We start from the raw sequence: 71,796 nt of genomic DNA on the forward strand, positions 1-71,796 counted from the left end.
AAAAAAAATTAAAAATGCTGTTTTCATCGTTCCGTCTTGCGACGTTGGTTTGATGCCGCCATAAATTGTGGCAACATATTTTTCTTCTTAAAATAACATCAATGCGCACTTGTTTATTAAAATTTTGTAAGATTTGCGTTTCACAAGTTACACGACGGGTCGTCGGCTCATCCCTCCTCATTTTACAGTAATCGTGTAGAATCAATTGAAAATAGATCTGTGTTGTTTGTGGAGGGGGCTGTGTTGTACGCTTCGAATTTGTTTACCCAGTCAGCTGTTCGTTCAGTGATATGTTGCGCAAAAATAAAAGCTGAAGGTTCGCTCGTCATCGCAGGCGTTCACAGTCCGCAGTCTGCCTTCGCGTCGTTTCTTTATTTTACGTCTTTTTTTTTAATTATTTAATTTTAATTTTTTTTCTTTTTCTAACTGAATCGGAAGTTTTACGGCGAGCGAGCCGAAAGGGTCTTAAAAACCGTAGCCCAGCCACGCGCAATATGGATCATCTGAAAAAGCTGTTCCGTCTGAAAAGCCTCTTCGGCCTCGAGGGGAAAAAGGAAAAGAAGAAAGCTCCGAGCGAAGAAGAAGTCCTCGCCGTCCGGCTTCGCCCTTTCCAGCGTTGGCTTTACAAATCCCAGGACATCGTCACGTGGGAGGATCCGGCCGAGAGCGCCTTCGCCCTCCTCCTAGTCAACATATTATTTTGGTCAGTACCGTCTCGCTTTGTCATCCTCGAAAAAAAAAGAACCACAACAGCGCGTGTTCATCTGCCGATCATTTACCCGGAGTGTTATCGACGTGTTCTATTTATAATTGGTTTTACAATCTTGCGCAAATTTTCGATTTTTGCGACATTTACAACACAAAGGTGGCTGCCAAAAAAGCCCAGGCAAAATAACAAAAAACAAAACAAAGAAAGGACGTAATTTAAAATATAAATACAATAACCTGTCCGAGTGGTCAACTTCTGACGTTTCACCATTGTCAGCTAATTTCCGATCACATACTAATTCGAAATGTCCTATGATTTATTATTGAACAAATAACTTTTCTTTTATACTCTTTTAATAAAAATATTGCACTATTGCATAATTTTCGTGAATTTCGCATCCATCAAATATTGCCCCACATTAGAGAAATTGCAATCTATGCTAAAACATTCATTCATAAGGAAAAATAAATTCTGCACATGTAAATTACTTATCTAAATCATAATTTTTTTTGTTAAAGTTCATTCAAACATTCTCAAAAATGATGGTTTCCCATGAAAATATTACTTGAAAAGCTTACAATTTAATTTCAAATAAATATGCTCCAGATTTGAGAAACTGTATGGCATTCTAAGCCAAAACATACAAAAATCAGGGGAAAATATTTTTCTCTGATTATAAACTGCTTATTTAACTCATACTTTATGAACACTTTTGTTTAAAAAGGGATGATATTGCATGCGTATATTTGGATTCTTGTAGTTTAATTTCTAATAAATATTCCTCACATTTGAGATATTGCAATCTAAGCTAAAACATTCAAACATAAGGAAAAAATATATTCCAAACATATAAATTGCTTATTTAATTTAACTCATACTTTACGTACTTTTTTTTTTTTTTTTTTAAGGGCCGATATTGCATGCATATAATATGTGGATTCTTGCAGTTTAATTTCAAACAAATATGCCCCACATTTGAGAAATTGCAATCTTGCCCAAAACATTCAAACAAGGAAAAAATATATTCTGCACATATAAATTACTCATCTAAATCATAATTCACTAGTTTTCGTGGTCCGCTTAACTAATTAATATCTTTCAATTAATTATGGTTTTTAGTTGAGATAAAAAAGTTACTCTCACGAGCAGGATTCGAACCCACGACCTTCGGCTAGATACGCCGCTGCTCTACCACTTGAGCTATCTTGATCTCGATCCACTCGGACACTTAACTTCCCATCTCATCATAAATCATAATCTTTTGTTTAATTTCATTCAAACATTCTCAAAATTGTATTGCATGAATTATTACTTGAAAATCTTGCAGTTTAATTCCAAATTAATATGTCCCAGATTTGACAAACTGGCAGCCTAAACCAAAGCGTTCAAAATCAGAGATAAAGATTATTCTCTGAATATAAATTGCTTATTTAACTCACATTGTATGCACACTTTTGTTGAAAAAGGGACAATATTGCATTCATACAATATTTGGTTTCTTGTAGATTAATTTCAAAAAAATATGCCCCACATTTGAGAGATTGCTATCTTACCTAAAACATTCAAACACTGGAAAAAATATATTCCAAATATATAAATTGCTTATCTAAATCATAATTTTTGTTAAATTTCATTCAAACATTCTCAAACGTGAAGGTATTGCACAAATATATTAGTTGGAAAACTTGCTGTTTTATTTCAAATAAAATGCCCACTTGAGAAACTGTAAGGTCCTCTAAGCCAAAACATTCAAAAATCAAGGAGAAACATCATTCTTTGCATATAAATAACTTAGTTAACTCATATTTTATGCACACGTTTGTTAAAATGTTTTCAAAAGGGACGATATTGCATACATATATTATTTTTATTCTTGCAGTTTCATTTCAAATGCTCACATTTGAGAAATTGCAATCTAAGCCAAAACATTGAAAATCGGGAAAAAAACATTCTGTGCATATAAATTATTTATTTACTCACATTTTACATACACTTTTCTTCAAATATTCTCAGAAGTGATGGCATTACATGAATATATTAATTAGAAATCTTGCTGTTTCATTTAAAATAAATATTCCCCACATTTGAGGAACTGCTTTGCTAAAATTAAAAATTCGGAAAAATCAGTATTTCATTAATTTATTTTACATAATTTATTTGAAGTATGATATCAATAGGGTTTATATTAGAAGAACAAATAAAGTATTTCTTAGGTGACAAAGAAACATCATTCAACAAAGAACTGCTGATAAACTTCTATTTTTTCCCTTTTCAAACCCTTTTCAAATATTCTTAAAAATCATAGGCTTGTGTGAATGTATCACGCTATTCACATCAAATAAATACAACCTACAAATTAAGCTAAAGTTAAAACCTAAAATGTAGGTATTTATTGACTATCATTCAGTTACAAGCTTGTGCTTGTTAGGACAGACAAATAAAATGTTCACAGTTCATGAAGAAACGGTATCAAATCAAATGTTTAATGTTTTGCTATTATGTCAGTAAATAAACGAACTGTTTATTTATTGTAATTCCAATTTTTGTATACATTTTTATTCAAAGATTTTTCAAAGATGATGATATTGCAATAATACGTATAATGCATGAACACTTATAATTATTTTATATAATTCATCGGTAGGGCTTATGATACAAGAATTAACAAATAAATTAACTATTAGGCCATAAATTAACAGGTTTCATTAATGTATCCTCGTGAATGAGTAAAAAAGTCAATAAATCTAACCCTTGAAACAAAAAGTTTCATTAAAACAAAAATTTAATTTATACACAGTTAAATACAACAAAAAAATTGCTTACTTACTTTACACTTTTTGTACGCATGATTGTAATATTCTAATCAGAAAATACAACAAAAGTTGCGTATCTTTTTCCTACTTTTTGTTCCTATGTTCTCAAGTGAGAGAATTGCATCATGAACATATTACTATGAAATCTTGTTGTTTTGCCATATGTTTATAAGTATGACAGAGGTATTTAATATTTACTTGGTGATAATTAATTTGAAGTGTGTGCTTGTAACTGACAACAAGCTATCCGACTGAAAAGAAACAAAAACAAATGAAATTAAGACCAATTTTTAACAGTTTCTGATAATTTTGGTGGCCGTTTATCAGGCACATTTAGACTTTTAGCAATCTTAATAAGCGGGTTGTGATATTGGTTTTTCACTGTCTTCTTGTTTCTATCCACCAAATAGTTGGCAATTAATGGTATCTAGACCCAAATGATTGGAAACTGCTAAACTATGGGTTATTAGGATGAAATTTGAAATAATTTTATGTATTCAACAATTTCATGGTAATTTATACAAAAGAAATAGCTCTTTGGCTTATCACTTGTAATAATGTGTGGTGATTAGTGACCGTTAATTGATATTTATTTAGAAATCGTGAGATGCGGTCTGGTGACCACCGACGATTTCTAAATAAATACTTGTAATAATAATGTTTAAAAATAAAAGGACAGGAATGTCATCGCTACAGGAATTGTTCTTAAGCATGGCAATGACTCAACATCAAAATGGAGGATTCTACTGTATACAATTTTTTTATTAATCGTTTTTTCTTCCCCTGCTAAATGAATTGTGAAATTGAATGCCCAATGGCGGATTATTGAGTACCTATTGACACTCTCAATCAGATCAGTTGTATAAGTTACTTGTTTAAACAACTGCTGTTTATTCATATTATTCAGGTGTTTATTTTGAAATGAGATAAAAAGATGCTTATGCCAGAATTCTCATTTATATTGATCAAGAAGTATTGACATACTTGAGAGAATGGTATGCATATGGAAAAAAATTGAAGTATGAGTTAAAAATTGCATGTTTTGAGGAGTGTGGATAGCCCTGAATTTAACTTACGTGAGCAGAATGGCCAAGAAGATCAAGGTCTGATCCTGAATTCAAACTACACTGAAGTAGATAAAAAAAAATGCTTTGCATTAGTTTCTGACATGAAATAATTAAAAAAGAAGATAATTTAAAATATCATGCTATAATAATAAGTAGTAGTAGTTTATTAAAAATTGCACTGTTTAATTTATTCTTATTCTAGAAATTAAAGTTCTTCACCTTTCACATTTGCTGGTTTTTTTAAGTATAAATTCCATCTTTTTATTTGTCTCAAAACATTTTCTTTTTTTGCCCTATTTGGAATTAAGTTGTGTTTAGTTAAAGTGGAGTGATTTGAAAGTTTAAAACTTTAGGTAATGATCGAAACTTGGCATGCACTTAGAGTAATTTTTTTAAACCTTCGATTTGCCTTCCAAAATAATTTTAACTCATTACCAAATGAAGGCTTTGTTGATAATTGATTCACATAGTTGTTTTGCCTTCAAACATTGGATTTAATTTGAATTGTTTAAACAACTGCTATTTATTCATAATATTATTATTCATGCGTTGTATTTTGAAATGAGATAAAAAATTGCTTATGTCAGAATTCTCATGTATCATTAATTAGTAATTTTAAATTTTGTCTGAAGAGTAAGACAACTGGCAAAAATTAATTTTTAAACTGTACTGATTTTTTGACTACTAGACTAACTAAATTTTACTCCAAAGTTAGTATCATTCTCATAGTTCAATTGTGCATTTTGAATAAAGGTGGGGTAGTTTTAATTTCAAAAATTCCAATGAGGAAAACTATAGAACGGATTTCTTATGCAATATAAAATACAAGTTTTAAGGTGAGCCATTCACTTTTTCAAATGTCCTAACATCTGCTCACGGTGAAGCAATAGTCCTGTTCAGTCTGAATGTCCAAAAGGACCAAAGTTGGTTTAGAATTGACACTGAAGTTCCAATATTAACTCCTATATAAGTTCAACTCTTGGGAAAATTGCATTTACAATTTTACAATTCTTCATTTTTGTTCTCATTCTTTTTTCCCTTTCTATAGATTATTTAATTTTTGTTATTTTTAGGTCTGTTCTTAAAAGTGTTTTAAAAAAAATTTTGAATGTATGTTTCCTATGCCTTCTCAAGTATAATATTTTATTTCTGGAAAAATTATTTTAATTTTAAACACCGTTAAGAATAAGTAAATAAATCAGTTAAAAAAAAAAAACTGCAATATAATTATGCAATACAAAAGGAAGAAATATAAATTAATTCCCTTCATTGTCTGAATGACCTCTAAAATGTAAAAACTATTTTAAAGATAAAAACATCAGGTCTCTAATTAAAACATTTACTGTGCACGCATAGTCCAAAGTTGATTAAGAATTCTGATCTTTGACTAATTTGCATTCACACCTGCAACTTTAGCAGTCTGAATAGTTGAAATTTGTAAACTGTATTAGATTTTTATAAAATGCCTAACGGAGATGAAGGACAATCTTGCTTATCTGACCTCTGGGCAGTCCAGTATGCATTAAAAATGATTAGAGTGTAACGAGATTAAAAAAAATGAGTTAGTCGGCTAAAGTCAGATTTCACTTGTTTTCGGCAAATTTATCAGCTATCTAATTAGAAAATTATATTTTTGAGCTCTCTTAGAGTTAAACATACTTGTTTCCTTCAGTATACATTTCCCAAGTTCAATATTATTGTTAAAACATCACCTTTTCAGGCATTTCTAAATAATATTTCTTTAAATAAAATTTTACAGAATATTTAACACTCATTGTACATTCAATAAAAAAAATATTGATGTGGGTAGATTATATTTAAGAACTTTTTTTAAATTAAACATAAATTAAGAAATGTAAAATGCCTTTTTTATATAAAATTTTTACCTACCAAGGTGAAACTTAAAATTTCAATTATCAGTTAAGTATAGATGTTTATTGTTGTTTATTAAATTATTGTCATGTGGTAAACAGAAATGTTAAAAAAATGCATTAACCAGCAGATACGTTACATCATGGCAACATCTGATACACATCGTATGGTATAAAAGGCATAATCTTTTTCATCTTTTCTCATCACTGACCTTGTGCCCTCTGGTTTATCTTTAATTTTGTTTATAATAACCTTGCAGAAAATTTGATCTGGCCCATGAATTAAATAAATATTCCTGTCTTGTAAATGCAAATCTAGAAATTTTCTTTTTAGCAGAAGAGTTCTACTTTGTATAATTGATTTATGTAGGTTCAACTGCAAATATATGCTGCGAGAATCACCCACTCCAGTGTTTTGGCGGTCTGTTGTCTGACCTCGGTCTTATCCATACCACTGCTGAAGATAGTCTCCAGAGGTTGTTGACAAATAATTTCAGCCCCTAATTCTTGCAGTTTTAACCTAAACACGCTCTTATTCTTAAATACATTCTTTCTTACTTACATATCATTTACTTATTAGTAGGAGTACTCAATTTTCCTCCATCTCCCTTTACACTTATAAACTAGACACACACAAACTAATCTAGGTCATTGGGGTATTTGATGGATCCATCGACGCTTTTGAACCATACACACATTCATGCTTATAAATACATTTTCTCGAAACAGCTCTATATAATTATGACAAACTCAATTATTGTGTGGTAGCACATCAAACTAGGATTTTTATTTTAAAACACAGTTTACAATTATTTATTTTTGAACCTTAATCGTTTCCAATCATTTTGATCTTCTTACCTCTCTGTTTTGTTAAGTCAGATATTTTTTGCTCTATCACCATAATCGGTGGTGCATTAAGCATAGTGTTTTACCACTGATGAAGGTGACAGGCTGAAATCTGTCTTATAGACCAATAAGTTAGGATAAGAAGACCAAATAGACCATGTACTAGGTATATCACCCCAAGATTTCAACTGGAAACCTCATAATTTATTTTATGCATTTTTTTCTTAAGAATTGTGTATTTTTCCTTTCACAAGCAACAAAATAATATCAAACATGCATACCTAGTTACAAAAATTAATGCAACCAGAGTGCAAACAAGAAAAAAATTGAATAAGTAAATGAAACACACATACAAACAAAAAACACACACGCAAAAAGCAAGAATGTACATATATATGTTCAAAAAACAAACAAATAGGTAAAAGACTGAAGATAGTGAAATTTAGAATGAACTGTACTGGATATCTATGAATTCTTGTAAATATTTAGTCTGATCACTTTTACGATTATTAGTGACAGTTTATTTCTTGAATGGGTTCAATTATAAATTGTTGATAAATAAGGCATCTGATAAATATTGACACACCCACATTTCATTTCATTTAATGTAAAAACTTCAAACCTTGGACCCTTTATGTTTTCGAGATAATTACTGATAAAACTTGGCCTACTTTTTTTTAGACAGTTTATCTTCGGTTTATTTATTCATATCATTCTATATTTATTTTGATCCAGGTTCCTTTCTTACCTGCAATGGAGGGTTTATGGAGTGATTTTCACAGTTGTGTGCATGTTGGTCGCCCATGAGGCATGGGTAGAGCACATATGGCCGGAAATAAGTGTCAATCCATCAGCAGGTGATCAAAATGTTGCTGAGACTCAACCGGAGAAACCACCACACTCCGGGTAAGAATTACTTAAATATTAAAATTATCGAATTTTAACTCCAGTTCCAAGGTATTAAACTGGATGCCTATTATAAAATCTACTCTTTTTCAGATTATTTTATTTATTATTTTCTGTAAAATACTTGCTGAGAATGGAAGTTTGAAAACACTGTCCATGATTTTTAATTTAATTTTATTATTATTTTAACAGAGCATCTAGTGTAAATCTTGAAACTACTTAGACATTATGTTTTAAAAACTTTTGATCTTACCAGGTCTTCCAAGGATAGCAGGATATTTCGGTAGATAAGCAAATTATTCACTTTGGATTGTGTATTTTTAATTTTAAGTGCAAATATTCTTATCAATTCACCCAAAATGGTAGTTGACCCTTCTGTATGAAAGGAATTGCTTTACTTCACATGCTTAAAAATATTGAAAAAATGATGATGAATATTAACAACGATGTATTTAATGAAATTGCCCATTGGGTAAATGTGGTGGTGTCTTTGGTCTTTGCGGTGGACAGATGGGCACTGATCACTTTATTGTCATTTTACTCTCACTGGTCAGTTTAAGTGAAACATAAACCAGACTAATAAAAGAATAATTAATTGAAAGAAGAAATTTGGTCAATCAGAAAACCTCTAAACATAATGGATTTAATAAACCAGACTATTTTGGCAAATAAATTAAAAATATGCACTCAGTAAAAAAAGTCTGAACACCTTCGGCGAAATAGAAGCAATCATTTTAAATTAAAATAGTAATGGACTAAATTGATTAACAACACAATGTCTTGCAATTACAAATTTTAATCAACAATAAAAACCGTATAACATATAATAGTATTTAATACATGGTATGGTAAAAAGGATACTAGGAAGTGGGGTTTGCTCTTCCCAGGCACTGCAGCCTTCTGGCTTATTCCTTAGTTCAGTGCAATAGATTCAATCCTTCTGCTTAGAAGTATCAGGTCATTGACTGTCGCTGCTGCAATTTGATTCCCTAAGTTTTTTTTCCGTACATTAAGTTAAATCTCCATTGAGCTGTTTCTTTGCATTCGAAAATGATATGAGTGGCTGTTTCTTCCTCCTAATTACATAATCTGCAAATGGGATCATCGTTGTATATACCCATGTTGTGTAGATGTTTTCTCAGATGCCAGTGACCGATTAGTAGTCCTACCACTCCTCTGAGTTTGGCCCTCTCCAGTTGCAGCAATGCTTTTGCCAGTCTTGGTGAGGGTTGTTTCACCATAAGTTTACTACGTGTAGCACTGCTAGAGTTTATCCACTTCTCGTTTTGTTTTGTTTGGATCCATTCTGCGATGGAGGATTCTATATTTGTTTTTGTTATCCCAAGTATAGGCTCAGGGCCTATGTATGGTCTTGCAGATCCTCCTCTGGCCAGACAGTCTGTTTTGTCGTTACCCAAAATTCCCCTGTGCCCTGGCACCCAAGATATCAGGTTGTTATGTTTCCCCAGGTTTTGGATATTTTAGATACATTCGCTGACCAATTTTGATGTGATTCTTTTACGTGCTAATGCTTTAATAGCTGCTTGGCTTCTGATCTTATAAGGATTTTTTTTGTCAGTGTAACCTCTTCTAAGATTTTCCAGGGCACAAGCATTGATGGCATGTATTTCCGCTTGAAAGACCAAAGTATACTTCCCTAATGAGTTTGATTGCTCATATTTTGGGCTTGTACAGAAAACACCTGATCCGGTCCCTTCATTCGTTTTGGAGCCATCTGTGTACCATTTCATTGTATATGATGCTCTCCTGTGTTCTTCCTCTCCTTTGTAGTCCGTTGAGACTTAATAGGTAGTTGTGAAGAATGTTTCCGGGATTTTAGTACATAAAAATTAAATAACTACATACTTATATAGGAGTTATACATTTCAAGCTAAAAAAGTCTTTGAACACATTATTTTTCAATTATTTACTGACATGTACCTTTATTTTATCTCAGTAATTTAGATCCACTCTTACTTTTTATTACCACTAATAAATGATTTTTCATTGATAGAACTAGTTTTTTTTGTTACATCCAGGGATGTACTAGTCCTGTAAAATTTCTTCTATTAAATGGTTTTTGTATTTAATCTTTTTATTTTTATGCAGCCTTCCAATATGATTTCACAAGTGCTCAATAGGGTTTAAATTGGGCGATAGGAGTAGTGTCTGACGCATTATATAGTAGCCATTTTTGAATTTTCCGAGTCGTGTTTGTGGTGATTGTCTTGCTGGAAACTGAAAGTCCTTTCTATTCCCAATTTAACAGTGTTTAATAGTGAGTAATAATTCCTTTAAATTCTGTGTTAGAACTTGATGTAGACATATTGGTACGTTGGTAGTGTTTTCTTCAATTTCAAGTGTTCCCCTGGCTTATGTCACACTTCTTTCACTTGAAGTTTTTCATCTCTTTAGTTAAAAAGAACTGAGAGATTTTAAATTATCTCTCATCAGTGAAAATAGCAGTCTCCCAAAATGCACCAGGCTTACTTAAATGCTCTTTAGCAAACTGGAGGCACTTTTCCCTATTCTTCTTGCATATATAGGCTTTGTGGGATTGCATCCATGCACACTTTGTTTTTTAATAGTATTTCATACTGTTTGGGGTGTAACTGAAATATTATAATTTTATACAGACACTTGCAATTTCGGGGCCACTTGTTGATGGGTTGGTGGTCACTTCTTTGAGAAGGCACAATTTTGGATGGTGCTTAATTTTTCTGCCCAGCCTAAATGTGGCCTATTTTCAGTATTACTGAGCTCCTTATACAAGGAGATGATATAATGAATTGTCTAGGGTTGCTTATTAAATACATTTCCTATTTCACAAAATGATCTTCCTTCATTAACAATCTTAACAATTACTTCCTGACTGGTATTTCCTTATTTAAGGCTGATATCGTAATAACTAAGTAAAGCACGTGTGCCATTAAGGTAATATTGCACAAAATAAAGAATCAGGTTGTAGACAGTGAAGTTTGGAAAACAAAAGTGTTTGTCCAGGTGTTCAGAAACTTTTTTTGCCTTTCGATCAGTGTATTCAAAGTTATGAAAACAAATAACCTTTAGATTAAATAATTTTTTTTAATGCTCAAAATTTACGGTAATTATGGAATGTTTAATTAAATTTTCATCCAGTGATAAATAAATCAGATTTAAAGAACAAAAATAAAATTAAAGCCATTGTTATTGTTTGTATTAAAATAAATGAATATAATAAAAAAATAATAGTTTGTAATTGAAACTCATTTGAAGAGAGAAGTGTTGTACAGAATTTATTTATTTTCCACATGACTTGTAACACATTTTTACAGATTGTTGACAGTCCCAGAGATCAGCCATTACGCTACAGGGATCCGAGCTGCAGTCTCGGTCCAGTATGCTAAGCTGAGATATTTGAGGGCTACACAACCTCCGCTGGTAAGATATAATTTTAATCAGTTTTAATAGAAAAAACAAACAAAAAAAAACATTTATTTTTGGACAAGTGACAAGTGAACATATGTGTTAACACAGCATGTTAATGTTGCTTTTAGTCCATTGATACTTTAGATTTTTGCCTTTGTTATCAAAATTAATCAAGATATGGATGCATCAATGCCATATTCAAAGTCTTTTCATAGAGTGATCACATTTGAATTGCTGTTTCAGTACTGTGCCATTGTGAGCGCAGGATGTCTCTTCACAGCCGGTGTAGGGACGGTGTTTTCCGGGATGGCTCTCATCTACCTATCGACTATGACTCTCATGGTCGCACCGGGTGTTGTAAAGCACGTTCTGCCGCCGCAGTGGAAGAGGAGCATTTTATCCATTTTCACTTACATTTCATCCCTTCTTGTCCCTCCTGGTAATAAACTTGACTCATTTTTAATTAGCCCAAATTAAAACATATTCTTTTAGAGGGAAACATGGAAGACTACATGCCAGAGACAAACAAGGAAAACCTGCTTCTCCTTAATCAAGCAGGAGAGAATTATGGTGAGGATTATTAAAAAAAGCTTGATTTTTGTAATTAATTTTTATATTGCATACATAATTTGCTCAATTTTTATTTTACCTTTAGATTCTCTAAAAAAAGTTTTATTATATCTTTATTTTGTTTATAGCTTAATTTACACAAATACAGCATGTTATTTTTGTTCGTTTTTCACTTAAACCCAATTTCTGTTGTGAAAGCACCCACCAATAGATCATCAGTAACATTAAAATATTACCAACAATTAATATATTTTCAAATTTCTAGAACAAGGACTAATGAAAAGAGCCCATTGTGAAAGCAATGGTTTGTATCAGATTAAATATACCTCTTTGTTCCTTGTAGACTAGAGCAAAACTGTTTGGCTTGGCTTATTTTTACATCATGACACATGGCTTTCATTAATTCTTATTTCACATTTCATTGAAAAATGGCAAAAAGGAGGGAAAACTCATAAGGTGGGGTTGAGATAGGAAGTTGATGTCCGAGTGGATCGAGGTCACGATAGCTCAAGTGGTAGAGTAGCAGTGTATCTAGCCAAAGATCGTGGGTTCAAATCCCGCTCGTGCCATTAACTTTTTTTCATCTCACCTAAAACCTTAATTAATTGTAATTATTTCATATGTTCAACCATAAACCTTTTACAATAATGGTTTTTTGTTAAAAAAAATTCATTATTATAGACTGTTTGTCTGTTTATTTGTGTGATGTGTTTTGATTTGAAGTTTTGTTAAAGTCAGTTTTCAAATTTAATATTGTAAGCACAGACATATTGTATTTGTATGGAATGAATGAATTTGCTAATTTAGAAAAAGGTAGAAAAATTTAAAGAATTCAATTATCTTAATTAATCATAATAATCAATTGATTTTTAAAGATCTTTCCACTCCTACAACGGAAGATTCGTCTTTGGCAGACCTCATGATACCAGGGCACGACGAATCATCAGTCGACACCCTGGATTCGCTTGTGCTTCCATCAATACCACAAGCACTTGAGTCATCAGACTCTGATTCTGAAGAAGGCGCGCTGCGTTTTAAGTCAGAGCACTTCAACAATGCTGAAAAGCACAGCTCTTCGGATGAAGAGTCTTCCTTGGTAAAAGACCTCAACTTCCCAGACGTTCCACCACCCACTGGGATAAAAGATGTCGTGACGAGCGTCCTTTATAAAACTTTCCCGAAGGCGTTCTCAAGTGCGCAATACCAGGCAGAACCACTGCAGCAGGCGGAAGACAGTGACAGCGATTTTGAAATAATCGATAATGGCGATGCTTCTTAGGAATTTTTTTTTAATGAAGTTTTTTATTTTAATTGGTTGAAGCAAATATAGTTTTGCCAGTTGATATTAAAGATTTCTTTTATTGGCGCAGATTAGAAAAAACTGTAAACATTTAACGTTTGATTTAATTGATATTTTCTACTATTTTAGTTTGTAGTGACAAGATTCATTTGTGAGAATTGTTTAATCTTTGTAATATAAGCTCATTTCTACTCTTAAATATTTGTTTTATCATCATAACATCATTTTAAGAGATTTTCAGTTTTTTCTGACACTGTGATAATATTTACTATCTCATAAAAGTTCACCTGGTCTCAAACAGACTTTAGTTTTAACAATAAAGACAATAATTTTATTTACTGTGTTTACTTCTTTATTTTTATTTCTCTATTTGTTTCAACCAATTACCTTAGTTCAGATCCCCAAACATAAATTGTACAATGCTCAAAATTTTGAAAGTAGAAGGACCTTAATTAACCCCTAGTTCTTCAATTGCTTATGCACCTGTTGTATCTTGGTGCTATCTTTTAATAACAATCAGTAACAAATCATTTCCATAACAATCATTAAAAAATTTTTAGATGATTCTTGATTTAATTTATGTGCCTTTTTTACTACCCTCTCCCCTCATGTCATCCCTTGTGAGAATGATGGTGCTAGTTGTGTGTGATTTAACCATTACTTTTATTGTGTGATTTTTAATTTTAAAGGTGTAATTTTTAAACATTATTGTTTTATGTATATATATATTATGTGTAAGTGTAATCGGTAAAGTTTTGTATAACCTTGAAAGTCGTTCACTATAGCATTGTAGAATTTTTATCTATTTAGTTCTTTCCCTTCAATTCTAAATGTAAAACCAATATTAAAATTAAATGACATTAATTTGTAAGTCTCACGTAATCAAAAGGTAACAAATTTTGCTGTACTGCTTACCCAGATGCTTATGTATGAATTGTATGCCAACATTTCAATTATGAAATATTGCTTATTAATTTTTAAATATTTGCATTATGAATTTATTGCTACATCTTAGGAGATATGAGTATGTTTTATATAACAGGTGAAAAATGAGTTACCGTACTTTTGTTATATCACACATTGACCAAAGATCGCCAACAAAAATTTAGAAAAAACACTAAACCTTTAACGTATAATCTCTATATTTTTTTCATTTTAATAAAATTGTGTGATTTTTAACTTCATTTAATAATTGTGATAGCTACTTTATCAAACATGTTATGACTTATACACTTTTTCTTTTTGTTATAGATTTTGAGACACAATTTATCATTCTATATATTATTGGTGGATACATATCTGTTGATTTTTTATCATGGATGTTGTGATTTTAAATTTAAATCTTGTCATGGTGATTTTATTAGGTTACTTTTAGTTTACAGCATACAATATTTACTGTAATGAGGATGTTTATATTTTTTGGACAAATAAAATTAGATTTGTACAATAACCTTTTCTTTTCATTTATGATTTTATTGAAAAATGGCAAAAAGGAGGGAAACTCATAAGGTGGGGTTGAGATAGGAAGTTAGTGTCTGAGTGGATCGAGGTCACGATAGCTCAAGTGGTAGAGCAGCCGCATATCAAGCCGAAGATCGTGGGTTCGAATCCCACTCGTGCCATGGACTTTTTTGATCTCAACTGGAAACCTTAATTAATTGTAATTTATTAATTGGTCGAGCTGACCACAAAACCAGTGAATTGAATAAGTTTAAAATTAAGTATACCTTCACTAAAGCTCTCCGAGGCCATTTCATTTGTCGTCGAGAATCCAATCCGATTACACGACATTTGAAAAATGGCAAAAAGGAGGGAAAACTCAAATGGTGGGGTTGAGATAGGAAGTTGATGTCCGAGTGGATCGAGGTCACAATAGCTCAAGTGGTAGAGCAGCGGCGTATCTAGCTGAAGATCGTGGGTTCGAATCCCGCTCATGCCATTAACTTTTTTTCATCTCAAGTAAAAACCTTAATTGTAATGTATTAATTGGTCAAGCGGACCACGAAATTTGTGAATTTATTGACTTTTCATTTATCTTTATTTATTTAAAAACAAAAGCCAATTTCACTATGCACTAAACCAAATTTGGCCAATGGTTAATTTAGATGTTCGCTTGATCATAAATACTTTAGGACATTGTGGTTCATAATTCTTGCTTTAAATAGAAGAAATTCTTGTGTGGATGTTACGTTATGTAATAAAAACAGAACAACCAGTGAAGAAAGTCTAATGTCTCTGATCATAGGCTCCTCTGAGAATAGGTAAACCATGGGTACAATCTAGCTACGTTTTATTTTATTTTACAATGGTGAGAGACTACGAAGGTAATAATGTAATATCTAAAGGGGGGGGGGTCAGAAAATTCCATACCAAATTTGACAACAGACACAATTTATCATTCTGTATATTAATGGTGGATACATATCTGTTGATTTTTTATCATGGATGTTAGGTTATGTTAGACCCAATTGGCCACTGCTATTTATTAACTTAAGGGTTGTTTTGTAATTATACACATAGATGCGTAGATGGTAATAATTAAACCTAAAGTAAATACCTCTGAATTTCTAATTTTTTTTTAAACAAGAGGATATATAAAATAAAAAATACAGTCCATCCAAGATTAATTTATATGAAGTAATGACTTCAATACACAAAATAAACTTTTTTTGACATTGGTTTATTCTCATTTTCCTAATTATATTGACATGCAGAAACTATCACTTTTTAGCCCCCTTGAGTATATTTTCTAAATCTCTTGCTTCTTTCACGAAAATTGGCTCACCCTCATCTGATTTCTTCATGAATATCTCACCGTTTGCAACTCCGACTCCTTTATAGTTGAGCTCTTTCGCCACTCTTTTCGCTTGCATGAGTAAGTGTCGTTTGCTGAAGGAAAGGCTTTCACGGATAAAGATCTTCGAATCTCCACTCCTACCCAAGTCTTTTGGTGTTAGGTTCTTGTGTGCCCTAAAGGCTTTAAGGAAAGCATCTTTATCATAACGTCTAACAAAGTAAAGAAGAATGGCATGATATCCCGGTTTCTGTTGCCTGTTTATTCTGTAACAAGTGTCTATCATGTCATCAGAAACTGAAAAATCAATGACGGTACCAATCTGTTTAACAAGTGACAGCATGTTTTCCCCTTTTTTGTCAGGAACACCTGTTATTTCTAAAATGTTTCTCCTTGTAGCTTGCTCTGTGAGGTCAAGGCGGTAAGCCAGAGTTTCAATTTCCTTATTCAAAGATTCATTTTGTGCTTTGAGAGCTGCGATAGTATCCAAGGCGCTTTGTAAGTCCATTTTAGGCTTTGACCCTTCTCCTAGTTTATCATAAAAATTTTCAAATTGGCTGTCGTCTTTCTTGTCCAGATTGGGCGATGAGTCGTATTTGTTGTCCCCCATTCCTCTCTCAATGTGTGGTCGAGGGGACCTAGCTTTCGGTTCCACCGACCCTTCTCCAGCACCGAGCTTGATAGCTTTTCTTCCATCTCTCGCTTTAGTGCAAGGCCTACAACGCCACATCGTCCCTTTTTCGACGTGCAGTTTTACATCCTCAGGTGTAAGCCTTGTGCACGCTGCATGTGCGCTCTTTTGACAATCACAGCATGTAACGAATACATCCTTTTTCACAAGCTTCTTGTTACACTTCAGGCAGTCCTTACTATCCTTACTGACGCGTTTAGACATGTTGGGATTTCAAAACTGCACTTTTAGGGTTTTTTAAAGTAATAACAAAAATCTACTTTAACAGGTCAAAAATATTAGTTGTTTTGTTTTTTAATTGAAAAAGTAAAAGGTTAACAACTGACAAACTATACTTTAGTAACAAATTGTTACATATGGAACAAATATGTTCATCAACAGTACATATTACAGTTCATAATTAGATTGAAAGTTTATCTTGCAAACTCAATTCAAAAAGTTTTGTCTATTATTATCATTAAAATCAACATAATCAAGTACAATACTGATAGTAAAACTTGTTAAACACAAAATACAAAAATTAAGGCACATAAAATAATATAGGAGAATCATTTAAAATGTAACATTTTTACAAAAACAATAGAAATGTTTCTATAAAAATATTTATTTTATTTATTTATTTTAAAGGTACAAATAGGGCTTTATTACTTTACTTTGTTCATATTTTAGAAATAAATTTAATTTTATAAACATAGTAAAATAATAATACTAGTAATAATAAACCATAATAAAAAATAAAAACAATGATGACAATAATTTATTTAGAAATCGTGAGATGCGGTCTGGTGTGATGTAGGTTTCAGAAAAACATTTTCTTTATCGTGCCAACGTTTCGATCTTTATTGAGATCATCTTCAGGGCCTGGGATTTACAAACATTGTTTACATTTAACAAATACATTTAGGATGTGGAAAAGTGAATTTATACAATGAAAAATATATTTTTTTATATATTCAATCAAAGTATTTCTACTCACTCATTTTGATTGAATATATAAAAAAATATATTTTGCATTGTATAAATTCACTTTTCCACATCCAAATGTAATTGTTATATGTAAACAATGTTTGTAAATCCCAGGCCATGAAGATGATCTCAATAAAGATCAAAATGTTGGCACGATAAAGAAAATGTTTTTCTGAAACCTACATCACACCAGCCCGCACCTCATGATTTCTAAATAAATATCGATTAACAGTCACTAATCACCACACAAATGACAATAATATATTCTTTAAATTATTCATTATTTATAATAAAATGATGAAACCACATTACAAAAGAAAAGCAGAAAGGGAAAAAGGTAGAAGGAAACGAGAAAAAGAAAAGGAAGAGGGAAGAAAAGGAGATGATCCATGTCATTTTTAAAAAAATCAGATGCCATGGACTTGAAACAAACCAGCAAGGAAGAACTACCTCCCAGGGAAGCAAATTCCACAGTCTTGACCCTGCAATTCTAAAGGATAAGGCTAACGTTTTAGAAGAGTGTATGGAAAAAAGGTTGATAGATAATGAGGACATTTATTTGATTTAATTTTAAATATGTATATTAAAACTAAGGGTATAAGCACTTAGAATGTTAAGGTTGCTGAAGATTTCAATATGGGAAGGAAGATTATCTCTTGGTTTAAGATCATAACAGTATCTACTGCAGGAAGCAATTTGAAGGTGATGAGCAGATTGAGAATCTAAGGAAAGTGAAAAAAATAATGCTACAGTAAAATAATAAAGACATTATTAGGGATTTAATAAGGAGAACTCTAGTTTTCTGTGGAATGAAAAGCTAAGGCGTTGAAGAGACTGGAAGCTTGAGAAGACCTTTTTTATAACAGAGTGCACATGGTCACACCATGTAAGCTTGGAGTTAATGCCAAGATTTTTAACTTTAGGAAAAATTTATTTGACGAGGGATAGGCAATCTGTATTATTAATGGGTTTATTGGAAATTGATAAGGGCTGGAATTTTTTAGGATTTAAAAGAATGCTCATATTTCTTGATCAATGATTTAGGGATTGAAGACTACAGTTGAGAGAGGTAATTTCAGCGATGTTACTGGAGAATATTGAATGTGAAGCCAAGCGTAGCAGCATAAAGATGAAATTGGGAGAAATTTAAGAACTAATGGAAGACCATTTAGAAACATGGAAAAGAGTAAAGATCCAAGAATACAGCCTTGGGGGACACCAGGTGAAATTGAGAGGGCAGAGGAGATAGAATTTGCAGATTTAACTCTCTGTATATTCTCTATAGATAGGACAGATAGGAGGAGATGAGATTGGTAAAGGTAGAAGAAAAACCAAAAAGATGCATCAGTTTCCAAACAAGCAAATTACGATTTATGGATCTGAATGAATAAAAAAATCAAGTAGTAAAGAAATAATCAAGTAATAAAAATCAAGAAATAATACACTTATCATCGATGCCTAGGTGAATATCATTTGAGATTTTGATTGGGCTCACAACTACAAATTTTTTTAGCCAGATTGAAAAGTGGATATAAGAGCATTATATTTGTTTAAATAAAATCTTCTCGAATGCTTTAGATAGTGATGGAAGAATACTAACAGGGCGGTAGTCATTAGTAAGGTTGGGTTTAGGTTTCTTGGGTAAAGCAACTATTAGGGCTTCCTACCAAGCTGAAAAAAAAAGAAAAAAAGGCAAGTTCAAAAGGTAGGTAATGTAGTTTAAAGTAGAGGGAAGTATACATAATATCAAATACATGACATATACTAGACATTTAAAAACAATGGCTGCTGGTCAAAATGTTCTTAGCTATAATTTTTTGGACCATATTCTAAATCTGTAATACTATCTTTACCATGCCTACAAAATGGAGATTACAACATCCATTGTAGAATAACTGAAGGACAGTTTCAAAACTCTGAACTTTATACTCTTATAATATACATGTTCTGTGAGTTCTGGAATTTCTACAAGTTCATGAATTATCATAAAAACCACCATTTTGTAAAGGGCATTAAAATAAAAATAATATAGTGGTTTTTTTAGTTAATAATTCAATCAAATATTACCAATATTAATTAATATTTAATTTAGCTGTTTGTTTTCTTTTTAAATTTTACTTTTCTGTGATCTTTAATAACTTTTTTTTAATTTATTTTTTTTACGAGGGTATTTCAACTATGAGGTTATATGAACTCTCAGAGTGCTGATGTTTTTGAAAAAAAGCCCATTTGTAAGTACATTGGGTTCAAATGCAGCAACCTTTACTTTACAGTGATGAGCGCTGTGTTAACACTAACCTGTTACTGCCTACGTCCTTGGTAATACATATTTGTTTGATTTAATTAAAATTCATAATTAATAGGAAAACAGCACATCAACATTTTAATGTCTACTATAAACAAAAAATGAGTACAATCACATTTTTAAGTTAGTCTTGTGCTTGAATGTTGTTAGTCTTTTTGTGTAGGGATACAACTTTCTTTAACTTTAATTCGAGGTGGGCAATAACAAGGTACTGTTTGTTGTTTTTGTGGTTTTACGTTGAGTCGCTTGGGTGGGCCTTGAAGTTCAAGGGTTAAATCTATGATCCTATCTGCTTCCCTGATTCCACTTATCCTCGCCCCGTGCATTGTACCATAGTGGCCAGGGCTGGTCGCTTCTCCAGCAAACAACAAAATTGGCGGCCCTTCTTCACACTTTCCTGGGACAGGTGATGCCAATGCGCACTGGTGTTTAACATTGGAGCCGAGTCCCAAGTAGCTCCTCGCCCCGAGGAAATTAAGATCAGTTGACCATTTTGAGATGAGAAGCTCCTTTGGACAAGGAAGTGACATATCACCAGAGACTCTCCTGAGGAAATTTGTCAATTCTTCCCCGATCATCCCTCGTTTCAATTGTTCGACCCAATTTGCCTCTTTACCGGCTACAGTGACTTTTAAAATATTTTGCCTTCCTGGTAAAACTTCAATGCTCGTAATTCCTTTCATCCATTCATCTTTGTTTACTTTATCCGATTTGTTCAAAGCCAAAAGGAAATTTGATCTTTCACCCTTTGCCCAAAATGGTTTGTCATACTCTAAAAATAGTTTGGTTATTTGACCAAAACCTAGTGTTTTAATTGCATCTAATTTTTCAGGAGGCAAAGAAGGCAAAAACAACAAATCAGCAGACGATTTAAGAACACCCAATGAGACAGTACAAATTACATAGTCAGCTAAAAACTCCTCTCCATCGCAACACTTAATTAATGCTCTAGGAGTATCAACAGAAAAAGGTGTAAATCGAATATTTTGAACAGCCCTATTAAAAAACATTTTGCTCGCTGGAATTTCCCTCGTCAATGCAGCTATCAGGCTTATCATGCCCCTTGGTATTCTTATATTCCCCCCAGGAATATCTATGTAGCTACCGAAGTTTTTCAAAGAAATTGATTGTAGATCTTCACCAATCCTAAAAACCCCCATCTTAACAAAGGATCAATTGATAAATAATAGTGTAGGGGTAAAAAAACTCACCTTCCCCGCATGCTATTAGCGAGTCCTAAAAGGGCAACTTCTATAGGTTGCCTGTCCTTTGCTTTAAATTGTTTTATGCTTTCTTCAATCCTTTGGTAAAGAAATTCATCAAGGCTGATGTCTAAGCATTCATTTGGTTTAGCAAAGTACCCTGATGCTTCAGTCAGTAAATTACGCATGAGCCTGAAATACATAAATATATTTTTAAAAAGATATTCTTTACTTTAAAAAAATAAATCAAACATTTAGCTAATATGAAAAGAATTATCTCAAAGGATATATTCAAAGAAATTTTTTTTACGGCAAATAGAGATTTTTGAACTAGCTACCAATGAACCAAAGTTACTAATTCTTCAAAAATATTAATTATATTTAACAATTTTATTATTTTAAATCTAGAAAGTTTGCTATTATTTTTTTTTTAACTAAACACATTTATTTTTATGCCAAATATTATAATTGCTAATGCTTTTCGGGCCATGTCCCTGGTCCCTCTTCACAGCTCACTATTTAGCTAAATGGAAATCAAATACTTGTACCACCATTTTAAATTAAAATTAATAAAAAATTTTTAAAATTATTATTAGCCAATGAATATGCATAAAAGTGAATGCATAAGTATGAGTATTATACATATAACTAACAAAATATAGTAAGCTAATCAAAAAAGCATAACGTTGATACTAATTCAAATGTGAAAAAAAGGCATACATTTTAGCATTAAAATTTTCCAGATAGGTCTCTCCTGATGTAGTTAGATAATATTGTTTCCTACAACCTGTGCATCGAATGAAAAGATTCTCAAGCGCTGCCAAATTGTAAACAGGATTTGCCATACAAGCTCCTTCGATTGTATCAGCCCCAAATTCCAGAAGAGATTTTCCAAACTGAACACACTTTATTCTTCCTCCAGGTCTAGAATGATTTTAGTTAGTATGTGTATTTATAAAATGGACGGTGATGAATCTGAATGTGGCTTGTAAGTTTTTTGTTCTTACTTGTTATTCGCCTCGAGGATTGTTATGTTGTTTATCCCTGCCTTCAGGAGTCTCACGGCTGCAGAAAGTCCTGCCATTCCGGCACCGATGATTGCCACAGAGGGAGGTTGGATGTTTTCGGGTATCTTCTTTGATTTGTCTGTCACCCTGGTCATCTCGCAACAGGGGACAAGGTAGTGGCGTGTCCATACTTCTGGTTTTGCTTCCACAGGAAATGATTCTTGTGGTGATGGAAGTGTAAGGTAAAATCTCTTTCTACAAAATCACAATTAATGGTTAAACAATAAGGTCATAAAAATATTTTAATTTTCTTTAAATTAATTTTAATTTGTTGTATAAAGTTTTGCATTGTTAAGCTATTTAATAACTTTATTATTCCTTTAAATTCATTATTGTCATGCAAACTATTAAAATTGGTACACATAGATTTCATGCATTTCCATAATTTCTTGCTAATAATTATCAGCAATGTGCAATTTTTATGACATTACACTGTATAATAGTTTATTTTTACCTATATTTTAATAATAATCCATTGAATTAAGTAATTCTAATTGTCTTAAGATTTTTTTTTTAGATAAACCAACACAGTTGTTTAACACAAAGCAAGATAAAAACATCTGTAATATGAATTTTTTCTCAGCTAATTTTTTGTTTAAGTTTTTGTGCAATTGTTTAAAATGCATGTATGACAGGAGGCGGTTCTGTCTAAATTACGTGTTGTGTTTGCATACTAAACAAAAAGCTACATGAATGGATTTTAGAACCTAGAACAGGAGATTTAAAGAACATTACTCAATGACGACGAACAAACCTGATGTGATTGCTTAAGTTAGTTCTTGGAAGAAAAAAATTTTTGATTTTCGACATTGTTTTCTCTTAGTACATTGAGAATTTAGATAAGTAGTTTTACATTCCCTGAAACTCGATACATCTGCTGTTAGTTTAATTTAAAAAAATAAAACATTACATGTTTGTATTAATTTAACCAAATTAAAGCTGGAAACATATTTTTTTTCGTAGCATTTCAAATAGCAGAAAAAACCATGTTTAAAATACATTTCTTCTATTGGATTTAATATTGTCAATTTTCAACAAAGGTAATTTTAATTTGGTCGTGACCGATCATTTTGGCCTGCTTCTCCTTGTTGGGTTGGTCAAGACATGTTTCAGCATTTTGCCATCTTCAGAGAGTCTGTGGGTCTTTCAGAACATAACGGCCACATCGCAGGTTCATCACACAGAAATTTCACAAATATATTAATGTCTGATTTTAAGCATTTTATGCAAAGCTGTCGAGTACACTTCATAAATCCGGACCCATAATCTGAGCACAGACCTCACCCAAGCTATTCCAATGTGTACAATATTGTGCTCTAGTCTGTCTTGAATAATTAATGCTTGATTATGTTGATGATTGAATTTTTGTAGCAAACAGCATAGGCAGAAAAAAATGAACAACAATAACCAAATTATAAGTTCTTCACAGGAGGAAATCTTTCACAAGTTGGCTTTTTATAAATTCTAGTAGAGCTATTCTACTTTTTATACCTATGTATAAGGAAAACCGGTAGCTGAGAGGTTGAACGTCCAATTGGTACACTACTATGCTTGTGTGGTTCTGGGCATAGCCCTTGGTATTTTAGCTGAGAATAATTTGAAAAAAAAAAAAAAAAGTGGTTTGAACTCTTGTCTTTAAACTTAGCCGGATGTTAGCGAAGTCCTCTTATGACAGGAATTGCTTTATTATTTAATGCATATGTATAAATAGATTACACATTACTGAAGTTCATTGTTTTAATGATAAACTTACATAGACTTGAAAATAAATACCCATTATAAAATATAAAAGATAAGTTTCACACATAAAGTTTATTGCAATTCTGACAAGACGAAAATTATATGAAATCGTGGCCGACAGTCATTAACCCTGGAAAAATCCTTTTGTGTTGTACAAATCGGATATCGCCTTCGAATATTGGATCAATCTTCAACCCGTAGGATTTCAGCATAGATTTTGCATGTCTTCGTTCAGGCCTAGCGAAATACTGCCTCGGGTCTATCATAGAACCCCAACCAGTTGGCTGATTCACAACTGGGAAAACTTTCTGTTAAAAAAATATATATCTTTTATAAAAATTAACTAAACCATCTAACAGAATGCAAATAAAAATCTTTTAAATAGGGTTCTCCAAAACAATCTAAAAAATAAAAAAATTACGATTCTCAGCTCATAAAATATCCAGGGATTTTGTTTACTCCCAATTTTTCAGTTTCTATTCTGTGATATAATGATAATACCAATGTACTACGTGATTTCTTCGTACTGGCCTGACTCCCTTTCATTATGCTAGGATTTTCTACATGTAAAAAATTGAAGCCTGAATTTTTTGAATTCACTAAACATAACAAAAAATTTGCATGTGATTAAAATTTCACTCTATATTTGTTTTATTCCTACAATTGTACAAAGAAAAGTTTGATTTGTAAAATACAATTATAAAAATGGTACTTTCTAAATAAGAAAAGAATTCATCATTTTTAAAAGTAAACATCAAAAAGTCACTGATAAGAAACACCAGTGTTAAAAAATGCTATACATATACTATATAAACAATAGAAAACATTACAACTAATGAATATGATAGGGAAATATTACACATTGTTTATAAAACAATTTATAGTTAAAAGTTATTTGATAAAATATACAAAAGTATTTTTAATTTTAATATTACAGTGATGGTAGAATGATCTCACAGCTATGAAGAAGTGGCAAAGTTTGCAAAGTTAGTCTTATGTAGTGTTGTGTGAAGGTGTAATTTGAGATGAGGTACATTTTTGATAACAATTTGGCAGAGTTCACATTTAGTTTCACCCTTCAACATCTCAATTCTAAAAAAATAAAAACAAATTAGAACTTAAGAATTTTTCAATTAGGGGTAGAATTGCAGAAATTTACCCTTCAGAATATAAACGAAGTTGTTTGAGGTGCGCTTGCATTGCAGCGATTTTCGATAAGACCACACCTTCTTTCAGCTCGATGGCCCAAATAAGTGGATAGATCGATTTGATATTTCCTTGCTGAGGATTAAGAAGGTATTCTTCTGGCGCTAATCCCCATTCGAAACTTTTTTCAAATATCTCCTGGGGTTTGCTCGGCCTCTTTTTTCCAACAAGGCTGTTATAGGGAAAACAACAGCAATGTTTATTCACATTATTATGTAATACAGAAAATTACCTTAAAATATATTCTTTGATTTTCTTCTGAGCTTGCAACACTTGAACTGAGGATATGTCATTCTCCTCCACGTTGGAATCCCCCCGGACTATGTAATTCATCCAGAATCTCAGTTTATTAATCTATAATAGAGAAAGATTGATACAATTTTTTTAAATGTATATAAAAAGTACCATTAGTATATTAAAGTCATTCAATTAATTAAGGTTTTTAGTTGAGATAAAAAAGTCAGTGTCACAAGCGGGATTCGAACCCACGACCTTTGGCTTGATACGCCGCTACTCTACCATTTGAGCTATCGTGACATCAAGTGGTAGAATAGCGGCGTATCAAGGTCGTGGGTTTGAATCCCGCTCGTGACACTGACTTTTTTATCTCAACTAAAAACCTTAATTAATTGAATAATATTAATTGGTTAAGCCGACCACGAAAACTAGTGAATTTAATAACTTTATTAAAGGCTTACATTTTCTAAATCCATTAAATCAAATTTTGTATCAAAAGTCACTTCAATATCATTTTCCGGATTGTAAGCCTCGCTTGTTTCTTCATTAAAGCCAAGACCACACAAAGCACCTGTATAGGCCCTTCTATCAGGATCAGTCCTAAAAATTGAATTTTAATATTAGAATAATAGCAACAATTTTTTTTTAAAATATGGAATATCTGTATGTAATATAAAATTTAATGAAAAAAATATTTTGTTCACCTCAATTCTGTCTTTGGTGCAAATATCATTATGAGTAGAGCAAGGAGGCCGTGTATATTTGGCATAAGTGTCGTATTTCTTAAAATAAGACGGTCTGAACTATTCTTTTGAGAAACTGAAGATGCTATAATTAACCTGTTAAATGGGGAAAAAATAAAAATGAAATTGTATATAAGAAGACTAACATTAAAAATTGACATATTCATAATCAGACCTATCGTGCATGTCCATGGGAAATAAATCTAGTAAAACTGAATTGACAGAATTCCACTCGATTTGAACATCCATCCCTTGGCACTTTCTCGTAAGACATTTTAAGTTCATTTCCAAAGGGCTTTTTGGTCCATTAAGTTTAATCTGTGGTAGAAAGGCAAAAAATAATTCAATACTTTGATTATGAAAATGTTTATTATTATACTCAACCTTAGTTTTACATTCGTGTTCAGCTGGTGACTGAAAAGCAATTCCTGTAAAAAGATCTTTATTGGGGTACAAAGTAGGGTATGGACTTTTCATTTCAGGGCTTTTCTGAGCCAACTGTCGCAGTGTATAGTTCTCCTGTAAATTTATTTAAATAAATAAAATCAATTCAATGATTTTTTGTGTACAACTATTTAAATACCCTAGACAAATATGGCTCTTCAGCCACTTCAGCAAAGCCTTTCTGAATAAGATAATGGTTGAAGGAGTTTTCAGGGACTAAGTCGCTCCAATTTTCCTCTTCATCATTATTGGCCTTATTTTTGTACAAATATATGATCATTGTATCATTTACAGTAGAATATATCTGCAAAACAATTTTTTTTTTTTTCACTGACAAAATGAATACTGAATTGTTAGAAAGTCGGACTAATATGTTATCATTTTTGTCTTGCATTATTTTTTGTTGTACAAATATATATAATCAGTACATTTATAATTGTTTAAAACTTCTGATTAAACTTTTATTGGATGAATTTACTTTTAGTATAAGGAAATCCCCATAAAAAGATCAACAGTACAAATCAGTTTCATGGGGAAAATTCATTGAGGTTGTCATAGAAAATGGGGAGGCAGAGGGTGTTAAGTTTAAAAAAATATAAATAGATAAAACATTAAATTAAAATAAATAAAGGGAACCCTTAGGTCAGACCAAATCGACTAAACATTTACCTTGGCAATACCCTTGCTGTCACTGAAATACTTCATAAAAGTGACTATGGCTTCTCGAGACCAATTTCCTTTTGGATTCAGAGCTACTGAAGGCTCTATTTCAGCTAGCGAACACTTGACAGCGAGTCCGGGCTCGTCTTCTAAACCGAGTTTTTTTCCTTCTTTGGAAAAATCATATAAATCATTGATACTCACAACTTCCTTATTGCCATAATCAATGTACAAAACCTGTAGTCACACAAATTATATAAATAAAAGATATAAAAGCTGAGAATTATTGTAAAAACTTTAGAAATAAGAAGCTAGAAATTACCTGTGCTGATATAGGATCGGTCTCATTGACCCAAATGATTTTTACTCTATAATAACTTTTATCACCGTCCTCAGTATAAGGCGCTATACAGACTTTCCCATGGGTTACATTTTCCCTCTTAATCGGCACCATAAAACCAGGACGAGACATCTGCGAATTAAGCCAAAGGTGTCTTTTTTTGTACTGGTCGGCACTCAGGTGGACCCAAAAAAGATGTGGGTTGTCCAGCTGAAATTGAATTAGCATTTAGCATAATTTTACTTAATAAACATGGGATTTTTAAAAATTTAAACAATCGATTTGTATATACTTACATGGGTAATAATGACAGGGATGACGGAAACACTAAGCCCCGGAAGTACGACTTGTTGAACAACTTTCTCCTTTTTCTTCTCCCAGCAGAAAACATTTGTGTTCAGATTGTCTCCAAAAATCTGTTTTGCCCTCTCCTGAGCTTCTGCATGACTGGAGAGCAAAATCAATTTACAGTACACGATAAAATGCAAACAAAAATGAGCAAAACATACGGTAGAACAGGGATTATTATTGGAATTCCTAATTGGCGAAGTTTAATGGCCCTGTAAATAGCCAGCATGATTTTTCCAGTGATGTGATCTTTGATGGCTCCATCAATTGAAGTATGACTGCTTTCAAACTGAAGGTATACTTTACTATAAAAAAAAAAAAAAAATTAACAGTAAACAATTTTTTTTAAAATTATTCCAATTACAAATACAAACAAGCTTCCGTCAAATGAAACATTTATTCCAGATCCACAATGGTTGAAATGTTTCTTTATACTCTGAATGTAAAGGGGTCCTGGTTGATTAGGAGGAAAATTGGTTAAATATATAGTAGAAAATGGATCCCGGCCTCCTAGAATTTTAACCGCTTCCTTTTCATCAGGTGTACTCCTCGAGAAGAAATTAGGATAAGCAGCTCCTGCCAAAACAAGCTGTAACGAAAACGAATTTACAATTCTGTCCAATTTTAAATACAAAAAAATTTACTTTAAGAATCAAAGCCTTGTCTTTTTCGGTGTATAAATCATTCTGGATTTCTTCTCTACCCACTTCGATGTTAAGCCTCTTTAACCTTTCGAGTATTTCATTTTCAAGGCGTGCAATTTCCTTTAACGATTTTACCTGGACAAAATACTTCTTTGCCCACTCGTGCTCACTGATGGCTCCAGTGCGTTTAAACATTCCCATTGTGGTCTTATGTCGCCACAGCTACAACAAAGATAATTTAATGAAGTCATGTTGTACAAATTGACAGTCCCTGATCATTTCAGCCAAAATCTGCATAGTTTATTTTGCATTGTTTTCTGAAGGTGAAAGTTAAATGAGAGGAAAAGTTGGTCTTCATTTAAATTGATTTTTTGGGTTTTTTTTCTTTGTGTATTTAATATTTTGCATTAGTGGTTTAATATTATGTATGTCGGTTGCTATTTATTTTGGTGATGTTTGTAATTATATCTAAATTGACTATTAATAATAAACAATAACTTAATCAATAACTTACAATTAATTAAGGTTTTCATTGAGATAAAAAAGTTAATGGCACGAGCGGGATTCGAACCCACGATCTTCGGCTTGATACGCCGCTGCTTTACCACTTGAGCTATCGTGACCTCGACGTATTAATTGGTCAAGCGGACCACGAAAACTAGTGAATTTAACAAGTTAAATGGAGTATATCTTCACTAAAGCTCTCCGAGGCCATTTCACTTGTCGCCGAGAATCAAATTGATTACACGACATTTGAAAAATGGCAAAAAGGAGGGAAAATTCAAAAGGTGTGGTTGAGATGGGAGGTTGGTGTCTGAGCGGATCGAGGTCACGATAGCTGAAGTGGTAAAGTAGCTGCGTATCAAGCGGAAGGTCGTAGGTTCGAATCCCGCTCGTGACGCTGACTTTTTTTATCACAACTTAAAATCTTATTAATTGAATGATATTAATTGGTCAAGCGGACCACGCAAAATAGTGAATTTAATCAATATCATAATTCTGTTTTCTTGCCTTATCAATTGACAGGAGATACCTCAAATTTTATATTAGCTAAAGAATTGGGTTATTTAAGAAAACCTTTAGATAAAATTTTTTGGTCCAAAGGAATTATTAAATGTAAAAAATTAGTTCTAGACTTGCATGGCGAAGTCATGCATCCATGTGCAAACCAATAAAATACAAAAGTAATCAATAAATATCCATGAAATGACAATATGAATCCCACCAAAATACAATAAATGAAGCAATCTTGGATGAAATATGAAATGAAAACCAAAATTTGTCAATAGTGTTAAAATATATTTTTCAGTAAACACTGTACGTACCCAGTAAACGTTTAGAAAAGCAACTGGATCACTGAATGACGAATCGGCCCACGATAATTTTGAACTGTAAGCTGCCAACTGTTGTTTAAATGGTGTGCTGAATATACTTTTCACAGCCATAGCACTTGCTTAAAAACCAAAGAAAGAAATTCATACTTTTAATCACATTAAAAATATATTCATGAGTTGTTTAAAATTTTAACATAAAATATGTATTAATGTATTAGAATAAATGTTAGATGTAAAAAAATAATTAAAATATTTAAAAAAAAATATATATAAGAAAGAAAATTAAATCAATGTCATACAAGTCCAAATACAATTACCCATTGGGGTGTCACTGTCATTTAACCACACTTTTAAAAGTTATTATACAGTAGACTCTCGTTATATGTGGGCGATAGCAATCACAATCACATAAACATCACTGTGGATAATATGAAACACCTTGAATTTCAGGCTTTGAAGCATTTTCTTCTATAAGCATACCAATCAGACCAGGGACGATGAGAACAACCTCTACCAACGCATTAGAAACCTTGCTAAACCTACTTCCACTAGAAATATTGACACAAGGAGAGGCTAGGAAAAGCTCATTTAGGCTCCAGAAACAATTAAATTGAAAAGGAACTAAACAGTTCGGGCATACAACCATAATCAACAAAATCAGACACCCATTATTAGAAATGGGGACTGACTGCATGATCCCGGAAACAATCTTCACAACTTCCTTTAAAGTCTCAACGGTACAATGAAATGGTACATAGATGGCTCCAAAACAAACGAAGGAACCGGATCAGGCATTTTCTGTACAAGCCCAAAATATGAGCAATCAAACTCATTAGGGAAGAATACTTTGGTCTTTCAAGCGGAAATACATGCCATCAATGCTTGTGCCCTGGAAAATCTTAGAAGAGGTTACACTGACAAAAAAATCCTTAGAAGATCAGAAGCCAAGCAGCTATTAAAGCATTAGCATGTAAAAGAATCACATCAAAACTAGTCAGCGAATGCATCCAAAATCTCCAAAACCTAGGGAAACACAACAACTTGATATCTTGGGTGCCAGGGCACAGGGGAATTTTGGGTAACGACAAAACAGACTGTCTGGCCAGAGGAGGATCTGCAAGACCATACATAGGCCCTGAACCTATACTTGGGATAACAAAAACAAATATAGAATCTTCCATCACAGAAGGGATCCTAGCAAAACAAAAGGAGAAGTGGATAAACTCTAGCAGTACTAGGCATTGTAAACTTATGGTGAAACAACCCTCACCAAGACTGGCAAAAGCATTGCTGCAATTGGAGAGGGCCAAACTCAGAGGAGTGGTAGGACTACCAACCGGTCACTGGCATCTGAGAAAACATCTACAAAACATGGGTATATTCAACGATGATCCCATTTGTAGATTATGTAATGAGGAGGAAGAAACGGCCACTCATTATTTTTGAATGTGAAGAAACAGCTCAATAGAGATTTAACCTAAAGTACGGAAAAAAACTTAGGGAATCAAATTGTAGCAGCGACAGTCAATGACCTGATATTTCTAAGGAGAAGGATTGAATCTATTGCACTGAACTAAGTAACTAGGAAGAAACAATAAGCCAGAAGGCTGCAGTGCCTGGGAAGAGCAAACCCCACATCCTAGTATCCTTACCACCATGCCATACCAACCAATCAGACACTTTCTGTATCGTTTGTGCCCGTCGTCAATTTTATATATGAATTTTTTAACTTTACAGCAAAGATTACAACGTGTTACATTCAGTTGTTTTTTGGTGATTCTCCACTCTCCTCTTGAACTCACTAGGAGGACAACTGAGAATGAGTGAAAGCACGGATAACGAGAGTCAGCTGTAAATAAAATTGAGGTGGAAGACGTGCTCAGCGATAAAAAAATATTATCGATATCGATATTGTATACATACACAAACATATAAAAAATGAACACACAAATAATACAAATCAGAGTTGAAATCATTACCCATTATAACACATTCTTTTAAGCAGCTAAACATGTGACCTAATATGATAAGTTTTGACAAATGAGTGTCTAAGGGTAGCGAGGCCATAATTACTCCAATAAAAGTTAAATCACCGTCATCTTCCTTATATTCACCATCGACTGTTAAACACAGAGCTCCCATCTGTAATTTTTTTTTTTTAATTTTGCCAAGAAATGTTAATTTAATAATAAATGTTTACTTCTTTGAGATTTAATACAGTCCGGTATATGTTACTCAAATCTGGTGGATCCATGGCTCTACCAAGGATGGCAACGGGCGGACCCATTTTAAGCTGCTTAGCTTTCAAAACCAACGAGTCCAAAGGACATCTCACTAGCTCAGGTATACACTCTTCTTCGAAATCCTGGTGAAAATCGAATATTAATAAACAGTTAATTGCCAAAATGCTGAATGTGGGATACTTCGTAAATAGCCTCGGGTACAAGTCGATAGACTCGACCGGGCATAACTCTTCCGACTCTTCCAGCACGCTGTTGCCCCTGGTTTTTTGAAATCCAGGAGAGCTGAAGAGAGGAATAACTTGAGTCACACTCTTGGACTTGCATTCTCATTAGACAAAAATCAATAACTGTAAACAATAAATAAATACAAAAGAAAGTATATAAGAAATTTACAACATATAAAAACTCATCACCATATTTAACATCAGGCACTGTTATGGATGATTCTGCTATGTTGGTTGCAAGTATTATTTTTCTAGTCCTTCTAGGTGGCAATTTGAAAACTTTAATTTGTTCATCAAAAGTAACAGAGGAATGCAATGGGCATATCATCCATTCTTCTTCTGGGTTCTTCTCTCTAAAATTTAATGTTAGTATAAAAATTAATGGCTAACTGAGGACTATTTAAGAACTTACATGGCTTTCCTTTTTGAGAGCATTTCATAAAGTGTTTCAATTTCTTGTAGTCCAGGTAGAAAAATTAATACTGAGCCTAAAAACGGTACTCTCTTGTGCTCCTGAATATCAATTTTATGAAACACTTCAACTAGCATGATGGCAAATTCATAAGCCTCTTTAGTGATGGTAGGTTCGTTATATAATACATTTGGCGCCTTAAAAAATAATTTTTGAAAGAGTTAAAATACATTTTAACCACAAAATTATATATGATGCAATAATAAAAAAAAAAAAAAAAAAAAAAAAAAAAAATTACCTTGAGAGGAACTCGATCAATAAGAGAATCAAGATAATAACAAGAAACTGGGAACTTTGTTTCGCGAGTGAGTTCAATGACTGGTGGTTCAATCTTTTCATTACGAACCGTTTTTGAAAAATATTCAGCAAATTTATCTGTATTTATAGTTGCTGACATGAGAATAACCTGAAAGCAAATGGTATTAAAATCTGATAGTGATGGTTTGGTTTGATGAACATTACCTTAGTTCTATTTCCATTCACTCTCAAAAGCATTTTTAGTACAATGAGAAGGAAGTCAGTCTCATTGTCTCTCTCATGTACTTCATCTATGATAATGTGTGTGTAGGTCGATAAGTTCTGCTTTGCCACTAACTCCTGGAGAAGAACACCCGCTGTGCAGTAAAGCAGTCTCGTGTCTTTTGAACATTGTTTTTCTAAAGCGATCTTTAAGAAAAAAGAATAATTTAGCAAAGGTACGGTTATGAAAACTCTTAAACAATTTACCTGGTAGCCGACAAGTGTCCCGAGTTCCCATTTGCGCTCGTCACAGACACGTTTGGCTACAGATATGGCAGCGATCCTTCTCGGCTGGGTTACAATTATATTGCAATGGATGTTGTTGTCTCGGCAACTGTCAAGGATAAACTGCGGTACTTGTGTTGTCTTACCACAACCAGTTTGCCCTTTGATTATTGTAACTAAATTTTGATCTATGTGTTCAATAATCTAAAACAAACATAATTCAAAATAAAAGACACAATTGTGCGTATAAAATTGCAATTTAAACAGATCCACTGTAAAAATAGTACATAGAAGTGTAAGAAGTGTTCACATGATTTTACTGGAATTTGCTTAAGTCTAAACAACTTAAAATTATTTATATAAAATTATGAAAGAAATATACCAGTTCCTTGTATTCGCTGATTTGGAGATCGCTGTCTTGTTTAGTTTCAAAAGAATAACTCTCATAGACATAAGTCAACTGTTCACTCAAGGGTTCCATGTTGAAACAATCCGTTGCAACAGAAGTTAGATCATCAACAGTGTACATTTGACCCGCATGAGTATATTGCATTTGACGCTCGTATTCTTCATCTTCAAGTTGATACTGCCTTGCATAGTCAACCCCCAGCCGTTCCCTCCCTAGCTTCCTTGTTCGGAATCCTGAATTGTTCCCCTTGTCGGTCTTCAAATGGCCGATTGTCTGTGAGCCTTCCAATTGGATACGCTCGAACGGTTTATTCTTTTGTGCCAACTGTATAAACTGTTTGTAATCCATCTCTGAATCTATTCTGAAATTAAAGAAAGGTATTTACAAGTAACTGGAAGATAGGCATAAGTATTAGAACAATTTTAACAATAAAAACATGACTGGATTGGGTTTAGTGTTTACCGTATCAATTAGGATTACTGAGGTACAATTATTTTCAAAAATAAACTAACTAAATTATATATGAGTACCAGAGATATTTTTTTTAACATCTTACATGAATTATACATAATATCAAGTGTCAGTAAACTATAAATTTGTTTTGGTTCAAAGTAGCACTAAAAATGTTTTCAGATCAGTCCTATTGTAAAATTAAGACAGCAAAACATTTCCAGATGTAAACATTAAAACTATTAAGCATATAAACAATTGACCTGTGAAAATGAATATATTCAGTGCTATCTAATCTATTTTTTAAGTACAGCCTGGATTTATATGCACTAAAACCCTCAATTGGAACAAAACAATTTAAAATGTGAGAATGACAGAGACATCACCCGATAAATAATTAACTATTTTTTAACCTATATTTTTTTGTTTTGTTCTAGTACATATTCAGTTGGAAAAGAAACAGAACGGAAACATCTCAATCACACAATCATATAATTTAAAATATGCAAAATAAATAATTAAGCTTAATTTAGAAGAATGAACTGAATTAAAATTTACTATGAGATAGATTTCAATTACAATTAATTAAGGTTTTTAGTTGAGATAAAAAAGTCAATGGCTCGAGCGGGATTCGAACCCACGATCATCGGCTAGATACGCCGCTACTCTACCACTTGAGCTATCATGACTTTGATCCACTCGGACACTAACTTCTCATCTCAACACCACTTTTTTGAATTTTCCCTCCTTTTTGCCATTTTTCAAATGTCGTGTAATCGGACTGGATTCTCGACGACAAATGAAATGGCCACGGAGAGCTTTAGTGAACGGGATTCGAAGGAGGGAAAATTCAAAAGGCGAGGTTGAGATGGGAAGTTGGTGTCTGAGTAGATCGAGGTCACGATAGCTCAAGTGGTAGAGCAGCGGCGTATCAAGCCGAAGATCATGGGTTTGAATCCCGCTCGTGCATTGACTTTTTTATCTCAACTAAAAACCTTAATTAATTGGTCAAGCAGACCACGAAATTAGTGTTTTAGTAATAGTTTCAATGTTAGTTGAAAAAACTACAGCATTTATTGGTCAGAATTTTTTTTTCAATGTTGACAGGATAGACGCATACTTGTAGTTAAATAAATAACTAAATAACAGGATCGTTGATTCCCAGTACAATTTTATTGTTTACATTTAAAATTAAATTAATTGTCTCCAATTCAGTCAATCTTGTATTTTTGGAAAAACTCAACATGCCATTTCAGAAGAAATTGAAGTTCCCAGATTCATTTTTTATTGTAAGGTAACTGGGTTGAAAATATGAAAGGGACTGACTATTTTTATTTGAAATGAGGTGCCTATTTCTACAACCAGACTACTTAGAAAAAGTTTTTTTTTTTTTTTTTTTTTTAAAGGAGAAACTGCACCTAGATGTTTTGGAAATAGATGTGTCAAATAAGATGACAATTATTTTAAAATAATTCTACAGTGTTAGTTTGTTAATGTCTTTGTTTCTGGAAATTTAACTGAAATCTGAATCAAATTGTAGGCTTCATTTTTCCTCTCATGTTGTTAGTTGGCTATTCTATTTTTATTTTTTCAGGTAATCAAAAATGTTTCAAATCTGCGAAATTAATATGCAAAAATATGCAGAATAAAATTTGAAACATTGTACCACGGAGGTATGATTTGAATAAATATCTAATTATCACGGCTGTAAGCAAAAAACAATTGCAAAAAGATTATGCAATTGCATAAAAATCTGGGCTCTAGTCATAAGTTTATGAGTAGGTAGTATAAAGTCTAACAATGAAATAGTAATTCAATTACATATAATTTTTATTACCAACTTATACCATTTTTAATTTGTTTTTATTAAAACCACTCATAATTTTGAGTAACAAGCAACTGGACAAAAAGATAAATAAATAATAATAACAATAAAAAAATAAAAAAAAATCAGAGATTGGTGAGTATTTTAACTAACTTTAACTCCAAGTGAGTTTTTTAAAAATGGTTTTATGATTCCCATTTAGCCAGGGGACAGTTGTCTGTTAGGATGTCGTGTATTTTTTGTGGGAAGGGATGCATGAAAAAAAAGGCCGGGGCGATGGCGGGAATCGAACCCATGATTGCAGCGTTTACAAGCTGAAGTCCATCACACTAACCACTAGGCCATGATCAGGATACCACAATCCCCCCAAATGACAATTACATTTACCTATTACATTTCACGATCACTTCTTCACTAGACAGGATATCTCTGGGACATTGCCTCTTTAGCCTTCTAAAAGGGTTTGTTTGTAGGTATTCGGCAGGATGAGAGCTGTTGGGTGGTTAATCAGTGACAGTGGTTTGTGGAACTTAAGATATCTAGATAGTAGTGTCAAGAACGGAGTGTATGCTAATGTCATTGTACATGGTTTCGTTCAATACCGAAGGACGCATTGGAATTTTTCTAATAATTTTGGATTAGGATGTTTGGCTTCGTTTATGACGGAGCACCTGGCAGAATCCCAAAGCTCCAGTCCTTAGTCTAGATCAGTTTTAGAAGACTATCATAAATTAGACATTTGTTAGTGATGTATTTGATCTTTTGTCATACTTGTAATGTCACATCCATTTACCAATATAATTAAATTTAATTCAGCGATTGTCTAGATGTGGTTCCATCTGGCCATAGTTTGATCAATCCTGATTAAGAGATTTCATAAAAAAATTTGCAGACTTCAGTGGCAGAGTGGTTAGGGCATCTGACTCATATTTATCATACTTGGTTCTAGGTTCGAATCCCAGCATAGACCTTGAACTTTAATTTGGAAAAAAGTATTGTGAGTAGTACGACTCCTTGCTCACGATACCTACATTAGATGTTAAACCCTGTATGACAAGAATTACTTCACTTTTTTAATAATATAATACAAATTATTATGAAATTGAAGGGAAGAGTGACTAAAGGTAGAGTACAATCATAGGAACATTACTCATGAAGTTATGGTAAGAGTTATCATGAAATATGCCAAATGGTAGGAAATGGCTCAAGTAATCATAGTAGTTAGAAAAGCAAGATGACTGAACAGTTTTAAGATGACAAAAGTTTGAGTATTCTACCCTGACCATGTCAGGTGCATCTTCAGTGGTTGATCTGCTATTTTTGTACATACTCTTGACTATAAAATTGAAACTCATAAAACACGATAAACCAGCAGGATGTGCTACATGGGTGTAAAAAAATCTGACAAAAACAGACAGACGATGGTGTTGATCAAACCAAATGTACATTGGCTTGTAAAATACCATTTGATGAAGTGTCACCGAGTTAAACGTGCAAGGACCAACCATAAATAACATTCAGACCTGGGTTCCACTTGCTAAACCAGACATTAAGCTCTAAACATAAGCATTTTCTAATTTAACCCTAGGCTGAACATGCTTTTGAATGAAATGAACAATTTTGAGAAACGACTCAAGAATAAAACTGTTACTTACACAATTGTTCAGACTGAAATCATTGAAAACTTTGTGTTAATAACAAAATTCGACCAGAGCTAAAAAATGTATAAAAATCGTATTTACACGTATTAACAGTGTCTACGTTAACCGGTTTTAACATGGAGTAAATAAGTCGTTTATCCAAAGCCTAACGTTGCAAATAAGCCATACCCCTATCCGCAAATCGAACTGTCAACAGTATGTTACAAAAACGTCACATTATGGGACGTTATGTCTTAAAATTGGTACCATCGATAAGCGGAATAATGTATTCGGTGATTTTATGAATAACTGTAAAATAAAATAAACAATATATTTCAATTACGATTTGTATTTTAATTTTATTCAAGTTGAAATCTCTCAGCTTGTGATGTCAATCATGTTTCATGCTGGCGCTACGATCAGAGAACTTCAGTACTCATGAAAGAGCGGCACGGCATTACTTAGCAACGACGGAACCTTCAATCAACAGTCGCTTTGCCCTTTACAGTTTTGCAGAGCCTCTGATGATTTCGGATTTTCGGCCTCTTCACACTTTGCAGTGCCATGTCGTCTGCAAATAAAATAATGGCAGGGGTGGACGCGGATTGCAGCAATTTGATAGTCAACTTCTACAGAAAAATGACGTGCGATTTCAACGCTTTCGTAGAATCTTGGATCGAAATGGAATTTTATTATATATTCAGGTTTGTTCAGTAAATATAATATATTTAATTTTACTAGGATGAAAACATCAATATTAATAACAATAATAATAAATATTACAATAATATGATAACAAATAATTAAATATATAAAATTAAAATGCAAAAGCACTCAGGAGTCTTCATGCTGAGGTGACATGTTGAAGTTTAAAAAAAGTGCACTACATTATTATGCTATTGAATAGGTGTACATTTTTGAGAATAAATATTTATGTATATTGGTAATTATAAAGTTATAACTATATGGAGGTATGTGGATTAAGGCATTTGACTTCATTGACCATACAACACTAATAAAATTTAAAATTGGCATAAATGAAACTGCTCTTAATCTTTTTCAATCGTATCTTTTCGAGAGGGCTCAGAAAACTAGATTTGGATCTTGCTGTAGTGCACTGATATCAATTAAATGTGTGGTATCACAGGGTACAGTTTTAGGTCCTATTGTTTTCTTTATTTACATTACAATTAATTAAGGTTTTTAGTTGAGATAAAGAAGTCAATGGCACGAGCGGGATTCGAACCCACGATCTTCGGCTTGATACGCCGCTGCTCTACCACTTGAGTGTATCTAGCCGAAGATCGTGGGTTCGAATCCCGCTCGTGCCATTGACTTCTTTATCTCAACTAAAAACCTTAATTAATTGTAATGTATTAATTGGTCAAGCGGACCACGAAATTATTGAATTTACTTACATTAATGATTATTAATATGGAAAATTCTGGGATAATCTTTAATTATGCTGATTACAATTTTATTATTTGTTCAGCAAAAAAATTAAATGAAATTACTAACTCTATTATAAAGAATTTTTGTAAATAAAAGATTGGCTCGATCAAAATGCTCTGCTTTTAAATTTAGAAAAACTAACGTTATATCCTTTTTATTAAAAAGCACCTGATATAAACAGACAGAATTATTTTACATTGTGCAGAAACATTTTAAATTGTTCCTGCAAACTTCCTTTTGTAATTAAAGAAATTACTTTTTGACCTATTATTTCTTTACAGTATAATCAATGGGCGACTAATATTGTACATTCATGTGTAAAAAGTAAATACAAGGAAAAATGGCTAGGGCCATTATGCTTCCTAGTGGCTGAGTATTTTAAATATGTTTACAAATATGACTAAATTAGTTTAATTAAATAAATAAGTGCGTAAGTGTATTATTAGGCAACATGTAAACTTTAATTTTCAGGCTGAAACGTTGGTAAAGAGATTCAGAAAATATTTTTACAAATTTTGAGTTTTTAGAAGTATTTCATTTTGATTTGCTCTAAAATCATTTTATTCCGCCTTAGCACAATACACATTATGTTATGGGATTATGGTGTGGGGTGAAACTAGTAAGAATATTTTATGCACCCTAAAAGCCATCAAAATTGTCTAATAAAAATAATTTTAAATAAACAAATATGCAAAACAAAGATACTATTCAAGGAATTTTTAATTTAAAACAATTGTCCCCAGTGTTTCTCCCAGAGAGCTCTTTTCAGCTTTCTCAAATTTATTAGAATTTATAATGAGATTTAGGCCTTTTCCCAAATTGTTATATCATTGAATGTTTGCCTGCTAATGTTTGAGTGAAAGTAGTGCGTGCAAGATTTCTTTCTTTTTTTCAGGAATTTTTGAAATGAAATGTAAGAAAATACAAATTGCAGGGTAATAAACTACAATGCCCAAAATCGCAATTTAAATAAAAAGATTTCATGCTGAAACTTTTGCTAGTCTAATTATTATTATTAGCCATACAAGCCTATGGGAAATGTTTAAATTATGGCACAAAAATTCAAAATTCTAATAAAAAAACTGGAATAAATTTTATGTAATTTAAAATGGGATTTTTGCATACATTTGGCCATCCAAATTAAGAATTTTAAAAGTATATATTAAAGCTTGGATGGCAATAGGATAAATTAGTTTACGAGTGAATGTTTGGAGTCAGAGCTTTATCGCACTCAGAAGGGATATAGCTAAATTAAGATAGAAGGTTTGGATGTTAGGGCGTGAAATGACCTTAGCCATTAAAACGCCCTTAAAAATTAATAATAATAATTATTATTATTTTTAAATGCTGATGTCTTCATATGTGTTTTGTTTGTTTGTTTGTTTAATAAAGTAAAATCATTTACTTTTGACGTTCGGGAATTTACACCCATCATCAGAAATCTATATTATTTATAAAAATACATAAGCATAACATTAATATTCATATTTTACATCAATTTATTAAAAGTTTATCTTGTATAGTATTAGAATAATAATTTACTATATCCTTATTGGATTTGAATCAAAATGAAAGATAATAATTCCATGTTGAAAATAAAACAACTTTAAATCTAAATACTGTAATTGATCTTATAACTTAAACTTATTTATGAAAAAAAAATTATTTATTTAATTTCAGAACTTTATTCAGTACAAAAAATGTGTACATCCATACATTCTTGAATCAAAAAATTATGTTTCTCAGTCTTTTTTTAAATTAATATTATGGTTTATTTGTATTATTATAATAAAAAGACATTGTTAATTAACTCTTGCTATCTGCCACAAGTATTTATACTAATGCAAAGCAGGCTGTTTGGGGATGCTGGTGGCTGTAATCGTCAAGTCGTTGACACGATGCTCATCTCTGTAAGGTGAAGGTCCCGGGTACGAATCTAGCATTCAAACCTGACACCCAACATACAAACCAGCACCACAAGGCTCATATAACCTCATACCTGGAAAAAAAAATCAAATCCAAAAAACGTCATTATCTTTTGAAAGCTCAAATCTATTGATAATAAGTTGGTGATAGAGAGTACAGTACTGGATTACAAAATTTTTGATGAAAAATATTCTATTTAAAATGTTTAACTTATAATGCTCTTAGTTTCGTCATTATATTGATGGTAAAAGTTTAATTAAATAATTGCCATGTAAAATTGTTTGCCTTTGTAATTTAATTTAATATTATAATTTTAATAAGAATTTATGCTTATTTATGATCTCTTAAAAGTTATTTAGATGTAAATTCTTGCATAGTTAGGATTTTACTTTGTATTTTTTTTTAAATAAAGATAGCAAATAATTTGTTCCAGGTCTTCTCAAACTGGTAAACTTAATTGGTTTGTAGTATTATCATCAAGTTGATCACTTCATATTGTGTAAAATCTTGTAATGTTTTGCATTTTAAACAATATGAATTTTTTTATGATTGTTATTTAGTTGTCAGATGGAATATGACGATTCCTCCATATATTGCTTTACCGTAAGGGAACTGAATTTTTCAAAAAATCTGTTTAGTAGATCTTTTGATTTACTAACAGAACCATTTGATTTTATGATTTCTGTCAATACAATGAAAAAATGGTATGCTGCTGTATGTATCTAAAGGATCTTTGATTTGTCAGTGTTTCCTTTTGGTTTAACGTTGTAAGAACATTTAAAATAGTCAGGATCAATATATATATATAAATATTCACAAATATACAAGCACATATACATCTGTGCCACTAGAATGCTTTGCTCATACTCTTGTGTAAATAATGAAATTATTGTACACATGGTTTTGCATTAACAAATAGTGATTTACTTTCTCGATCAGAACTAAGACCCTAATACTTTCATTTTATGTTGTGTAAAAATTGTGGGAACTTTTATTACATTTTTACTGAGTAAAAAATTAATATTATTTTATATGATAATCTTTAAATGAATGCAATGATGTATATATTTTTTATTTTTATTTTAGTGGAAGGCCATCCGTTATAGAGATGAAGTATTTTACCAGGGAAATTCTTATAATTGCTAAAAAATTGGCTCTTTCCAAGTTCACAAAGTGGGAACGAGTAGGAGGGCTATATTTAATGTTTGCTCTCTTCATGACCCAGCCATTGGAGTAATTATTTTAAATCAGTTTCTCAAATGAAAAAATGGTTTAGCTCAGTGATAATTAATTTTTAGAAACAAAGTAAGGATCAGAATCGAATTGGAAGAATGGAAAACACTAAGAGAATTTGTAAAGAATATCGTACAGAATAGCAAAGAAGTTGGCTTTTGCTTTTACAAGCTAGTCCATGAAAAGGCGTTCGATTTTGTATTTGCTGAGATACCTGTAATGTAATTTTTGTTTGTACTAAGTATTATAATTAACTTGCTCACAATCAATGTATTTGTATTTCTAGTATTCAAGAGAGAGAAGGAAGGTAGAGGAAACTGAATCAGAAAAAAAAAATTTCCAGGCCAAGCAAGAAGACGATAGGCTAAGGTTCCATGAAATTCTTAAGATGGTTAATTTTGACAAAGAAGAATGGCTTAAAGAGGAGAGTGCACTTAATGCAGCAAAAGCAAGATTAAACAAATGTAAATTTGTTTATAATATTGACAGCAGTTTTAGTTTTTGACCGAATATTTTAGTGTGAAAATCAACACTGTTTTGGGAAAAGTAGTACACGCACACTCACACAGACTCTCTGTCTGTATCTCTCTCTCTCACTATCTCTCTCTCTCTCTCTCTCTCTCTCTCTCTCTCTCTCTCACACACACACACACACATTTTGTCAGTTTGTAGGTGTGCATACATTCATACTATCTTCCTCTCTCTTATATACACACTCACTCACTACCTGATCCAAAATTCATAACCGACAGATACTTTCAAGTCATTAGTGGTTTTTTTTCTATCTGTCAGCTATCACGCAAATATATACCCAAGGAACGTATCTTATAACCCATCCTTTTCACAGTATAAACCACAGATATTCGTACCCTTTTTGAAACTATCCTTTCCACTATTCAGAAGTTACACCATCCTTTGCTATTATGAAAATCCCATCGTCACATCCTTTAAGCAGTGGAAAATGATATTAAATATAAAAAAGTGTGAACATGTCACTTTCATTCTTCGAAGAATAACCACTGCTATATACTACAATAGTATTCCCTATTTTTCCTCCTTTTTGCCATTTTTCAAAACTCATAAGGTGGGGTTGAGATAGGAAGTTGATGTCCGAGTGGATCGAGGTCACGATAGCTCAAGTGGTAGAGCAGCGGCGTATCTAGCTGAAGATTGTGGGTTCAAATCCCGCTCGTGCCATTAACTTTTTTTCATCTCAACTAAAAACTTTAATTAATTGTAATGTATTAATTGGACAAGCGGACCACGAAATTAGTGAATTTAATATATTATAAATGTGGAGTTTTTATAATAAAGCATGCATGGGCTTATCTAGAACATACATACACACAAGAACACTCTCAATGCTTATAAAGTCTTCACAATTCTTGCAAATGATTATGGTACAAGTGTCAAGCTATAGCCATTCTTCTAATCAAATCATAAACCAAGAAGGAAAAAATCAAATTTAATGTAGCTTGTTTTAAAATTTAAACATTTCATTTAATCTTAATTTTGTTTCTTATTTTAAAATTATTTAATTTTTAGTGCTACCTCCTGGTGAAGTAAAATTTGAAATGAGCAACTTTTTAAGTCCATTTGTTCTTGAAACTCCTGAGACACATCCTGAAACCCCAACTCCGTCGACATCTGGCACTCAGAAATGTAATTATCATAAAAACATAATAAAATAATAATCAAAAAATAATAAATAAAAAATTCACATTTTTTATACATTGCTCATTACTTTTAACTAAAATGTATCTTTTTTCAGCATCAAATTTGCAAGGAAGAAAAGGACAATGGTAACTATGTACTGAAAATTTATAATATTTACCATACATAATTATGATATAATTTTCCTGTCGTCTGCAGAGTGATGAATCTTTAATTTGGTTGTTACTGATCATCCTGGTATGCCTATCTTCGCTGGGTTGGTCTATCATTTGTTGGCGTTTCACCATCTTCAGTGCTGGGTCTGTAAATACAATATATAAAAGGTAACAAAATAAGACACAGACCCAAAACTGAAAATGGCGAAATGCAGAACGGGCCAATACAGTGAGGGTAGGCAGACCAGAATGATCAGTAACGACAAATTACTTTTTTTTTCTTTTCCTATAGGTTGATAAATAGCATCAAGCCACCTGAAGATGAAATAACAACAGAAGAATTGCATCAGGAAATCAACCCATCCTGTTCTCTTCCCATGATTTGTGATAATTTTGATGAAGCTGCAGACGTGGAAGATGTATGATTTGATGTAATAGAGACTGATTTTTATTTTAATGATTTATTATTTGTAAAAAACTTTTATTTTGTCAATAAATAATTTTTTTCTAAACAACTTAGTTATTTTTATAATACAAGTACTATTTTATTTTTAAAAAAATGGAGCGAAAGGTCAATACTCCATTACTGGAAGTGGCCTTCAAGCCAGCTGTAATCCAGAGTTATCTTTGTTTCTACTTAGCTTCTTTATTTCATTGTTCTGTTCCTCTTATCCTTCTTCTTATCAACCTCCTTGTTCTTTATAACAATTGTGTGACTTTTCTGTTTAGAATGTTTTCTTTTGTGGATTTGTTAATTTGGGAGTAAAGGTAATAGTCATTTTTTTAATAATGTTTCATGAGTAAAATTTTAATTTTTTTTGCTATACATTTATTCATTATTCATGCACAAATAAGCTTTGATTTTAAAATCATTTGATTTATATTTCAGATAATTAATTTTTAGTGAACTGATTAGAATTATAAGTTTAATTATACAGAATAAAATAATATACCTGAAGGTAAAATGGAACTTTTGACATGGAGTTTGGCTGTAATTATCAGTTTGCTTGGATTTTTCTACATGCATATAACTAAAAACCGTGGATACTGGAAAAAGCGTGGTGTCAAAGAAATCGAGTACGCCTTTCCTTTTGGAAGCATTAAAGATAGGTTTCTTATGAGAAAGTCATTTCATGAATTTTATGCCGAGATGTGTTACAAGTATTATGGTGAGCCTTATATAGGTCAGTAAAAATAGATAATAGATTAAGTTCCAGAAACTAATTGTGTTTTACTAGGATTTTATGAAGGGTCTCGGCCAGTCTTGATGATCCAGGACCCAGATATTCTAAGAAGCGTGATGTCTAGCAACTTTGACCACTTTGTAGACAGAGGGGCTCCTATAGTTAATAAGTACCCACATATTGCTAAAATGATGGTAGTAAAATTCTTGTTTTATTGTAACGTATGGTTTTTCATTGTGACATTAACGTACAGTTAATACTCAATGGAAAAGAGTGGAAACAAGTCAGATCGATTGTGGCACCAGCGTTTTCAACTGGGAAAATCAGAAAGATGCTCGACACAATTGAACTATCTTCTCAAGACCTAAAACAATACATAACAAAAATCATTAAAGAAAATGGTAATAAAATATTCATCCGATTAATGAAAAATATCTTAAATTATGAAATTTTCAGGGGGAGAATCAACAGGTCCAATAAACGTACCTGAAACTATGCGTAAATTCACTCTGGATGTCATTGCCAGTACTGCTTTTGGTGTGACATGCAAGAGTTTTGAAAATGAAAGTTCTGAATTTTCAAACAAAATAGCCAATTTCCATAATATATCAAATATAGCTAGGTAAATTTTATATAAATATAAAATATTATTAGAACACTAACACAAAATTGGTTTTATTAATCAGATAAAATCAATATAAGTATGGATATTTTATTGTCCATTTTAAAATTAATAGGGAACAGGAAGATGTATATGGGAGCTATTTAAATATTTGATACTCGTTGACATACCCGCACAGTAGACTTGTTATACATGGGGGTATGTACCAAGTATCACTGTGGATAACAAAAACCTGCTTAATAGAAAAAAAAAGTTTTTTCATGAATACAACTAACTCTTTTACACAATTAATTACACCGTTGCTTCATGTTTTTTGATGCAAACAAAATTAATCCTTCTTGAAATATAACTTCCTTTATCTAACGATAAGAATGGAAAGGACAAAGAATGAAATTTAATTTTAGCACAAATTCAAAACTTTGTATATAGTTCTGTAACATTCAATTTCTTTTTAAAATTGTTTTTATTTCATTTTAACCATAAGGTTCTTTAAATTATCAAGCTAAATTACACTTTTATAGAACAAAATTAATCGAAAAATAATAATTTCAAGCAATTATAATTTTTATTATTATTTTATAATATTATTTATTATTAATTTGTTGTAGAATGGTAATTATATTGATAATTTCCTTAGAAGTACCTAATATTATAACAAACCTACTTCCAGTATCTTTGTTTAACCATGACACAGTGACATATTTGGCCAAAGTTGTAAAAGAGACGACAAAGTACAGATTAGACAACAACATGAGGTGACTTATAAAATTAAATAAATACTTTGGTCATTGGTCAAATAAAAATATCAACATTTATAAAACAGGCGAAATGATTTTCTTCAGCTGTTAATGGATGCACAAAACATATCTTCAGGAGAGGAAGACGAAAATCAAACTGGTACACAAATTTCATAAATGTTGGTTCTTATAAGATTTTCAAATTTGTAAAAAATATTTTTTTCAACTATCATATGTGTATAATGTCTCTAATTAGTTTTATTTATACAGATATAAAGTTAAGTGTATTGTACAAAACAATAGGCAATTAAAATAAAAAAAAAATTGTAGGAGATGGTATAAGCGAAGATACAGCAATTGCTCAGTCTGTGCTGTTTCTTGTCGCTGGTTATGAAACTTCGAGCACTTTGTTAACAATGGCTTGCTACGAGCTTGCACAGAACCTCCAAATTCAGGAGAAACTTCGATCTGAAATCAAAGTAAAACTGGAATCGGCTTCTGGGAAGTTGTCTTATGATGATTTGAATGATCTTCCATACCTTGATATGGTTCTTGCAGGTTTTTTATTTATTTATTTTTTTTTTTTTAAATATATATATTTTTTTTTTTAATTTCACGATTCTGATCTGTACGTGTGTTTTATATGAATTTAAAATCTTAAATTTTTATTGATAATTTATTCTTTTTTAAGTATATATTAATTTACTTGTTTTTGAATTATATTATTTTTTTTTAATTTAACCTTTAGGAAATAATAACTTCAAAATGTATATATTTCAGAAACACTTCGTTTATACCCGCCTATAGGAAGAGCAGAAAGGATCTGTACGAAACCAATAAAACTAGGAGATCTGTACATTGAAAAAAACTTAAAAATGTGCGTATCAATTGTGGGCATACACATGAACCCAGATTATTATCCAGAGCCCAAGGTTTTTAAGCCCGAGAGGTTCAGCGATGAGGAAAAAGCCAAGAGACATACTTATGTCTACCTGCCATTTGGTCACGGGCCGAGGCAATGCATAGGTACAAATATTTATTCAAAAACTTTATTTTTTATAACAAATGTTATATTTTTCCAGGGTCTAGGTTTGCCCAGATGACGGTTAAATTGTGCCTGGCCCATATAATTAGTAATTTTAACATAAATATTTGCGAAAAAACAAAAATTCCATTTGAGTACGATAAAAAATCAATATTTCTGAAGTCGTCTACAGGAATTTATTTACAATTTTCGCACAATTAAATGGTTTAAATAGAACAATTTACTGGACATTGATTTTAATCTGAACAGCAAGGGTGTGGTCTGTGTTCTCATTTTATGACACAATTTAGTTTATAAAAATGACAATTATATCTTGATTTGATTGGTATCAGTCTTAATATTATAATTGTGTTTAAAAATTTGAGATAAGGGAGATTTTGAATGAAAAAAATGTTCCTTCATCAAGCTTTTGAGAAATACATTCCCTACATCAGGACTTTAAAACTATACTCTATATAAATATAGCTAATATAAATATATATACATATACTACTCTATAAAATATATAGATAGAGTAAAATTTAACTAACAATTTATTCTATCACTGAATGATTATTTTCTGAGGTTTTGGTGAATTTTCATTCAAACCATCATAAATAAATATTTTTTATTAAAGCTCATGAATTTCTGATATTATTTAATTTGGTTTACATTTATAATGTATGCTTTAATTAATATAAAAATACATACATATATTTTGAAATAAACGATGAAATATAAATGTGCGTTTTTTTGGTTTTTTAAATGTATTTCTAGTGATATTCTTTTTAACAAATATTTTAAAAAATATACACACAATATTAAAAATTATGGCTTCAACCATAATAAATTTATGAGTTTAGCCTTAGTAGAGAGGAAGAAAAATACTACCCACCAATTGTACATTTCAATCAAAACCCAATTGAAGCCACAATTTTTAACATTGCAATTAGAAATTTATATTTGTTAACCAAGTAAATCATTAGCAATAGTTTCAAAAGCTTGACGAAAAGGATATATTTCCAAAGCTTGACATAGGAACTGAGAGTTGACTTTCTTTCAAAATTCCCTGTATCCAGTTTTATATTAAATTATATAATTAACGTTTCTTTCTAATTTACTAAATGGACTGAATATCAGTTCCAAGTTGATCTACTGTTGGGCTTGACAAGCAAATTAAAATATTAAAAGGTCTCTGTTTATTATTAATAAGCTCATCTATTAGTCCTTCATTATGTTGGGATAGGGTAATTTTTCAGTCAATCACAACATTGTCAATGTATGAATCAAGGGTTTCATCATTCTTTAATTGCTTCAGTCAGTTTTCACCCATAACACTGTGGACATTGTTATGTAAATGTTGTAAGGGTCAGGAGAAAAAGCTGTTGACACTGCATTTTTATGCTAATTGAACGGTGGCAAAAGAGGGTAAATGTGGGGGTTGGTTTGAGGCAAAATACCAAGGGATTTTCTTTTTATATTATAATTTATTATTAGATTATTTGGAAAATAACCTAAATAAATTGGATTTGATTAGTAATAAAAATATAATATTGATAAACTTGTTGATTTATTATCCAGGTGCAATCAAAAGCTAATTGTTTTTGCCAGTTCTAGAGAACCAATTTATATAAATTAATTTCAAATATTTAGTAAATTGTTTTTATAATACAGTATTATTATTATTAGATTGTTTGGAAAATCATCCAAACAAATTGGATTTGATTAGTAATAAAAATATCATATTGATAAACTTGTTGATTTATTATCCAGGTGCAACCAAAAGCTAATTGTTTTTGCCAGTTCGAGAGAACTAATTTATATAAATTAATTTCAAATATTTAGTAGTTGTTTGAGTGATTTCAATGATTTGATAATAATTGCAACTACATTAATCTGAAGAAAAAGAAGAAGAAGAAGGAAAAACAGAAGGGTTTGTGTTATATTAGTCCTGGTGCCGTAGTGACTTTTTCTAGTTTAAGTGCAATACTGAGCCATCCTTAAAGGCTGATAATTGAGTTCTTTGGTATGCTCACATCTCAGCTTCCTTAGCATTTATGAGGAGTTGCATTAGACATCTGCATACAAATGTATTTATAACATGTATGGCAAAGGTTGGTAGTTCAACAGTGAACAGTTTATTATTATTATTATTATATACATATAACAACAGTTATATCCCTAAACAAAGTACAAACTGTCCAATACAACTTTAAAAATATGATGTTGTATTGGATCTTCTTGAGGTCATTCTACAGGTGAATAAAGAACATCACTACTGGGTTTCACCAAGCTTTCAGCGAATGTTCTGCCATCTTCAGGGCCTAATTTATTGAAAACAAAATTTACATGAACAGAGTTACATAACACATCATATATACATACATTATAAAAATAAAATTACGTACTTTACCCAGTTTTTAGGACAATTAAATTTATTGCACATGTTTGTTGTTTTTTTAAATGAAGGTGAAAATGAATCTACATACTAAAATAAAAATAGTCTTGCTTAAAATCTAGTGGCACTCATCGGTCCATCCTTTGGTCTCACTTCTTTCATAAGTTAATACTCAATCTCAGGTACATGTATTTCTTCTATCACAGATACGTTATATATATATATATATATATATACAACTAATAAACTGTTTTTTAACTTAAAATTATAATTTAATTATCTACAACTATGTACAAGGAATTCGAAGAAAATTGAGACACATAGGACTTTAAAAATCATCAAGATGCACAAGAATTTTATATTATTAGACTATTAAAACATTTTTAATTTTTACAAAGTATTATTTACATATCCTTGGATTGTTTACTGGATTTCATTACCAAACTTAAATAAACAGTATGATGAAAATAATAATAAACTTCTTTGTGATTTTCCTTAAAACATGTTTGTTGACGTTGTAAGTAGAAATCATCAGGAGTAAATTTTACTTAAAACCTATAAACTAAAAATAAACATATTATTACATATAAATACTACATTTTTGTATTGAAATGTAGTAAGAATGATTTTTTCAGGTTTTTATTTTTTTAATTATTATTATTTTTTTTAAATGGCCTTATCTATTACTGATTACGCCCAATGTAAGTGGGATGCTTAGGTCACCAGAGACCCAAGCCTGACAGAGCCATCCCACAACACGAGTGGAAGGAAATCCTCGAAATCTTCACTTAAATCTTACTTTCATACTGTGACCAATTCGGGATGTGGATAAAAACCATTACATTGAAATTAATATGGAAAAGTCCACATCCCACAGGTCCCAGACATGACCGGACTCCTCCCTGTCCCACCCTAATCAACCCCTGACAGAGCTCAGGCCCCAGGCACACACGAGACCCACAACAACCCACTGGGCATCCTAAATTTTCAACCCGCTATCTCTCAGAAATCTCTATAAACACTTTTATGCCATTATACTACCTGACACAACTGTTGTGTTAAAAGGAAAACGGTTTTGTTAAGTTGTCACAATGTTCTAAGGACTTTAATAATTGTTCCCTTTGCTTATTGTACTTTAATTTTTTCAGGTTCAAATAAATATCATACCTTCACATTTTTCTTTAGGTGGGTATTTAGAAGAAATGGTTTTCCTGGTGTAAATATGAAATAGATTTTGTAGTTTAAAAAAGTATTATTACAATAGTACATGTAAAATCAATAATAGTAAAAAATGTATGGTGATTAGTGACCGTTAATCAATAATTATTCAGAAATTGTGAGATGCGGTCTGGTGTGATGTAGGTTTCAGAAAAACATTTTCTTTATCGTGCCAACATTTCGATTAACGGTCACTAATCACCACACATTTCTACACGAGAAGAACGAAGAACATGGGATTCTATGAACAAATTTCAACTACATATGGACACCCAGCTAAAAGTATTCTGAAGGACATCGCCAACAATGAGAAGAAACTCGCATTGGCTATCAACCAGAGAACTTTTTTGCTGAAATGCAGACAACACAACGTCCTGAAGATGATCTCAATAAAGATCGAAATGTTGGCACGATAAAGAAAATGTTTTTCTGAAACCTACATCACACCAGACCGCATCTCACGATTTCTGAATAATAGTAAAAAAGCTATGCATCATTTCAATTTTTCCAGCATGCAAAATTAATTTTTTATGGCAGATTAGTTCCTTTAGGATATGTGCAGTGTAATCAATAATCACATTACATAAATGCAGTTGCAATAGCAGTTCAACATCAAGTTTAAAGACATCAAAAGAATAATAAATTTCTTCATTTTTTTAAAAAGTTTTAATAAATAAACTATATAATTACTTGCTACAGTTAAATGAGTATATAGACTATGTAGCATGAGATATTTACAGTATGTAAATAGAAATAAGTTATCTCAAGGGTAATTAAAGTAAATTAAAAAAACTACCAGCTGGGTGTCTTGAACAAGGGGTGAAATCCACTTTAGTTATCGCAACTATGTGAGATTCCTCCTTGTTGATGCTGAAATTTGGTTGTTCTCATTTATTTTGGTTTGCCTATCCTTGCTGGGTTGATCTGTCAGATGTGTTTCGGTTTTTTTTTAAAGATGGCGAAATGCAACTGTCAGATCACTCTAGGAAGGATAGGCAGATAAAACACGATAAATAAGAACCAAATTTCATATTCCGAGTTTATACAAGTGATTTAAAATGTGAAAAAGCATTAAACTTCTTTACATTACACTTTATTTTTAATTTTAAAAAAGAAAAGATTATATGGGCTGTGATCACGTTGTTTTAGCTTTGATAGTAAATTAATATGAAAATTAATATATCCCCCATCCATTGGCATGAGCTGTATAGAACGTAATCTATTGAACAATTGTATTTTGATGACATGTAACGAATGGAAGTGCACCCCCTGCCAATGTACCAATGAAAAGTGTCAATTTGTCAATGATATCAATATATATTGATTTTGATGTTATACCATTTGATATAAACCTTTATGAAGGTAGTTAATAATCCATTACCAATAAATACAGTAATAAGTACAATATCCAATAACTACATTGTGCAGTAAGAGCAATGAATATGCTGCCACCAATATTCATTGGTATCCCAATAGAAGCTGCTTACTAGCAATGTCAATATGGAATAATGTCATTAAATATTAATATATTGTATTAAATAAAAATTATAGATCCATTCTTTGGACTCAAATCCATGAAGGTACTAAAAAAAATTTATTATGAACTGAAATTCACTAATTTCGTGGTCCGCTTGACCAATTAATATATTACAATTAATTAAGGTTTTGGTTGAGATAAAAAAGTCAATGGCACGAGCGGGATTCGAACCCACGATCTTCGGCTTGATACGCCGCTGTTCTACCACTTGAGCTATCGTGACCTCGATCCTTGATTGAAAAATGGCAATAAGGAGGGAAAATTCAAAAGGTGGGGTTGAGATGGGAAGTTAGTGACTAGTGTCCGAGTGGATAGCCGAAGATCGTGGGTTCGAATCCCGCTCGTGCCATTGACTTTTTTACCTCAACCAAAAACCTTAATTAATTGTAAGTTATTATGAACTTAAATGTGGGTGCCGATGTTTTTGAAAAAAAAGCCCATTTGTATGTCGGGTTCGAATGGAGGGCCAATGGATTCGAACCCGGCACCTTTACGTTGCTGCCACCGACGCCCCTTTTAAATTTTGTTAATGTTAAGTTCTGTGAGGGGAATACTTGACACTTTTACCGTTAATTTATTCCAACTTAAATTCAAATTGAACGTAATTTATTGTTTAGCCACAAACCAAAAGACGTCAGGATAATGAAAATGATTGTCGGAGGGAGAGCAAGGGTCACATTATTCATTTTTTGCCACCCCACTTTCTGACAAAGCAGGCCGAACGTTTATAAAATACGAAGTGTCCGGGTGGTACCGGTATCGGTACCCCTTTTAAGAAACCCTCGATGTAGCGTGACTCAGCTCTTTATCCTCCGAGGGTACTGACAAAAGTACAAAAGGATTTTCTGAACTGGAAAACCAAAGAAAACTATATAATTATTCGTCGTCGTCTATTATAGTCAGTATTTGAACTTCTGTGATTTGCGATGGTTGGTTAAAATGAGGTGCGAAAATAGTTAAATTACGCCCCCTGGATGGAAGGACTCTTTGAACTATGCTCTGCTAAAGTCAGGGAGGGTGTTTTACTTCTTCGCTGAACGGCTTATTTGAAAAGAAATTCATCTGCTCGGGTCTAAACTTTGAACCGATCTAAATTATAAATATTCTAGACATACATGGCAATTACATGTATCTTTCTTAAAGAACTTAAATCTTAAACAGGCTGTACAATTTTTGGCATTACATTTATGTTCTATGTTCTTTAATTTAATTTTCTTTTTTGCTATTGTTTTGTTGTTGCATTCATCTTGACCTCTGATAGACGGAATTTTCCATGTCATACTGTGCTTATATTGTAAAGTTATAATTTTATTGTAACAAATAAAGTACCATTATTTGTTTTCCGACCGGCTAGCTGATAGGGACATCGCCGGCCTTTTTTCTATCTCGATGTTTTTTTAACCCTTCCACGCATATATACACACACACATATTATATATTAAAACTTTATCTAAGTTCGGTGGCACTCAAAAGTTTTTGATATACTGCTGAGACCACATAATTAAAACTATACTAAAATTATGTATAACCTAAACCTTCGGTTGGGAGAACGACAACGCGTTTTTCACCTTGTCGCCCTCCTTTCATTCACGCCAATAAATACACTAACAGAGTAAAAATAACGCTTTTTGTATCATAAGTTTACCTACTTGGTAAACAGGTCTGTGTGTACTCGATATTCCACGCCGGCCGAGTCCATACCCACTTAACCACGCAAATCAATACATTCACTCAATAGGTGTCACCAGGGCTTTTGATACTCTTCCGCATATAACGCTGCAAATATACATAAAACTAAATTTATTCGGTGTTTCATCACAAACACACCCAAACACACTCCAACTTTCACGCTAATAAATACATTCGCTCAAATTAAGTATATTATTTTAACCAGCGTACGAAAGGGTTTCGTATATGCGACCATTATCAGCTTCAGGAACCACTACTCTTTTAAAAGCCGATTAAAATTTTGGGCAGGCCACGCGGAGCTAATTCCTCCCACTCTGTTAATATGTTAATATGTGTATTACAGATATTTGTACGTCGCATAAAGGGCATCTCCGTGTTTTGTTTGGCGAGTTTTCATTTGTCCGTAGGTCGTCAATGATTCTTTACGGCCTTTATGACCACGATTTGACCGAAGGTTTTATTTCATGTAGTTGGTCGGTCATGGTGGTCCAGCGGTTCTCCAGTCCTTTCCAGCTGTACCCTCATTATTACTGAATAAAATAAAAAAAAACTTTGGATTTATTCGAAACACCTTCGAACCTAATTTAAATATTTACAAATTGTCCTGGAATATATTTGCACCCTCGGGGCAAAATTGGATAATTTAAAAAAATCACAACTTTTCAGGAGGCAATTTTAAGGTTTAGACCTTTGGCTTAAATTCATTTTTTAGTAACTTTTTCTCAACCAAACTACATAAAAAAATATAAATCAATTTAAATAATCATTTTGGTTAACTAGGACCAACTGAAAACATATAGATTTTTTTTTTTCAGTAACTTTTATCGTATTATTTTGTGTTAATTTAGGTATAGGTTTGAGTTATTCTCGCTTACCGACAGAAAAGTAGAATTAACGAAGTAACTTCTTGATGTGGCTAAAAAGGCACATTGTGTATAAAGGTAAAATTTCCTCCTCGACTTTTCAATTATACAGTCTGTCAGGCGTAAAGACTTACCAGAATATGCACTTATCTCAATTTACCAAAATTTGACTTATTTAGTTTTGCCCCGAAGGTGTAAATATTTTCATTTGAATATACACAAATATTATTATACTTTCTTAAAATAACTTTGAATTTAATTAAACTAAGTGTATTTCAATAACATTTCATTTTAAATTTCTTCAAATTTCCTGAAAATAACTTTAGAGATACTACAATTAATTAAGGTTTTTAGTTGAGATAAAAAAGTCAATGGCACGAGCGGGATTCGAACCCACGATCTTCGGCTTGATACGCCGCTGCTCGACCACTTGAGCTATCCAATTGAATTTTCCCTCCTTTTTGCCATTTTTCAAATGTCGTGTAATCAATCGGGTTGGATTCTCGACGACAAATGAAATGGCCACGGAGAGCTTTAGTGAGGTATACTTGAATTAAGTATATTGAAAAATGGCAGAAAGGAGTGAAAACTCAAAAGGTGGGGTTGAGATGGGAAGTTGGTGTCCGAGTGGATCGAGTGTGTAGAGCAGCGGCGTATCAAGCCGAAGATCGTGGGTTCGAATCCCGCTCATGCCATTGACTTTTTTATCTCAACCAAAAAACCTTAATTAATTGTAATATATTAATTGGTCAAGCGGACCACGAAATTAGTGAATTTAATGATTAAAAATGAAGTATACTTCGCTAAAGCTCTCCGTGGCCATTTCATTTGTCGTCGAGAATCCAACCCGATTATACGACATTTGAAAAATGGCAAAAAGAAGGGAAAATTCAAAAGGTGCAGTTGAGATGGGAAGTTGGTGTCCGAGTGGATCGAGGTCACGATAGCTCAAGTGGTAGAGCAGCGGCGTATCAAGCCGAAGATCGTGGGTTCGATTCCCGCTCATGCCATTGACTTTTTTATCTCAACCAAAAAACCTTAATTAATTGTAATATATTAATTGGTCAAGAGGACCACAAAATTAGTGAATTTAGAGATACTTCTGATTTACTCAAAATATCTTCACACACTGGCTTATTCTTTAAAATAATCCGTTATATTTCGAAGTCCGATTGACCAAATAACTTTTTCCATTTAATTAATCTTTATGTAAGGTATTGGTTGAAATGAAAAAGTTGAGTGGATCGAAGTCACGATAGCTCAAGTGGTGGAGCAGCGTCGTATTTAGCCGAAGGTCGTGGGTTCGAATCCCACCCGTGACACTAACTTTTTCATCTCAACCAATACTTTACATAAAGATTCTTTAAAATAACTTAATATTGTAATTTACTTAAATTAATAACTTTTAACGTTTAAAGTTACTACTAGTTCTCAGTACTGGAACTTGGATTTCTTTATTGTGACCTCCTTTTTTATGTCGATTCTGGATTTCCTTGCTGAAAGAACTATAATCATGCGCAATTGTTTAGACGAAAGAGTGACGAAAGGCTTCGACCATGAAGCTACGGAACTGGAGCTTAAAAATAAAAGGAGAAAGAGAAGTTTTTCCCGAATCCTGGATAATATAGACTAAAGTAAAGACCGTGTTTGGCCACAAAACGTCAAATATAAACACTAACGCACGCATTGAAAGCTGTAATTTACTTTTAACAACTTAATCTCCGCTTATCGCATTTTTTCCCCTTTTCAGGCCACAAACAGAACCATTAAAGCTGGAATCTACAAATTCGATTATCGTGCTCTTAAGTGTATCAGAGTGGTTTCGAAATAGAAGGGTGGGCTTTTTTCCCCTTGGGCGACACACCCAACGGCCGTCCTCTCACAGAGGACAAGGGCTCCTTCATTAGCGACAGTGACTGAGGAATGTCTGGGCCCTTGGGTGGGATTTTGGTAAGAAATGGTACTTAGAACCCTTCGTTCACCAGTCTGAGACGTTTCCGGTTCGCCCTTGACCACCCGTCTCGGCTCGTAAGACCCCTTGAACCATAGGGATGGGGAAAACGTTAAAGCAAACTGAAATTTCAATTGGATTTTTCGGCTTTGTTACGAATACCAATTTACCCTTTGTGAAAAAATACGCCTTGTTCCACCCTCCGTCAATGCCCCCGGGTGAGGGCGGTATAATTATTACTTTATTCTATTAAACTAGGCGCCTCTCTTCATGCCATCCAATCTGACGGACAGACATCTCTGGAAGCAGCACTAATATTAATGATACACTTCATTAAAACGCTAGTTATTGTTTTTTTTATATGTTAATATTAAACCTTCACCTGCTCCACTATATCTGCTTTTCTTCTAACATTTTAATATCCTGTCATAGCTCACTTTATTTGGTGCGTTACTCAGCATAAAAAACATGTTGTGATTAATTTGAAGAAAAAATCTTAAAAAGTTAAAGTTATTTCAACATCAACATAAGATTTATATATATATNTCATTTCTTTTGTAAAACAATTTTTTCTTTAAATTCTCTCCCTCAAAATAAAGTGTGTGTGCGCGCCGTGTGCGTGTGTTTTAAAGATTATTATGTTTAAATAATATTATGTTATGCTCTCATAATTATGCAAAAACAAACACATTGATGGATAGATTCTAGAATTAAAAAAAAAATAATATTCCTGAATATGAAATAATATTTTGAGTAAACTTTAGATGTTTAGAAAAATATCAAATATAATTCTATTAATTAAGGTTCTTAGTTGAGATAAAAAAAAGTCAGTGTCACGAGCGGGATTCGAACCCACGACCGTGGGGTTGAGATGGGAAGTTAGTGTCCGAGTGGATCGAAGTCACGGTAGCTCAAGTGGTAGAGTAGCTGCGTATCAAGCCGAAAGTCGTGGGTTCGAATCCCGCTCGTGACACTGACTTTTTTATCTCAACTAAAAACCTTAATTAATTGAATGATATTAATTGGTCAAGCGGACCACGAAAACTAGAGAATGTATTAAATATACATTGAACTGAAACTGGTATTCAGTAAATACCAATGATTTATAAAAGCGTGTACATTTTAAGTAAAATTTGGGCTGGTTTTGAATGCTGAATTGTTGAAGAAACCCTTCACACTGAAATATTTTTGTACCATTACACAAAAGGGTTTCTTGAAACCAGGCGTTGACTCCGGCCTCTGATGACTCGTATAGGGGACAAATTTATCATAATTAGATATTACATATTGATTATCATGGAAAAAGCCGCCCTGTCTATGGAAGGGATAGGCTCCTTTCTGCAGAAATTCTCTCGTGTAGCCCCTGAAACAACTGCGAAAGGGCTTAGAAATATCTTGGCTTATATCATCGCTGGCCTAAAAGAGTTGTTAAATAATCTGAAATTTTTCAATTATATTTCTACACATGATGTTTGTTCTTGGGTGAAACTTTTAATGAGCATCATTGAAGGAAGGGCTATTTAAACAATGATTATTGTTGCGTACAGTAGGATAAGCAAAATTTCTATTAAGTTACATTCTCTGTTTCTATCTATCTTGATCTATCAAATTGTACCTTTTACATATGATATTGTAAAAATATAGTTAACTTCGCAGGGTGTTTTTGGCCGAGTGGTTACGGCGTCTGACAAATATTTGCCACGTTAGTGGTTCTAAAATCCCGGCATAGCCCATGGTTCATTAATTGATTATAATATTAAAACAGAACATTGTAAAGTGGTTTGACCTCTCGTCCGCGACACCCAACGGGTATTTGGAGAAAATTTTTGACTGCAGTGACTAATTCTTTTCGAAATTGCAGCGTTTGGTTGAGCCTCCACAGTTCTATTCCATAGATCCAAATAGGTAGGAGTACAGTCTTATAAATTAAGTTTTGTTCACTAGTGAAAGTTTTGATCGTTTGTCTAGTATACGTATAAGAAGTTTTTTTATCGTCTGTCAAGTTCCTGTGTTTTCAGTCTAGTGTTGGGTTTCCATGTTAGTCTTTTATCGACGAATATGCGTAGATATTTTACTAACTGCAGTCGGTATAGCTACGTTTTAAAGTTGAATGTGGGAAATGTCGTACGGCGGAGGGTAAAGGTTGTACGGATAAATTTATTTTGTTGAATTATAACTCTTCATCTTCCTGTCTATTGATTTTTATATGGGCTTGGATGTTGGAGGCACCTATGCTTGGGTTTTGATGTGAGGAAGAAAGTGTATCTTCTGCGATTATATCAAGGAATGTGTTAGGATTTGGAAAGTTATAAGCAGTGTATATGTATTGAGTATGTAACTGAATGCAATGGCGTGCCTGAATTATTGTAAAAAAAATTTTGACCACTGAAGAGGAAGCAGAGCGTCATTAGCAAAGTCTATCATCTCCCTTTGTTCACTCCTAATTATGATTTATACAGAGACCTCGGTTCACCTCATTTTCCTATGTTCATTAAATTTACACGGTCCTAAATTTTCCCAACCACCGGCAAAATCACATAGTTCTCCACTACTTTCATCTGGATGCTAATTTTCTCGGGATAATCTTAAAGAATGACCGATTTTGCTTTCAAACCTAATCCAAACTATTTGTATTTCTCACGGTCAGTTGCTGGGCTCAAGTACACAATTTCTGCAGATTCTTACTGTATAAAGATCTAGTTTATAATCAAAGCTTCTTTAATATGTCTGAAAATACAGTTTAAAGGTTACTGCCCTAAGATAAAATAATGAAATAAAGAAACAATAAAAATTTTGTTAGTTTTTAAACAACTTAAAGGAAATCAATAGAATAGTTAATCCATATATATATATATTACACAGGGCGGGCGACCAGGACCCGAGGGGTTAAAAGCCTGAGTAGGCCCGTACCCCATCCCTAAAAGGTCCGGGACCTGGTCGGCTCACGAGTCCTGCATAAACCTTCTGGACCTATTCACAAACCCCAGGATTGTGGACCATTTTATCCTGGGGAGTGTTTTGGTTATGTCCTCTCCTTCAAAAGTTTCAAAACCTATCACATTTTGCGAGGTAGTGTCGAGCCGTTTCTTCTTTTGTTTCGCAGAAGCGACAGAAGGGGTCTGGTAGAGTACCCATTATGAAGAGGTGTCTTCTCAAGGGGCAATGGCCCGTTAGGATACCTATCAGCCTCCTTATTCCCCTCCTAGAGTTAGAGAGTAGCCATTTCGTTTCTTTAGGTTTGATTTCCTTCAGAAACTCCTTCGATTGCCTGCATCCGGGGGACATATTCCATTCCTTAAGGAATTGTTTCATGCCCCAGCTACCTATACTCTCTTTTGCTGTGCTTAAAGAGTGGGGTAATACCGGTTGTGGTCCGACGAACTCAGTATTTGATCCTTCCTTGGCCAGGCTGTCCGCCTCCTCATTGCCATAGTGCCCCTTATGAGCAGGTATCCATATGAGGGTTACCCTATTCTCATACCTGGTGATAGTCCTATTAATGAGTTCAACGGTTTCCTCTACCAGTCTAGATGTTGATAGTTCTTTTTGTAATGATTTTAGACTGGCCTGATAGTCGGAAAAAATTTTAATATCTTTTCCCTTAATCTTGTTATCCATCAGTGTTCTACAGCAAACATTTATGGCCCAGACCTCTGCCTGAAAGACCGAGGTGTTATTACCAAGAGGATAGGAGATGCTGATCCCTAATTTAGGTATGTGTATTCCAGCACCACTTCCCTTATCCTTAATGAGTGAGCCATCGGTGAAGCAATCTAGACTACGATGGTCATCATCAGACCTATAGTTATAGTCACAGGGAGTAACTACCTGAAAGTACTTTTTCCCTAAAGGTGTTTTCACCTTTTTATCGCTTACACCCAGTAGTTGGTTGTTGACCTTACTCAATAAATGTAAAATTTTCGAGTGTCCTATATTATTTCCCTTATGGTTCCAGCTGCCTTCACTAATTAATCTATAGCAGCTGGTTAGTGCTTTAACCTTGACCTCAATGTGTAGAGGTGTAGTGTTTGTTATCACTTCCAAAGCTAGGGTTGGTGTAGTGGGAAAAGCTCCCGTCATCATCATACAACCTAGTCTTTGGAATGACCTTAGCTTGTTAATAGCCCCCTTGTTTTCTAGCCCATTCCACCAAACTAGGGCTGTAAATAGAAATCTTGGTAGTATGATCGCGGTGTATATCCATTTAGCCACCCATGGTTTAATACCCCATGTTCTACCAACGATTCTCCTACACTGCACCATGGATATAGAGCCTTTCCTATGTATATTTTTGATGTGGCCTTTCCAATCAAGTTTCCTATCTAGCGTTATCCCTAGGAACTTGATTGTATCCTTTAATTTTAATTCAATACCCTGACATTTTGGGTTTTTAAAATTGCCTATTGATCTTCTCCTGCTGAACATTATCAGTTCCAGTTTAGCAGGATTTATCGAAAGACCTTTGTCACTACACCATCTGGTTAGCAACCCCATCGCCTCCTTCATCAGTAGTGATAGAGTCAGAGGGTCCTTACCCGAGTTAATCCATATATGTTTAGCGGTCATAATTGACCATATTATTCGGAGATCGTGAGATGCGGTCTGGTGTGACGTAGGTTTTAGAAAAACATTTTCTTCATCCTGCCAACGTTTCGATCTTTATTGAGATCATCTTCAGGGCCTAGGATTTATAAACATTGTTTGAATTTACAAATACATGTAGGATGTGAAAAAAAATGAATTTATACAATGTTAGAAATTTTAGATTAAAAAAATACAACGCTAGAATGTTTTAGATTAAAAAAAGGAATGAATTTATACAATGCTAGAACATTTTAGATAAAAAAACGAATTTATACAATGCTAGAAAATTTTAAATTCAATCAAAGTATTCGTACTCACTCAAAGTGTTTGTTTTCTTGTGAGTCGTGCCAGTGAGATTTTGCTGTTTTATGTATAAATACGTTGGATTTTGAAGGGGTGGGGAAGAAAGTCAGGATAGAAAGACATTCTTATATAAGGAAAAAATATGAAAAAAATTGTGAAAAAATATATATTTAAATATATNATATAAAACAGCAATATCTCACTGCCACTCTCTACACGACTCACAAGAATGTGACACGGAAAACAAACACTTTACGAATACTTGGATTGAATCTAAAAGTTTTTAGCATTGTATAAATTCATTTTTTATTTTTTAAATCTAAAATTTCTGGCATTGTATAAATTGTATTTTTTTCACATCGTACACGCATTTGTAAAATTCAAACAATTTTTATAAATCCCAGGCCCTAAAGATGATCTCAATAAAGATCGAAACGTTGGAACGATAAAGAAAATGTTTTTCTAAAACCACCGCATCTCACGATCTCCGAATAATCATTGACTAACGGTCACTAAACACCGCACATTGACCATATTAATTATTTAAATTAATTATTCTTTTTATCTAAGGTCTTGGTTGAAATGAGCCCTGCTGTGACACTAACTTTTTCATCTCAACCAAGACCTTAGATTAAAAGAATAAATAATTAAAATAGTGAATATTGAATGGAAATTTATATAGTTTGTTCAGTTCGTTCAAATGTAGCTTTTACATTTTCTATTGTAGGCTTATTTAATTTTTTTTTTGTTATCGCAATGTAAAAAATTCGTGCTTGATTGATTTCTTCAACCCTTCTAATTCAATTTCCTCCCGACCGAGTTACCACCGGGGTAATCAATGAAAGGCCGGGCCATATCTGGCTAACTGTCCCTCACTGATTACGAAAACCGCAAGTAAAACCGAAAAATGTCGGTTTCGGGCGGATGTGGCACCGGGAGATTATCATTACCCGTCTTGGGGCGTTGATTGCCCTAAGGGTTTTCTAACACAATTTTCATTACGATTACAAATCCGAGATTGGTATATGAATGAATGAATGATGCCAAAAGTCTTAAGAAAACTAAAATTATATTTTTGACGTACAATCAGTAGTTGAAAAGGGTGGATAAATTCACAAATTTTTTGTGAGTAGAACAATCCTTTTCGGCTATAGAATTATATATATAGAATTATTACTCACTCCATCATAACCATTTTTTATTTTTGAAATAGAGTTCTCTAAAATATCTTCAACATTTTTAAAAATATCTGTTCATTTTCGGGAAAAATATCAATACATTGAATATATACCAAGGTATATAATATATATTATATACAATATACCAAGATCCAACGCGTCTGACGCACCAAAACATTGAGGATAGGCATACGAAAATGTACAGAAACGACCAAACTACAAAAACACCCGCAAATTCTTTTCGTGCTTTTGGAAAGTACTTTAAAATATATATGTATATATTTTTTAAGCAAATGAAAAAAGTTGACATTTACCTTGAATGTAGTCAGTAGCTGTACAAATATTTTTGGTGCCAGTGACATCATTAGATGATGCACAAGAAGCTTCGGACAATCGGACCTCCGTTCATGTTTATTTTGTGAACCCACAAAAACAGCTGAATTCAAATATTTGGGAAAATTAATTTTTTTTCTTCAAATTGTTTGCTTACAAAAATCTCTTTTTTCGAATATTACAAAAAAGATAATTTTTAAATGACTCTACCGATTGCAGTAAACATTACAGGGGTTTACAAAGGGTATAACATTTTAGAGTTTTTTTTTGTCGTTGATTTTATCCTTATTTTTCCCACTTATAACCACATAAAATTGACAACGACTGAAAGAAGAGAAATTAAGCTTTTTAACGATTGAAGACGGACTAGATGTTTCCTGAATTTTTAAGTGTAACACTGAACAAAAATTGCCCTAGGCGAATCCCGCCCAAAAATGATATTTTTATTGAGATAAAAATTAGAATTTAAATGTTAAAGGGTGCTTAAAGCGATTTTTGTTCTTAACAAAAATATCTTATGTTTTTTATTTACAGTAGGCGTCTCTTGGGTATTGTAACTTTTTACATATCAGATTTAATTATACCATCTTGCATAATTTTTTATTATCTGTATAAAAAGTCGAATAGACTGACCTATAATAATATTGAAATACATGCCCAACAAAGCCTAAGATAATTTGAATTCAGTAAATTATTAATTTTTTTCTGGTCTCATAGTATAAAATTTGCAAGAACATTCGCTACGAGTGTACCATTTTTCGACGTAGTGTCATAAAAAAATTCATTTAAATGTTAGTAGTTCTTCGGTTGTTGTGATTTTCAGAGCTTTTTTATCGACTTAAATATGGTAGATTAGTTATTTTATATGTCTCTTTCACACCATTTAGTATCTAATTTTACGGTGTCGTTTTGTATCTGTGCGCGCATTTTGTTGATGGTGTTTGTAGTTGTGTTGTAGCTATTATAGTGTAGTATGTAGTATGTTTATCGTTTTTATTTCTTTTTTGTATTTTTCATTTGTCATTGGTATTGTTTTTAGGATAGACAGATCAAAATGATCTGTAACGACTAAATTATATCATTAAATTTTCGAACTTTAGACATATAACGTAAAACACACCTCCATTTTTAAATACACATTTCTGTCAAATATGTTTTCTTTCTATATCTTTAAATTTGTCAAAAATTCGAGATTTTATCAAATTATTCTTTAAATATTTGAAGCAAATATGTTTCAAATTTTCTCATTTCAACTATAAGTTTACATAATACATATTTGATATATTTTAAATATTTATACATTAATTTAAAATAGATTTTATTACTATGTGTAATAAAACCTTTTATTTTTCTTTTTATTGAATTATTTCATTTAGTAAAAAAATATACAGGTTTTCTTAAATTATCTTTAAATTTATTTAGAATCGTTGAAAGTTTTACCTTAATGAGTTCTATATTTGCTTGAAGATGCCATTTTATTTAAATTTATTTAGAAATTTTGAAAAAAAATTAGTACTTTGGAAAGGTTTTTTGTAATTACTTGGAAAATGTCACTGAATAACTAATAATAGTTAATGATCATACAGCAATATTTGTGTTCACTTAATCTGCCCTTGTATATGTTATGTAATTTAAAAATGTCAGTTTAGCGAATTAAGCACGTTAAAAATAATTAATAATATAATAATTTCAACCATAGCCTGTAAAATAATAAATGTTCTTTTTCAAATTTTGTCCCGTTGATGAGGGAGAGTTTTGTTTGTTATTTTTACAACCCTTCGCAATAAAATTGCAGATAATAAAGTCGTAATACTGGAAAAATGTTTTCAACTCAAACACCCTATAATCTTTGGCAGCGATTAAAATTTATGCGAGAGTGAAAAGCAAATTAAGAAATCCTATTTCTTGTCTCGACAGTCGTCGTTACTTTTAATTGCCGATATGATTACAGGCATTTTCTGGGTTTAGAGCCTTCAGCAAAATAACTTCATTTCTGCGTTCGACGTTCCGAAAAAGAGGTGAAAAAAAATTCACAAAAAGCCCGATTTTAAAGAGCATGAGGCCAAGAGCCGATCTTAAATGGATAAAAATGAATTTAAAAATTAGAAAGTATCAGTGTGTAATAATGACGGTCTAAATGATTCGAATTATAGCCGTAAAAGGGAAAAAGCCATCAGTCAAACGTTTTTAACGGGAGCGTCAGCCTGTCAGGAGTCATTAGATGGAAATCTGCATATGAAGAGAATTTGACAAATTGAGCAACCCCCCTCTTATAAATATCCCGCCGTATTTGGACGGCTTTAATCCTATGCTAATCTCGATCACCCTTAATTTCCCTAATGAGCCGGCTCAGCAGGTAATAGTGAGGTCCTTTTTAAATGGAAGGGGGTTGTAAAAATAAAAGCTAGAAAAATTATCGCCTATAAACAGAACAATCAAAACAAAGGACTCTCCCCCTTTGTTGATAGATAAAGAAACGTTGCAATTCATTTATATAAATGTTTGTCATAGGTTTTAATAATCAGTAATAATACTACAAATAAGATTAAACCTGGGAAAATGGTTACTTTTTTAAATTTCCAGTGGCCTCCGTTAATACGCAGATTTAACGATATAGTTAAAAGGAAATAAAGTAAAAAAACAATAATAAATTAAAATAATAAGATTTTTCTTTTTATTTGAGGTCCATACATATTTGTTCATGTTACAAATGTGATCACAGTACGTTTTTTCACACGTCACAGCACTAACACCAATGCCTGAAGGATAGGGGCAAGGAAGTCTTGAAGTCTTCGTCGTTGAAGGCGACTTGCTGGGTTCTCGGGTTGGGAATGCGTAGAGAGAGAGATGGATCGAGAGGTTAGTGTGAAAATTTTGGAATCAGGAACTGATCATTTCGTTGACAGAAGGAATGTTGAAGTCATTGTGGATGTTGGATGGCTTGGCAGAACACCACAGTTCCATTTCGTATGTCCAAAGTGTTCGTAGTAAGATGTTGTATAAGGTAATTTTAGGGTTGATGGTCAACACGGATTTCGGACCTAGAATTCATCGTGTTGTCCAATTCTTTTGTTCAGTTGTTTTCTCTTTAGTCTTTGCTGGGATCCCACATCAGTTTGTTGTCTAGGTCTTAAGTATTTGACTTGAATGTAAATCTGCATCTCTTCGTTGCTGATGTAAAGTGGAGGGCAAGACTGTTGAAGAAAAATGTACCCAATGTGAACGCACATTGGGCACATTTTTCTTCATTCAGTCTTGTCCTTCACTTTTTGCACCAGTCTTCGATAACCTTAGAGGACGAAATTGCGGCATCGTCGTAGGAGGAGATGATGATATTAGCGTGTGCAGGTAGGTCAACAGTATATTAAATTCACTAATTTCGTGGTCCGCTTGACCAATTAATACACTATAATTAATTAAGGTTTTTAGTTGAGATAAAAAAGTCAATGGCACGTGCGGGATTCGAACCCACGATCTTCGGCTTGATACGCCGTTGCTCTACCACTTGAGCTATCGTGACCTCGATCCACTCGGACACCAACTTCCCATCTCAACCGCACCTTTTGAATTTTCTCTCCTTTTTGCCATTTTTCAAATTTTTGTCGTCGAGAATCCAATCCGATTACACGACATTTGAAAAATGGCAAAAAGGAGGGAAAACTCAAAAAGGTGGGATTGAGATAGAGAGTTGGTGTCCGAGTGGATCGAGGTCACGATAGCTCAAGTGGTAGAGCAGCGGCGTATCAAGCCGAAGATCGTGGGTTCGAATCCCGCTCGTGCCATTGACTTTTTTATCTCAACTAAAAACCTTAATTAATTATAGTATATTAAATATAAAGGATGGGGCCAAGAATGCTCCCTTGTGGGACGCCGGCTTGTATCGGTTTGATTTCCGAGAACTCGTTGCATGCCCGAGTGCCAGACCTTAACAAAATACATCTACATAAAATTTGGATGTGAAAGTTTTAAGTAACTAATTATTTTGCAGTTTTAGAGCATTCCTTGCTAAACATTTATTATCAGTGTATTTTTAAAGAAGAGAGTTCATTAAAAATTTAGATATGATTATTGGGGGTATAACTATTTAAATTCTTATAATTGAAATTTTTTCTGTTTTTAAATTATATCGAATATATATCACTGTTTAAATATTTTTACCAATTCAAATAGCAGTCTTTCTCTCCCATTAGCATAGTTTTAAAGCATGGCTCTTGCGCGTGCCCAGCGGCTGAATCCTTTTCCTCTCCGGTTGTATAAATCCTGACGGGTCACGTCTATGTAAATCCGACGCCGGGAGCTATCCCATCCCCGTAGGAAGGATAAAAAGAAAACGATGATCTCTCATCATTTGAATACGGATACGTTACAGGAGTCGATTGTACAAATACAATTTAATGAAAAAAAGAGGAGGAAAAGATGCGCCGTAACGTGGGGAAGAGTTCGATTTATTATTGTCACCGGTGTTGTAAAAAAAGGGTTCAAGGGGAGGTGATTAGCCCTGAAAAGGATTCTAAAACTGATTTAATAATTCATAATATGTATATCACATCTGCCGGAACGGAAGGGTTGGAAAGATGCAAGTCATTCATGAGTGTTTAGCATTGATTGATCGTCTGATGATGGTGCGTGATCGTTTTAAGGTTTTGTCACTTTTGTCCTGCCTTTTCTCCAACCTGGTCCTTCCTGGGCAGGTGGAATGATATGTAAAATTGGAGAACGGGGATTTGTCAGGGATGTTTAAATTTCCGGCACATTTGTCATGTTCAGTGTTTATTTAATAATATCATGGAAAACGATGCTGCTCAAATTGTTGAAAAAATAATGTAGTAAATGTTGGATATAACAACAATTTCTACTTTGTTAGAAGCAGCCGTCAGTCCAAAACATCAACAGTCACGGGTTTATAAAAAAAAATGCAACTATTTTTTAATGCAATATTGGTGCAGCTATTATAGTTGTACATATATTAAAAAAATGTATATTCAAAAATCCAGTATCATCCAGTATTTTTCATAAAGTTGTGATTTTCTTTTCGGACCATAGGTAAGTCAAAAACCCAATTTAAATTAAAGCCCTTATATACTATAGTAAGTAATAAACATCCTAATAGGTTTAATTAGGTATAATGAATAGGTATATTGAATATTTTGATAGATTTGATTGTTGTGTTAAATATTTTTCATCAAACGAAAGGGGATCTAAATCCTAATAACAAATATGTAATAAAAACATTTATCAGGAAACAAAATAGTCAGGATTGCAATTGTATTGCAGCAGTTAATCTCGTTAACGCTGATAAGGATCATTTTCAAACTAAATATAAAATCAAATAATAAAACATTGGCTTTAAAAATAAATTTTTATAAACTTTATAATGATAATTAACGACTCTATCTCAATAGAAATGGACACAAAGAGAAAAAGAATATCAGGAGAACAAAATCGTTGGCGTTGTCTTTCGAAAACCTTTACAATCGCCCTTCAAATAAGGTAATTATTGAATTTCATAAACCAAATATTTAAAACAAGGCAAAGATGTAAAAGTTAAAATTAGGAACATCAAGATAACAAAATTAATGAAATCGCATTATGAAATCTTCTAATAAAATCGTCAAATTTCACATATAATGATGTTTAAATTGACAACAAAACAATACGCAAAAAGTGGAACAATTGAGAATGCGTTTATCAAGAAAAAATTTTTCGTAGTAATTTTGAACACTCAAAAACTGAATATTACGAAGAATGTGCCAAATTTTGAACGACAAAGAACTGTAATCAAATCGGTCGAAATATTTATTTATTTCTATTTCTTAATTATTTAACACTTATAAGACAAACAGTCAAATCCAATTGATTCTGTTAAGCGAAAGTGGTAAAATTAATCGTAATTTGTGAAAATCAATAGTTTAAATTACCTTATAAAAACTTTAAATTAGATCATCGAATATCACATATTGTGCTGTTACGTTCAAATTGACAATTTTTTAAAAATATATTTTTTTTTAACAACAATAAGAGAAGATTGAATATACAACAATCAAGAAAACAAAACTGTTAGAACACCCTTGTCAAAAGATATTATTAAAATATTACATAGAATGTTGTATGTAAAAAAAAATGGACGACAAGAAATGGCAAAAAAAGTCTGAAATAGAATTATATTGCATTTACCTTCATGTTGAGAATTATTCAACATTTATGAGGCAAATATCCAAAATCCTATGAATTAACAATTCTATCGACACGGTTGTAAAAGTGTTAATTGTGAATATCAGGAGAACAAAATCAAAACCGTCGAAATAATGGGCCAAATTTTGCATAATATAAATGTTTTTATAGAATGACAAGAAACTGTAATTAAATTGACCCGAAATAAGATCATAAAATATTTGAAAATCTGTTGGGTGATTATTTCTGTGATTCTGAATTATTTAACACTTATAAAACTGACACTTATAAATAGTCATACCCGACCGATTGTGTTAAGTGAAAATGGTAAAATTAACCATAATTTGCGAATATTAGGAGAATAAAATTGTTGGAATTACCTCGTGAATGCTTTAATTATATCATCGTATATCTTATATTGATAAAAAAAATAATATTTATAATCAACTACATTATTTATTAAGTAAATAATGGGAAAATTGAAAATGTAACAACAAAAAAATTGTTAGAGGAATTTTTGATAATGAAAATCTTAAAATATTATGTACAATGTTGTACATAAAAATGAAACACATGAAATCGTAAAATAATTGATCCGAAATAGAATTATAATATATTTACCTGTCATGTTGAGAATTATTCAACACTTTATAAGACAATAGCCAAAATCCTTATGATTTAACAATTCGATTTAGGAGAAGGTGGAAGAAAATGAAAATTGCTCATATCAGGAGAATAAAATCTTACAAAATTTCATGTGTTATACTGTTAATGTATAAATCGATAATCAAAATTGTACCTAGATTTGTATTGCAGCGGTTATCTTCGTTAACGCTGATAAAGATCATTTTTAAATGTAATATAAAATCAAATAATAAAAAAATTGGGTGTCAGGTATTTTTATAAACTTGATAATTATAATATAATATAATTGATAATTAACGACTCTATCTCAATAGAAATGGAAAAAAAGATAAAGTGAAAATATTAACGGGAATATCAGGAGAACAAAATCGTTGGCGTTGTCTTTCGAAAGCTTTGCAATCATCTTCAAAGCCAATAAATTTAATTTTAACAATTATATTATTTTTTCCTGTAAATCGAGTAATTATTGAATACAAATATTTAAATCAAGGAAAAGATGTAAAAGTTATAATTAGGAACATCAAGAAAACAAAAACAATGAAATTGCAATAAGAAATTTTATAATCAAATAGTCAAATTTCACATATAATGATGTTTAAATTGACAACAAAACAATACGCGAAAAGTGAAAGAATTGAGAATGCCTTTGTCAAGAAAACAAAATTTTTAGTTGAGTCTTGGGTACTCAAAAACTAAATATT

General features: G+C 32.4%; 5 protein-coding genes and 1 long non-coding RNA gene across 10 annotated transcripts; 3 read left to right on the forward strand and 3 right to left on the reverse strand.

Moving 5' to 3' along the window:
* The first annotated feature begins 243 nt into the window (after nt 1-243).
* On the forward strand, nt 244-14,066 carry LOC106662529 (reticulophagy regulator 3-like). Of its 3 annotated transcripts, none has more exons than XM_024224876.1 (7): nt 244-703; nt 8,042-8,212; nt 8,469-8,495; nt 11,527-11,632; nt 11,864-12,059; nt 12,113-12,190; nt 12,456-12,620. In XM_024224876.1, the coding sequence occupies exons 1-7, from the start codon at nt 495-497 to the stop codon at nt 12,536-12,538; spliced, it is 870 nt and encodes a 289-aa protein (XP_024080644.1). In that variant the 5' UTR covers nt 244-494; the 3' UTR covers nt 12,539-12,620. The 3 variants fall into 3 exon arrangements, with proteins under 3 accessions (XP_024080644.1, XP_024080643.1, XP_014242185.1); XM_024224875.1 differs by lacking the exon at nt 12,456-12,620 and adding an exon at nt 13,066-14,066 and having other exon boundaries at nt 252-703; XM_014386699.2 differs by lacking the exons at nt 8,469-8,495; nt 12,456-12,620 and adding an exon at nt 13,066-14,066 and having other exon boundaries at nt 255-703.
* On the reverse strand, nt 2,037-6,303 carry LOC112126232. The gene is made up of 2 exons (XR_002909843.1): nt 3,537-6,303; nt 2,037-2,809 (listed from the first exon to the last, which is right to left on the reverse strand). It is a non-coding gene; the product is annotated as an uncharacterized LOC112126232 (long non-coding RNA).
* Nucleotides 14,067-20,297: 6,231 nt separating the features above from the next.
* On the reverse strand, nt 20,298-23,464 carry LOC106662650 (peroxisomal N(1)-acetyl-spermine/spermidine oxidase-like). 2 transcript variants are annotated; one of them, XM_014386874.1, is made up of 5 exons: nt 23,270-23,464; nt 22,456-22,710; nt 22,169-22,372; nt 21,458-21,640; nt 20,298-21,392 (listed from the first exon to the last, which is right to left on the reverse strand). In XM_014386874.1, the coding sequence occupies exons 1-5, from the start codon at nt 23,323-23,325 to the stop codon at nt 20,393-20,395; spliced, it is 1,698 nt and encodes a 565-aa protein (XP_014242360.1). In that variant the 5' UTR covers nt 23,326-23,464; the 3' UTR covers nt 20,298-20,392. The 2 variants fall into 2 exon arrangements, with proteins under 2 accessions (XP_014242360.1, XP_014242361.1); XM_014386875.2 differs by lacking the exon at nt 23,270-23,464 and adding an exon at nt 22,970-23,038.
* A 1,737-nt stretch (nt 23,465-25,201) lies between these two features.
* On the reverse strand, nt 25,202-38,420 carry LOC106662563 (probable ATP-dependent RNA helicase spindle-E). 2 transcript variants are annotated; one of them, XM_024224872.1, is made up of 25 exons: nt 38,234-38,420; nt 34,277-34,659; nt 33,877-34,098; nt 33,613-33,816; nt 33,389-33,556; nt 33,091-33,287; nt 32,868-33,031; nt 32,635-32,801; nt 32,412-32,576; nt 32,191-32,353; nt 30,203-30,330; nt 28,878-29,099; nt 28,608-28,822; nt 28,395-28,538; nt 28,182-28,332; nt 27,868-28,095; nt 27,555-27,782; nt 27,025-27,189; nt 26,826-26,960; nt 26,617-26,759; nt 26,403-26,537; nt 26,160-26,298; nt 25,694-25,815; nt 25,415-25,633; nt 25,202-25,347 (listed from the first exon to the last, which is right to left on the reverse strand). In XM_024224872.1, the coding sequence occupies exons 2-25, from the start codon at nt 34,649-34,651 to the stop codon at nt 25,215-25,217; spliced, it is 4,332 nt and encodes a 1,443-aa protein (XP_024080640.1). In that variant the 5' UTR covers nt 34,652-34,659; nt 38,234-38,420; the 3' UTR covers nt 25,202-25,214. The 2 variants fall into 2 exon arrangements, with proteins under 2 accessions (XP_024080640.1, XP_024080639.1); XM_024224871.1 differs by having other exon boundaries at nt 34,277-34,664.
* A 230-nt stretch (nt 38,421-38,650) lies between these two features.
* Nucleotides 38,651-45,170, forward strand: LOC106662674 (snRNA-activating protein complex subunit 1-like). Its single transcript, XM_014386908.2, has 7 exons — nt 38,651-38,922; nt 42,683-42,829; nt 42,895-43,045; nt 43,116-43,293; nt 44,375-44,491; nt 44,601-44,631; nt 44,951-45,170. The coding sequence occupies exons 1-7, from the start codon at nt 38,783-38,785 to the stop codon at nt 45,081-45,083; spliced, it is 897 nt and encodes a 298-aa protein (XP_014242394.1). The 5' UTR covers nt 38,651-38,782; the 3' UTR covers nt 45,084-45,170.
* Nucleotides 45,171-45,270: 100 nt separating this feature from the next.
* LOC106662622 (cytochrome P450 6k1-like) lies at nt 45,271-48,766 on the forward strand. Its single transcript, XM_014386827.2, has 10 exons — nt 45,271-45,426; nt 45,548-45,842; nt 45,897-46,036; nt 46,096-46,243; nt 46,299-46,464; nt 47,073-47,219; nt 47,288-47,361; nt 47,532-47,759; nt 47,982-48,227; nt 48,284-48,766. The coding sequence occupies exons 2-10, from the start codon at nt 45,623-45,625 to the stop codon at nt 48,445-48,447; spliced, it is 1,533 nt and encodes a 510-aa protein (XP_014242313.1). The 5' UTR covers nt 45,271-45,426; nt 45,548-45,622; the 3' UTR covers nt 48,448-48,766.
* The last annotated feature ends 23,030 nt before the right edge of the window (nt 48,767-71,796 follow it).

This window comes from Cimex lectularius, unplaced genomic scaffold, assembly GCF_000648675.2.
Source record: "Cimex lectularius strain Harlan isolate CLEC.00 unplaced genomic scaffold, Clec_2.1 scaffold43, whole genome shotgun sequence".
NCBI lineage: Eukaryota > Metazoa > Arthropoda > Insecta > Hemiptera > Cimicidae > Cimex > Cimex lectularius.

Coding starts and splice junctions, on each gene's coding strand:
- LOC106662529 (XM_024224875.1), top strand. CDS start 495: ATGGATCATCTGAAAAAGCTGTTCCGTCTGAAAAGCCTCTTCGGCCTC. Junction 704..8,041: donor CTAGTCAACATATTATTTTG/GTCAGTACCGTC, acceptor ATTTTGATCCAG/GTTCCTTTCTTACCTGCAAT. Junction 12,060..12,112: donor ATCCCTTCTTGTCCCTCCTG/GTAATAAACTTG, acceptor ATATTCTTTTAG/AGGGAAACATGGAAGACTAC.
- LOC106662650 (XM_014386874.1), bottom strand. CDS start 23,325: ATGTCGAAAATCAAAAATTTTTTTCTTCCAAGAACTAACTTAAGCAAT. Junction 22,373..22,455: donor ATCCTCGAGGCGAATAACAA/GTAAGAACAAAA, acceptor AAATCATTCTAG/ACCTGGAGGAAGAATAAAGT. Junction 21,641..22,168: donor GAAAATTTTAATGCTAAAAT/GTATGCCTTTTT, acceptor TATGTATTTCAG/GCTCATGCGTAATTTACTGA.
- LOC106662563 (XM_024224872.1), bottom strand. CDS start 34,651: ATGGATTACAAACAGTTTATACAGTTGGCACAAAAGAATAAACCGTTC. Junction 27,783..27,867: donor CCGATCCTATATCAGCACAG/GTAATTTCTAGC, acceptor GTGTGACTACAG/GTTTTGTACATTGATTATGG. Junction 26,961..27,024: donor AAGAGCCATATTTGTCTAGG/GTATTTAAATAG, acceptor ATAAATTTACAG/GAGAACTATACACTGCGACA.
- LOC106662674 (XM_014386908.2), top strand. CDS start 38,783: ATGTCGTCTGCAAATAAAATAATGGCAGGGGTGGACGCGGATTGCAGC. Junction 38,923..42,682: donor GAATTTTATTATATATTCAG/GTTTGTTCAGTA, acceptor TTTTTATTTTAG/TGGAAGGCCATCCGTTATAG. Junction 44,492..44,600: donor GACATCTGGCACTCAGAAAT/GTAATTATCATA, acceptor ATCTTTTTTCAG/CATCAAATTTGCAAGGAAGA.
- LOC106662622 (XM_014386827.2), top strand. CDS start 45,623: ATGGAACTTTTGACATGGAGTTTGGCTGTAATTATCAGTTTGCTTGGA. Junction 46,244..46,298: donor AAAAATCATTAAAGAAAATG/GTAATAAAATAT, acceptor TGAAATTTTCAG/GGGGAGAATCAACAGGTCCA. Junction 47,362..47,531: donor GGAAGACGAAAATCAAACTG/GTACACAAATTT, acceptor AAAAAATTGTAG/GAGATGGTATAAGCGAAGAT.